Source organism: Rhipicephalus microplus, chromosome 5 (genome assembly GCF_043290135.1).
Source record: "Rhipicephalus microplus isolate Deutch F79 chromosome 5, USDA_Rmic, whole genome shotgun sequence".
In the NCBI taxonomy this organism is placed as follows: Eukaryota; Metazoa; Arthropoda; class Arachnida; order Ixodida; family Ixodidae; genus Rhipicephalus; species Rhipicephalus microplus.
This window is the reverse complement of record NC_134704.1, coordinates 25,790,423-25,862,511: the sequence shown is the minus strand read 5'-3', so window position 1 is coordinate 25,862,511 and position 72,089 is coordinate 25,790,423.

Genomic DNA, 72,089 nt, shown 5'->3' with positions numbered 1-72,089 from the left:
AAATTCTAAACAAGTTCCTGCACACTTATTGCACGCGAAGCTTTGAATGTCTCACTTGGAACACTTAGCACGTAACTTGCGAAATGCAAAATAAAATGCATATCGTCTCGGCAACTACTATTTACTTTTCTGGTACTATTTGTTTTTCGCATGTACTAATAACTGTACGAGAAGCCAGATAAATATTCCGTAAAGATACAGTCTGCGTCTCCCATAGACGTTTTCTGGAAGTGTAAAACGCACATGCCCAAGTTGTAGTGAACAGCACACCACTGGTATGTTAAAGAAGACAGACTATGTGACACATCGTTACATAGCATTGAATAATGCTTCTGTGACTTCTCACAATGCCTAATTAAGATTTTCATGATGACTTCATAGCAGCTTCACTGACGTCTGAGCTTTCGTTTACAGACATTATTTTATACCCGCGTTTTTCATTCTCAAACATACTGAAAACGGGAAAGGGCAGTGATACGAGCTAGAACGTCATCACATGACGTCAGAACTTTGCTGTAGGCAGGCCGATCGCAGAGAAAGCCCAAACACAGGTGAGGTGAAGGTAGCATGCAATGCTTTGGATCACGAAGGCTGTGAGCGACCAAAGTACAGAGAGCTGCGATTTATATCACATCGATCCATTTATTAAATTCAAAATTACGCTGGCATTAGATAGATAGAAATTACGCTGGCATTAGGCAGAGGCTTTTTCTGCAGCTCTCCAGACTATCCACAAGCTTGAGGAGAGAAACAAAACACTCACCGCAGAACTTAAATGCATCAAAGAGAGACAGGAAGTTTATGTTAATGAAATCTCTGCGCTGAAAGCTAAATTTGTAACACTAGAATCAAACTATGCCTCCCTCAGTACAGCTAATACTGATACAGCCGAAAAAGCAATTCTTGAACTTTCCAATCAAGTTACGACAATCGCGTCTCGTTGCAATGACGCAGAAAAGAGACAGCGAAGGTCAAACTTGCTGTTTTTTGGACTCGATGATGATCCCGAGGAAGATTGGGCCAAATCAGAAGAAAAAATAATTAATTTGTGCTCGAACAAATTAGAGTTAAGAAAAACCAGCACGCATTTTGAACGCGTACATAGATTAGGGAAATACACACAAGGTAAAAATAGACCCATAATAGCAAAATTTGCATTTTTCAAGGACAAACAGGAAGTACTGTCATCAGCGCGAAAACTTAAAGGAACGGGATTGTCTATCAGTGAAGATTTCTCTTTTACAACCAGGCAAATAAGGAAAAAATTGTACGACTTTGCCAAAGCTCAGAACACCAGATTCTACTTAGCCGTCGACACTTTACACATGGACAAAAAAACGTATGTGGTTGATAGTATTACGAACAAAGTGGTACTGTCGACAAGATAGCTCTTATATCCTCCGCCTCTTACAAAGCGCTATATCAAAAACCGCAGCTACACGTGCGCGGAAGAGTGTCTCCAAGATAACCCCCTTTCTAACAAAACTTCATTATCTTTTACGTTTACAAACATACGTAGCTTACTGCCTAAAAAAGAAGAAATAGGTTCGCTGCTAGACGACAACGAATCTGACGTCCTCGTGCTTACTGAGACGTGGTTGCAACCTGATATTAACGATGACGAGATTTTACCAAATTTTAACACCTTTAATATCTATCGTAAAGACCGCGCTGATTAAAGAGGTGGTGGTGTTCTTTTGGGCATCAGAAAAACAGTTTGTTCTTACGTTGTCGACACAAAATCGGCCCTTGAGATAATTTGGGTTGCTTGCAAAACAAGCCCTACTAACGTTGTTCTGATAGGAAACTGTTACCGCCCTCCTGATTCCAATAGTTGTTTCATAGCTGAATTGAGGGAAAGTATTACCGATGCCATTAACTTGTGCCATACTAAAACTGTCTTTCTTTTTGGAGACTTCAACCTTCCCCAGATTGATTGGAACCTTCTATTCTCCCCTTGTAACACATCATCCCAGTTTATCAGCCTAACGCTTGACTTTAATCTTGTACAGGTGGTCAATAAACCCACCCGTGGAAATAATATTTTAGATTTAATACTGACCTCAGCCCCTGATACAGTCATGGAAGTCCTTTACCGAGAAGGTTTTAGCGATCACAGACTTCTTGAAGTAACCCTTGATCTTCCTGTAACGTTTTCCGGCAAAACTACCAAAAAAATTCGCGACTATAATAACGCTAACTATGCCGAAATCAACAATGAACTTGAAATATTCTTTAACCAGGTATTCTTGACCTCGTTTAGCAATCGCTCGGTCCACGACAACTGGGTACTTTTCCGTGACAAAATGACCGTCTTGATTAATAAATACATTCCCTTGATTTTGATATCTAATGACAAGTGTAATGCCTGGTTCGCTAAGTCACTCAACCAACTAAGAAATAAAAAGAAACGTCTCTACCGAAATGCTAAACGCCTGCGCACAGCCAGTGTGTGGGATAAGTATAAGCAGTGTTTAAACACCTACTGCGCAGCTATACGTTCTGCTAAACTTAAATATTTTTCAACAGACCTGGGCTCCCTCCTAAAAACTAACCCAAAAAAATTCTGGCGGGAAATATCTCGCAATCGGGATGCTAACCACATTACCTTACATGATGAGAATCACGAACCTCTTTCTAACAGCCAGTGTTGTTCTGCTTTTAACACTTCTTTTGCCTCAATGTTTACTCGGGAAGACCAATCCACATTACCTAACGTGCCCGATTATGATTACCAGTACATGAAACCTATCGAAATTACAGCTAAAGGTATAGAATGTCTGATAACTAAGCTGAAGCTGTCTAGCTCCGCTGGGGCTGATATTATTAACTCAAAAGTACTAAAAAACACAATTTCCATTACCAGTAACATTCTGTGCTATATTTTTCAACAATCTTTAGAGTCTGGGCAGATACCTGACGACTGGAAAGTTGCAAAAGTTACCCCATTGTTCAAGTCTGGAGACCAACATCTACCCCAAAATTACCGTCCAATCTCACTTACATCCATTTGCTGCAAGCTATTAGAACACATTATCGCTTCGCACATTTACAACCATCTTGAGCCTAACCAGTTCTTTTTCCGCAACCAACATGGGTTTAGGAAAGGTTGGTCATGCGAGACACAACTGCTAGAATTCACGACTGACCTTCACTCGAACATGAATAATAACCTCCAAATAGACTGCATTTTTCTTGACTTTTTGAAAGCGTTTGACCGTGTGCCCCACTGCCGCCTAAGCTCAAAGCTATCTGCTCTTCAATTAGACTCACTAACCTTATCATGGCTTCGAAATTTTCTTTCTCTCCGGAAACAGTTCACTGTCATCAATAACGATTCGTCGTCAATATGCGATGTAACTTCCGGGGTGCCACAGGGCAGCGTGCTCGCCCCGCTGCTATTTCTTATATTTATAAACGACTTGCCTGATGGCGTCACATCATTTATACGAATATTTGCCGATGACTGCATAATCTACCACCCTATCAAAAATGTTAACGATCATTACGCACTACATAAAAACCTAGATGTAATTATGAAATGGTGTGAGACGTGGCAAATGGTTCTAAACGCATCAAAATGCAAAACCATCTCATTTAGCCGTAAGCATGACCCCTCCATTTTTTCATACCGTAAAAATAATGACCCGCTCTCGCATGTTTCAACATACAAATATTTGGGCCTACACTTCACACAAAATCTTTCATGGTCCTCTCACATCACTAAGATCTGCGCAAATGCCTCGAGATCACTGGGATACCTACGCCGTAACTTACATTCCTCCCCCGCTAACGTCCGAAAACTAGCTTACGAAACTTTTGTTCGACCTCAACTTGAATTTGCCTCACCAATCTGGTCCCCCCACCAAAATTAATTAACAAACATGATCGAGGCAGTTCAAAATAGGGCAGTCCGATTCATTTCTCGTAATTATAATTTCTGCTGCAGCGTAACACAACTTAAAATGGATTATTCACTTCAATTATTATCCACTCGCCGCAACATTTCTCTTTTATGCCTCTTACATAAATACGTCAATAGCACTAAAATGACCAGACTTCCAATTGAACGACCCTCCTATTTATCAACTAGACTACACAACCGGCTTAGTTTCTCGCGCATGTACGGCAAAACGAACTCTTTTAACGCATCCGCTTTGCCTCGTGCCATCACGTTGTGGAATGATCTTCCCGATAACTTGGTATCTGACACTAACCCTGTTTCCTTCCGCAACAAATTGGTCTTACATTTTGGTTGATAATTTCATGTTCACAGCTTCGTTCTTGTATGTATATGACATTCATAATGCTGTGCAAAAAGTTTTTTTCTAATGCGCTTATTGCCCCCTTATTTTTTTGTGCTTTATTTTTGTTTGCTTAGGACGAACTGTTCACACTTCCTGCAAGCGCTTTCATGATTTTCCCAGTGTATTATACCACAATCTGTGCCAATTTAACTTACACGTATTGTACACTTCCTAACTGCTGCGTGCCATGAACTGCATCTTTCTAGTTTTTTGGTAACGATGTATGATGTCAATTTATACTTACTTATTTCTTGTTTATTTGTTACTCATGTCTCGAGCTTACGTTTTGGCACCTTTCGCCCTTTTACTTGTTGTACATGTCTTTGTTAGCCCCCCTTACTCAATGCCCTAACCAAGGGCCTGTAAGGTACCTGTAAATAAAAATAAAAAGTATGGAAACTCTAATTCACTGATTGAGGCTAGGCACCGCATACACAAAACATTTTTTGCACGGAATTGGCAGAGCTGAAACTCCCAAATGCGAATGTGGATTTATAGATGAAGACGTATGTCACCTTCTCATAGACTGTCCACAACATGACACGCCGAGACGCCATCTTAAATCGGAACTGTTGACATTAGACCGCAGACCGTTTAGCATGAAGAAACTTCTGGGCCCGTGGCCAACTGGAGTTTTACAGTCGCACGCTTTAAAAGCATTAACACGTTTTTTTTTACAAGACAGCGGAATTGCTGACAAGTACTAAGCAATAACGAACTTTCATTTGCATAACACATGTACTTATTATGCACAGTATCACGTGACACCCACCATATGTGTGTACTGAAGTGACTGACGTGTCGACTATAATGTACACACGAGCGAACACATCTTCATAAGGATCAGACGCATGCTCTGCTGTTTTGTGCTGGTTGGACCGAATATTAACGATGGACATTATCGGAGACGTCATTCATTGACTTTCGAACATTTACTTATCATTTTGCTGTGATATGTGCGTATAATTGTGTTTTTGCATATCTCTGCCCAAGTGTTCTATTTTCCATGCGCTGCTTTGTATGTTTTTTTTTTAAGATACGTGTTCAAGTTTCACTCAAGAGCTAAGGAGTAGCCGGCACCATAATTGTGCGCCAACAACTCCTTATATATCATATCAATAAAAAAATGCTGTGAGAAATCTCAATGCATGCAGAAAGCTTTTGAAGGAAAAAGAAGGGGGAGGGAGGAGCAGAGAATCAATACATGGACTGAAATGACAAGAGTAAGGTAATATTTTCCTTCGAGGTGTTTGGAGCAAATGGATAGGATTTTTTTTTCATGAAGATCAAATAACCTGCCTCTTTTACCTTTGCATGTCTCCCACCCTCTCTTGTGAACTAGAGCTCCAATAACGGGAATAGTTTCACAGCAGAGCAACAACTTCACCCGATGCTTCGGAAAGAACACGTCCACGATCGCTGCCGAATATCATTCGAAAACGGTAACATAAAATAAATATTATTTTAAAACGGTAACACAAAATAAAACTATAGCATAGATAAAGGCGCGCTCTAAAGAAATGTGAAAGAATTATTCACATTCATGCGCACGGGCGTTGTCGTTTAGGAGCGCGAAACACGAAAAAAAACAGAGCCGTCGGTCCATGGTTAATAGAGTTACCCTAAATAGAAAATGGTGTGCAAGGCATGTGGAGGGACAGCGGTTCCGACCTGTGGAGTCGAAGCGAAATAAACCAAAGAGTGACCGCATGCAAAAGACGCAAAGAAGGGTGCCGTAATCACATTCCGTGCCACGCCACGCAGTGAACTGGAGCCGCAAATTAAAGCACCCCCATGAAAAGTAACAGAAATGGTTTCTCCATTCTCACATAAAATTATTTGGAAGCTTCAGAACACCAAGCGAAAAAAAAATAAACACACCAGCTTTGGCGAACAGGAAGAACGAAGAATAGCGACACACCACTCATATTACAAAGACAGGAATGCGAAAGAAGAAATATTGTTTTTTTATATTAACTACGTTGAAAGCAAGCTGTGAGGTTGTAATACGCCAAGCCATTGCGATGGAGCATGGTAGTGACGCGAGAACATGCGATGAGAACTTTGAGAGAAAAAAATATACGTTGAGAAATAAGAAAGGTAGTATACGGTAGAAGTAACAACAAAATAAGGCGCTGCCATTACTACCATAACACGAGTAGTATACTGAGTGCCTGGCAACAAAAAAAATACTAAGCAACGGAATCGAAAAACGTGATGAGTAGACAACTGGTCAAACATTTATGCAATTAGAAAGAACTGCGTTAGACGGTCACCTCTTCGCTTTTCTCCTGTGACACATATTTTGTTGGCATGAGAGATTAAAAACATATGGACGCTAGAAATGCAGTACATTCAACTTAAACAACGCTTTAGGCACTGAGTCAAACGTCATTTCAACGTGGCAGTTTTAATATACAACGAAAGATTAATTGTGCCCATATCAAAACAAAAAACCAAAAACAGGCCCGCGAGCCAAGTGCAGCACACTCACAGCGAAAAATGGAAGAGCGGCATTTCTAGAGCTCCTTCTAAACACTCTTGGGCTAACAATACAAGCACGCTTGCAAAGAACTCGCTACACCATTATTCATAATTATGCGGGGAGCAGAGGTAACCGCCACGAATTTCCACGGCATATGTGCACCTTGTTGACGCGGTGGCTGATAACGCTGAAGAATTACGGCTGAGCTCTTTGTAATACCTTCAAGGCGTTAAACGACCCACTGGCTATGCAATTTGCAGTTTGTGACACCTGGTTACACAGATGGATTACACGCCTGGATTTTACATTGCTCTTCTTCCGCGCTCTATTACGTACGTTGATGTAGTTCATTCTGCAACATGACGCCTGTACAGGGTCTTTTTGCGAAGGAGTTTAAAGCACCTGCATAGCTCTGTGGTATAATACTGGGCTGCCATAGATAGGACCCAGGTTTGAACCCCATTTCATGCAGGATATATATTTGGGGGGTTTCGCGGGATGATTGTTACAAACACCGGCGGTGGCGAACAACTATGACGCCAAAAAACGGCCCTTATATGATCTCATAGCAGGTTTTGCTGTAGAACATCACGGGCAAAAAGAAACAGCGTTTTAGTGATTGTTTTGATGCCTGTTAAGTCATCATTCATCTGATGACTCCCCAAACGTCAATGACATAGGCTACGTCTTAGGGGCCCTCTAAAAGCAAAGTGAGTCGACAGAATGTTATTGAGAAGATATGGAACTGAATACGATCGACTGGTTACATGGATTTGATAACTGTTGAAGCCAATAACTCGCAAAAGTATAGATTTAGTTCTGAGCTGCGATGCTTTACATGATCTCAAAGGAAACAGACAAAGCGACGCTTACGTAAGACATCACTTTGTACCTGTGACCAGACCGCTGTGAAATCTTCAATCTAACGAACAGAAACCACGCATATACAGTCGTCAGCAAGCTTAACACGAACGCTCTGACACGTGACCTGAACTACTCTGAATGATGCCAGTCGGAAAGTGGTGGGCGCTGTTGCCAAGATAATACCTCGGTACACCTGGACAGTATGACGGAACGCATGGGCAACATCTCGGCAACATAACCCACAGCTACAGGGCGCTAGCGTCAATCAAACTGTTTAGGACACGTTCGGAGCACTCATGTTTGGTTTGCTGACGACTGTACATATCTAGATCAGAAGGCAAACCAGCGCCACCCTATTTGAACGTTTTAGGGGCGAAACTTCTTACAGCGGCACCCGTTCGTCCCCCGTAGTATGTAACAAGTATAACATTTTGACCTCCAAGGTGGTGCCGGTGAGAGAATTCTTCTGTGCGTTGTTGAACAATAAAAAATAGTGCTCAATTTACATGTCAATGGCTGCTAATGGGGAATGAGAGACAGGAGCATTCGGCTTTTAGTTAACGCGCAGGCTGCGATCACCATTAGCAGCCATTGGCATGTACATTGAGCACTATCTGACAAGAAAGGGTTGCTACGTTATACTCGCTGGGTGTAACCTCCTTAGCTTTAGAAACGTTTAGCGAGCGTTGAGCCGCAGTGCCATGAATACAATGAACTTATATATATTATGAATTAACTCGAGGTGGTTAAAAATGGGAAGTAGATACGAAGCGCAAGCCGTAAGAAACTAAAAGCCGAATTCTCCGCCTCTCATTTCCCATTAGCAGCCATTGGCATGTACATTGAGCACTATCTGACTGAAAAAGTTTGCTACGTCATACTCGCTGGGCGTAACCTCCTTGGTTTTCGAAAGGTTTAGCGAGCGTTCGGCCGCAGTGCCATGAATACAGTGAACTAGTATATACCATGAACTCGAGGTGGTTAAAGGGTGGAAGTGGACCCGAAGCGCAAGCCGTCAGAAAGTGTGCGTGTGCCACCTCTCGTTTAGTCCTTGGAATGTCCACTGGATGGCGGTGCTTCCATATGGGGAATATATGATGAAAAGATGCGAGATGGTGGTACTTGGAGTGTTGAATAGAAGGACGAACGGAGACATAGACAGATGCATGTATGGACGCATGAACGGACGCAAGGGCGGCTGCATGGACGAACGCAGGGACGGACGCACGAACAGACGCACGCACGGATGGGCTGATGGACGCATGGACGGTCACACTGATGGACGCTTGGACGGACGGAAGCAAGAACGAATGGACGGACGAATTCTTCGCCCCACTCTCCATCATTCACTCCATGGATATGCTGCCATTTTTTTAGACTTTCAAACGTCTGTTGCAGTCTACCTACACTACCTGGATCTTCAACAATCTGCTGCACTCACTCAGATAGACTCACGTGCCACGTTTCTGTTCCTATTCTGAACTCATGTGCCAGACAAGGCTTTAAAATTACATAAAATAATGTTGGCCAGAGGGCAAAGAATATATTTGAGGAAGAAAAGGGCATTCAGCGTACTCAAAATTTAAAACAATGATATTGTATAAGAATCAAAAATTAACAAAGCCTACTTCCAACATTGGTTGTTGGGGGTCGCCCCAAGCAGAAAGCGGTTAAAATTCCGCTTGAGTGTGCCTGGAGGTCCGTACACAAGGCAGTGTTGACATGCATTTTCTCTACATATGCAATCGTAGTAATCAAAGAAAGTTTTCACTAGCTTAACAATGAAATTGAAAAGACAGAAATACTGGTAAACATGAAACGTATTTTTTAACACGTGAAAACAGAGAGGTAACTGTGCTAAAAAATAATGACGTTGGAGAGTACATTTAAACATACTTTCTTTTAACAATTTTATATTAGTACGTTAATTTTAGCACTAGTATTTAAAATACTTTATTACAGTATATAGGACATATATGACATATATAGCGTAATAAATGAAATGTGTAGTAGTAGGAACTGGTAGGTCTATTTATTGAAGTTCACATGCAAAAATCATGCAACTCTTTTTTGCCAATGTTGCTAAAATCAATAACCCGTTGCTGATACTTTTTTTGAAAATACGGTACATTGAAAGCCTCAGTACAGTCTCTATCATGTTAAACACCTTTGATTAGGTGATATTTGGTACAAACTATTTGATCTTCCGTAAATAATAATCTCATCGTCATGTTCAAACGAACAAGCCAATCTATTTTTGTAAAGTCGGCACTGCCACACAGTGTATCATAGTGCAGGTAAGCAGCCTTTTCGACAAATGCATTTCACCGAACAAATAAGTCTTTGTTGTTGTTATTGTTGTTGTTGTTGTTGTTGTTGTTGTTGTTGTTGTTGTTGTTGTTGTTGTTGTTGTTGTTGTTGTTGTTGTTGTTGTTGTTGTTGTTGTTGTTGTTGTTGTTGTTGTTGTTGTTGTTGTTGTTGTTGTTGTTGTTGACCAGCCGCTGTCTTTCATTCAAATTTTTGTTTTCTGTTTGTGTTTTTGGTCTAGTGAGCAATGGCCACTTGGATGCATGTAGGTATATGAAAGACCTGTTTTGGATATATAGCTTTCGCTCAATATCTATATTCCCAAAACTCAAAATCTAGCCGCACCTAATGGGCGTACATCGTGCTAAATGCAGCGTGTCTTACTCGCAAAAACGTCGTCACGTGGCTTTCGAAATTTGCAGTGAACAGATCGGCTGAAATAATAACAATACCTAATGGGGCTTTAACGTCCTTGTCATTTCGGCCACCTAGGGTCCCTTAACGTGTACCTACACCTGAGTACACTGGCCTCCAGCATTTCGCCTGCATCGAAAATGCGACCGCCGTGGCAAGAATCGAACCCAAGACCTTAAGATCACTAGCCAGTTATTTGTCGAAGAAGGTCTGAAACAGCGTGAAGTAATCTACAGTGGTCAACTCAACGTTCAGGCGATGCTTATGCTCGCCTTCTTTTCACCAGTACGAGCAACTACATCAGCCGCAAACGCATAAAGGAAATGTTCCCAGCTTTGCACCTGTCACCAACATTCCCCCTTTCAATGTACGCCTCTACATGTACCAGATACGGGAAAATAAATAGCCTTCGAAGGTACCAAGACCGCGCCATTTCTCGAGCCACAGACTTCAAACAAAGAAAAAAACCGTAGTAAGAAATGAGGCCAGGATGGCGACCGGCTGGGGCAGTTCGGTTAGAGTTGTGCTGATGTTTCATTTTCGGTAATGGCGTCTCCCACAAAAAGTGTACATCTTTTGTTTCTCTTAATTTATGTTTTTTTTTCGAACGACAGCGCGAGACACCAATAAGCACTGAAATATAGTGTTTGTTGCGATCTTTCATGCATCATTTTGAATGACTTTGTTACTTTTATCAGTTTCATTTTGTGCTTCCTTCATGAGAGAAAAGCTACGTCAGTATGGTTGCAGCTAGCTCTAACAAAAAAATTGTTGCAGCGACTACAGCTGCACTCATAGAAGCCACAAGGAGATGCGATCAGTGATTGGGTTAGTGTTTTACTCGTGATACAGCCTGAGCTGTAGTTTTTTTTTTTTTGTCGCCCTCTTTCTCCTCCATACGACATCTCATTAAATGTGTGCAGTGCGGTGTTACCTAAAAGCAGTGTGCGGTGAGCCCATACCAAGGCCTTTCATGAGAGCGAAATTCATTTTAACGTGAGACAACGCCGCTGTTAAGTATCCCTTTTTAGAAAACAGCATATTCAAGGAGCAGATTTCCTATTCACAGCAACCCAACCTGCTATACAAGTGTTCTAGCGTACTTCTCGACAATACTAACTCGACAATTCTTCCACGCTGTAACACATATTGCATTGTTGTTGGACTACTCACAATTTTTTTATTTGAGGCATACTGCGTACCAAAGACCACGCAGGCGATAATAACCAAGTAGCTGGCAATACAAATTAAAACAATAAAAAATGCAATCATGATTCAGTGAGCACATGACAATAATTTCACAAGCAATATAATATTAACAGCCATCATAGTTTGTATCATGCGGTCAGGAGCATAAAGATAGAGCTTTCAAAGTGAGGACTATCGTTTTCAAAATGTTTCTAGTTGCAACGCATTCATCTCAGCTGTCACAGCCAGCACAATTTAACATCTTTTGTACCGTTTATTAGACGAGGCTCGGTTCCCACTGGATTCACACTCCACCATACTGCCAAATATGAGCACAGACGCTGCCTGGCACATTGTATAACGTTTTTTTTTTTTTTTTGTCCTTACAACATTATGTTCCAGCCAAGTCTAGCCTGTTTCCGAAGTTGACGTCCGTACCAGGCGTCTAGTTTCTCACGACAGAAACATTCGCGGCCTCACCCTCATTTTTCACGTGAATTAGTTACGAGCCGTTGCACATAAGCAGTGACACTACGCCTCGTTTGGGGCTTACGGAAACAAAAGCGCTGCATACGATTACAAGCTAGCTTTCGCATCGCGCCCGCAACAAAGTGTTCTCAGCGAGCGAAGTCACGAGAGATATTGCGTGAAGTAATTAGTTTTGTGAGCACAGTATTCCTGCTCTTGTTCACACGTTGCTCATGGCGCATATCCACTGTGGGGGATTCGCCAAGAATTGAGCGGTTTTATAAAATAGTATGCAGTATTCACTGCGTTGCTTCTTTGTGCTCTTTAGTTGTACATAATCATCATCACTATACGCATCTTCGTCGTCCGAAGAATCGGTCTGGTGGCTTCGTTGAACAAGCGACGTCGATACCAAAATATCGCCACTGCCTTGCAGTTTGTTTACTGCTTCGCTTCCGAGTCCTAATGTAAGATAGAGGCTGGACGCATACAAGTGCAAAGTTACATGTTTTCCAGGAAATCAGCACACATTCGAACCCTTCTCGTTTCACACCCGCCTTCTTTCTCGTACTTCGGTTCTTCCTAATAATAATTTGTGGAGTTTGAAGTCCCGAAACCACAACATGACTATGAGAGACGCCGTTGTGGAAAGTTCTGAAAATTTCGACTATCTCGTGTTCTCTAACAGGCACTGTCACTGCACAGTGCACTGGCCTCTGCCATTCCACCTCCATGAAAACAAACACACAATGAAGCCAAGGAAAGTATAAGGAAAGTCATTTTAACTCTTTTTTAACTCTATCCTAGCAGACATTATATATTTGTAAAGGAAGCAAAGTGAACGAAAAAACATCTTGCCACCGTTGGTGGCCAAACCTTCGACCTTCTAACAACGCACCCGGTTGTCTACCAACTGAGCTACGATGTCGGTCGTCCTCCCGACTACTTTATCAAAATTTTCTGTGCATGCAAACTTGGGGCGTCAGTAAGCGCCACTCGCACTCGTAGCAATGACAGCGAGTGTGGATTTTTTTTTTCAAATGCGTTTTATTGCGTTTAATGCGTTTACTTATTATGTGTATCCTGACAATTCTTTTTTTAAATAATCAACTGCAAAGCCTTCTACTAGGCGGCTAACAAAGCTTTTGCTTCCGTTAACAAATACTGGTGACGATAGTGCAGGAAGTTTTTGCGATATGAAGACGTTCTTTTTACGTTTCGTTGGACGCGATAAAAGCTTCTTTTTTATTGCTCGTTTCATGGAGTCACTCAGCAATTAGGCCCGAGCCCCGAAGTGAGAGAAGTAACCCCACAGATAGTCATAAATAGAAGAATATCCGCAAGCTATTATTATCTAGGTTTCGTTGCAGCTCAGATTTTGCTTTTTTTTTCTCTCTTTCTCTATCTACGCACGACGAGAGATACAAAAAAAAAGCACTGCAAGGGAAGTGAGCAAAATAGAGGATTCACGAGGACGTATACATCCAAGGCAGACAGAAAATGAGTAAAGTCCGTCAATTTCGTGGAACGGGCATTCCTCTCAGCCGCGCGATGCAATCACCAAGTGTATTGTGTGCGAAAAATGAGGGACTGATTTCAAAAGGCTCTACGCGGAAGAAGGTAATAAAAATTACACCGTCTCTCACGAAAGGAAACCATGATGGAAGGCGAAGCAGCGCCGCTGTTCACTTGTGTTTCCATGTGTTGCTTTCATTTGTATTGTTTCCGCGTATGTTTCATTTGTGTGTGGAGTTGTGTATATGTTGTGTACCGCTTATGTCGCTCCCTCTCCCATTTGTGCGTATTACCGTGTGTGTGTGCTGCAAAGTGAAGAACCAGCACTGCTATAGGAAAGTGCGACGAGGCGAGAGCACGCTGCATTCTATGCGAGCGCAGAGCTGTGGCGGTGAAATAAACGGGTGAGGAGAAACGAAGCTGAGGCGGCGCTCTGCCACCTCCTTCAATCCCATCGCGTTGACGCGAGGAGAGGAGGTAGAGTTGGCGGATGTGACGTGGGGGAGTGGACGGTCTCTTCAGAACGGACACAACCCCCCAGAAAAATGCTGCTTGGCATATAAAAAGAATAATAAAGAAGAACAACGCAGTCGTGTTTTTATAATGTATTGAGTCTGATAAGGTGTTTCACTTTTTTTTGTTATGGTTTAAAATACCTTTTACAAGTCCATGTACCTACGCCAGAATCCGCTTCCATGTGTAAAAATTTCGTTTCATATGCCCCATATCTATCTATCTATCTATCTATCTATCTATCTATCTATCTATCTATCTATCTATCTATCTATCTATCTATCTATCTTAATTCTTTCTATGGTCTACCGTTCTTTCATTCGAGCTTTACACTTCGACGAATTTCGCGCCGCAGCTGAAACCCGGCTCAAACAAAAGAACGGCCGATCTCAAAAAAGTGCGCTTACAGAGGTCACTTACACCCGCCGCGCGTACTCGACGGAGAAATGGTTTCACACTCTGACATATTTTTTTCTTTTTTCTTATTTCACTTCTTCGTTTTAGTTGCGTTCACCGACTGAGATCAAAACTGGGGAATGTTAAAATGTGAGAGCGGTGCAGGTTGTCGTCCAAGCGTCGCCTTCTGCTGTACTGAATTACACGGCGTCATCGAATCTAGCGGGTCAAACGGTGCGCAAGGAACAAACCGATTGTCCGCGTTATTGCGTCCAGGCTAAATTGGAAAGAACACCCCATCCCTCCCCCCCTCCCCCCCCAACACACTCCTCCGCCACGTTCCCGACGCACAGCGATCAAGTGTGCTTCGTCCAGTCCTCAAGCGCGAACGTTTGACATTTAAAGAAAAGCGAGCCCGGCGTCAATGGTCATCCTCAGAGACGAAGCGAGAGCTCTGGCAATATTTCGTCCTGATAACATTTAGTTTGCTTTCATTTTTCTGGCGAGAGCAGCATCACATCCCCCCCACCCCCAGCAAATGTGAGCGGCTTACGCTCGGTGCGTTCCACTTTATTTTCTTTATTTCCCACTTTTGGCTCTAATGCTCGCACAGGCGAATTTCTGATCATACAGAATGCCATTGTGAAAACAGTAAAGTATAGGCGGATAAGTGCGTTTGCATATGCAAGAAAAAAAAAACACTTTTTTCTCTAACTTCTCTTTTCCTCTTTTTTTTTTCAAGTGCTGCAGGTGTCGGTTTCGACAGCACGCGGGTAGTGTAATTTATAGAGTCTGCTTTTATACTTTATAGGGTCTGCTTTATTTTCCTGTTCTTTTTAAAATCAAGTACATGCAACCCTTAGAAATGAAGATTCGTTCTGCACATGTACGTATGCTCACTCCGATTAACAAAAAAAAACAAGAGTGTGCTTAACCTTGTAGAGAAAAGCACGAAAGGTAACGTAGTTGTTTCTTCACATAACCCTGTGCAAAGATGCAAGCTCATGCTAAACTTACAGACCGAACGATAACAAAAACAGTGTAATCCGACATCAACGGCATAGATAGAAATGGCCGATCGCTATCCATTTTCCAGCCGATTGTTGTTAGATAAGCTCGACACTTCAAAAACAGCGTTGGGAAAACACTTCGAAGAACGCATCCCGAACCAACAAAGCTCCAAGGGCATCAAACTGAAACTCCAGCTCAAGCAAATTATACACTGCTTGCGGCGAGGCATCGACTTTTGTTTTGCAGACTTTGACTTACTCTGCGAGCCAATCAGGGCGCAAGTAGGACGGTCCTCGGGGCCATTAGCTCGTCGAAATACGGTTGCTGCACTGATGAGCCGTCACTCGAAAACTAAACATCAATACTAACAGAGTGCCTGCTATGTAGAGAGAAAGAGGAAGCAACAAAAGGGGGAAGGCAGGGAGGTTAACCAGAAAGACATCCGGTTGGCTACCCTACATTGGGGGATTAGGGAAGGGGACAAGAAAGATGAGAAAGAGGGAAGAGAAGGAAAAGAAAACAAAGGGGGGGGGAGAGAGAGACTGACAGTAATTTCACTGCTATGTATGGTTATTGCAAGAATGGCATCAGAATGAAAGGACAACTTACCAATGACGCACGAATAACAATATATGTACAAATAAAAAGGAAAAGGAAAAGACAAAAAAAATTGCCCGCAGCTTCCCTCGGGGGAACACTGAGGAGGATGCGGACCATATAATTGGTTAACGGGGTGTTAAAGTGCGACTTACTTGGGTCGATGGCTAAATTGGTTAACGTGGTTGTGAAATGGGGTGTTAAATTGCGACTTACTTGGGTCGATGGCTAAATTGGTTAACGTGGTTGTAGGAGGGGGTGTTAAATGAGTGAACACGTACACACGTATGCGAAAGGGCGGCGCTGGTCGAAGGGACGTCGATCATTGTGTTTGTGGATTCGTTGGAATTCATTTCACCGCGACCTTGGACGTCGACGCGCCGTACAAACCAACCGACGAGCGGCAACTGAGCGAGCGAGCGCCGACCTTGAGTATATATACAGCACGACGGCGCATGCACTGTCAGCTGTTGAATGTTCTCGAAGCGCGACGCCACATGCGCGTCCACTGGAGAATCAGGAGAATTGTAGATGTCGAACGTGGTGTGTAGAGGAGGAAGGGTGCACAGATGGTGGAGGAGTGAAGCGCGCGCGGTGTGTAGAGGAGGAAGGGATGCACAGATGGTGGAAGAATGGGCGACGGCGCGACGGCGCATGCGCGCGCGTCAGCTGTCGAATGTTCGAGAAGCGGTGCGGACGGCGCGGACGGCGCACTACAAGGCGCGAGTATAAGATGCTCCGCATCTAATAAGTCAATCTCAGGGGGGTTCTAAGCGAACCCCATGACGGCAATTTGTACAGAAGCGCCGCCAACAGCTCTGAGCTGTGCAAACAAATCTGGACACTGGCCCCAAATTATCGCGGCGAGGCCGCGGAACATGCGTCTCCCTCTAGGCCAATGTTAGCCTCTCCAATCAACGGCTTCCGCCATCTACCGGCCGCTTTCTGTTTTATGTACCAGGCAGTCTCACAGCGAAGTGACATTAGCATCAGGGTTAATCTCATGGCCCGAAAGCTTACATTGCTGACGGAGCAAAGCGCGACTACTTCGCTGGCGTCAAAGAAGATGAGCAGGAAATAGGCCGATAACCAACAACGTGACTCTTTAACTCAGTTCGGTCTTTCTCATGGAAAAAGATAAGATGTTGCCACCGCAGTTTCGTACGTCGCAGCTACAGCACACCGAAAGAAAGTTCGCGTGATTTGCAATGCGAGCAAGCTCAGGGGTTATCTGTAAGAACCAAAGCTCAAACAAGTCTCTGGCACGAAACAACATTGTTTCACGTGCTGCTGCACAGTTACAACGTGGCAAAGTTGCTGGTTACGCCTTTGAGGATTTTAGGTAGGAACAACAAGAGAATACAAATTCCCAACGAAGAGGCAGGAACAAAATAATTTACGCATTGCTCTGCACCTCGACCTTAAAAAGGCGTAGAACTGACGTCAGGGGTACGCTATGCTCGCTCACTACATTCCACGTGGATCGATATTTTTTTTTCTTTCTCTGCCCTGACGTTCAATGCAGCGCAAAGCAGCCACTCGAGCAGAAACCACCCGTTGCTGGCGAGCGAAGCAACGAAAGTAGTTTTTACTTTTCCTTTACAGTTGTCTACTGAGCGGACGCGTATTTCTTCACGCTCACGTATCGGGCTCGAGACAAAATTGTGCAAGACGTGCAGTATCTTAATGTCCGCGCGACTGCCCTGTTAGAAGAAAAGAAAAATGAAGCGGAATTTGACACAGACCGAAAAGTAGAAAATAGTCGCGAAAGAAACGCAGCCAGCCGTTCGGGAAATTTCGTATATATCGTGTCAAGCGGCTTGCGTATAATGAGAAAGCGACGGACGTGCCATAGAAAAAAATAACACTGTGCTCGGTTCAGCATAAAATAGGATAGACAGGGCGCAATATTATCTGTTCCTATTTAGTCACCTAAAGCTTTTTTTTCTTATTTCTAAGCCGTCACTCATGTGCTTATATCCCATCAACTAAGAACATGTGTGCGGCGTTTGAACTCTGAGAAGTGAAAATTTGTTAGCCCATATTCGTACTTTTTTTTTTGCTGAAGAAGTGGTTGTTTAACTTGACTAGCGATACCCGCTGGCAATTTAAGGTTCGCAAAAGAAAACAACTGCGCTTTTTATCATGAGATAAGCCACACCTGACTATTAGAGACTGGATCCTTGATTTATGCTCTTTAAGCAAATACGTACACATCAGTGGCAAGGCCGCAGCCCGTGAGGCGTCCAGTGATTAGCTGGTAAATAACTATTGGCGAATATATTTTCGATTGATATGTGGGGTTTAACGTCCCAAAACCACCATATGATTATGAGAGACGCCGTAGCGGAGGGCTCCGGAAATTTTGACCACCTGGGGTTCTTTAACGTGCACCCAAATCTGAGTACACGGGCCTACAACATTTCCGCCTCCATCTGAAATGCAGCCGCCGCAGCCGGGATTTGAACCCGCGACCTGCGGGTTCCTGCGAGTACCTTAGCCACTAGACCACCGCGGCGGGGCGGCGAATATATTTCCATTTGTATAATACTTCAGAGGAGCCATAACGTCGACTGTGATGGTTGGTCACTAGGTCGGTCAGTGCGCGCTCACTCAATCAGCCCATTAAATGCAGTCAAGCAGTTTTTTTTTTTTTAGGGAGCCCAGTCAGTTCAGACAGCCAGGTGGTCAGCTTCACGAGTTCAGCTTTTTCAGTCGTATCAGTACAGTAGTTCCAATTCAGTCTGTCAGCCCCAGTCAATTAGTCAAGTCAGTGCAGTCTTGAATGCTTGAATAGTTCACGAGGGGTAGGGTAATTAACAAGCATATGTATTACACGCAGTTGTTCCAAACTTTGAAAGCTAAAAAAAAACAGAAATGTCTGCAACGGATTCTTTTATACAGCCGCGACTATGAACGGATGCTTTCTCTAAATGCACGGCAAGCACTTTTGCAGTGCTGCTTTTAATGGACGAACAGTATCTTTCTTAATATAAGAGAGAGAGAGAGAAAGAGAGACATACATAACATCAAAGCGCTGCCATTCTGATGCGTTCGGCATATCTAGTGGAGCGAGGAGAGTGGAAGCAAGGAGATAAAGGACGCCGCTCTGAAAAAAAAAATAGGAAAGGACATGCAGTAACATTGGCACACAGAGGAGGAGACATGCACAAGCGAATAGGCACGAGAAAATTGAGGGCCACGCAGGCCAAAGCTGATGGAAGAGTCGTCGTCGAGAGGAGGAGACATGGAAGCAACGGCAAGATCAAACACGTGAAAGAGAACAAGGACACAGGCACGGGGAGGAAGAAGCACGCAGAGAGTGGAAAACACGCCGTAGTAATCAGAAGCCACGCCGGCCGCCATTAGGGCTGATGATGCTGCCACCAAACTCACTCATGCAACACGGCCTTCCAGTTGATGAGGTGGCGTCCGCTACCCGATTGAGCAGCCGAGCTTTTGGCAAATCACAGACGATGACATCACGAAAGAAGGTGTTCTGTCTCCTTTTTTCCCTTATTGATAAACATAGTCTTTGCGATCTAGTAATGCACTGCCTTTGTTCAACTTTCCTCGCTTTTATTGGCCTAATGACTCATTTTTTATTGGCCTAATGGCTGAGTGCCACATTGGAGAGAGAAAGGAAGGAATGGCACAGTGTGCTAACCAAAAACCATCCCACTTGGCTAACCCAGAGTTGAGGATGCAGGAAATTAGATACTACATTTCATCGGCACGAATACAAAGGAAGTGTAAAAGAAATAGCAGCGTTTTTATGTGAACACACTCTAATGTTCATGAACGTTCGTATAGTGTGAAATGGGCATTAAGAACTGCACATCTGTTTTTTGGTCCCGCATGAAACTTAGAAGAGTGGCAGCTTGGGCTAGTTGATATGGCATGACGATAGTTATAGCGCGAGAACAAAACGACGACACAGAGCGTTCGTGTCTTTCGTGTCCTTCTTCTCTCTGTGTCGTCGTTTTGTTCTCGCGCTATAACTATCGTCTCGCATGGAAGTATGTGTAGGCAACCCACAGTTGAATTACATAGGCTTTAGTGTACTCAGTAAAAGGATGGATAGAGCCCCGCCCTGGTGGTCTAGTGGCTAAGGTACTCGGCTGCTGACCCACGGGTCGCGGGATCGAATCCCGGCTGCGGCGGCTGCATTTCCGGTGGAGGCGGAAATGCTGTAGGCCCGTGTGCTCAGATTTGGGTGCACGTAAAAGAATCCCGTAAAATATTCGTAATCACGTAAAAGATTCGACCTTCTGGAGGTCGAATATTAGCACTAAGGGTGACACGAACGTAAGAGTGTCATCAAAGCAAGAAAACATCGAGCATAAAAATGATATAAAGCGGAAACCAAAAGAAAAACGTATTAAAACACACCCGGCCGAAGTGCAACAAAGCTGGACTCCAGGCAACGTTTAAATTACAGGGTTTCTAGGGTTTAACAACCGTTTTATGGCAGACTGCCTTGAGCCCGGAGACACAAAACTCCCACCGACGAGCTTTCCTCGTTTCTATCCAAGGTGCATTGTCCACTTGGACCTTATAAGCTTCTTTCTCGGATCCATTATAATTTGGCCTAGCTTTTTCGTTCAGGCGCTACCGAAACCTCGTTAAGGTCGCGCAAACGAACCAGAAAGCTCAGACGCTTTTGATAAGTTGATGTAGTCAAGTCATGCACATCAGCTTACATGCGACACTATCGCAGCTAATGCGCTCAGCAACTTTCTCGTTTTTTCTCTTCTTTTTTTACTTCTTTTTGTGCATGTATGCGTGTTCAGTCTAGTGAACGAAGATCCAACATTGCAAAAATAGACCACCTTGTACTCGTACTGCCACAAACCTTAACGAACATGCCAACTACATTGCTAAAACTGAAGATGCCTGATATTCCCAGAGTGCCTAACATAAAATTAACGCGAAGCGAAGTGCCGTGAAATTGGCTCGTGCAAGGGCCTTGACTTCTCGCAACATACATAGACACTGATCCATCCATCCATCCATCCATCCATCCATCCATCTATCTATCTATCTATCTATCTATCTATCTATCTATCTATCTATCTATCTATCTATCTATCTATCTATCTATCCCCGCCGCGGTGGTCTATTGGCTAAGGTACTCGGCTCCTGACCCGCAGGTCGCGGGATCAAATCCCGGCTGCGGCGGCAGCATTTCCGACGGAGGCGGAAATGTTGTATGCCCGTATGCGCAGATTTGGGTGTACGTTAAAGAACCCCAGGTGGTCGATTTTTCCGGAGCCCTCCACTACGGCGTCTCTCATAATCATATAGTTGTTTTGGCACGTTAAACTCCACATATCAATCCATTATCTATCTATCTATCTATCTATCTATCTATCTATCTATCTATATATATATATATATATCTATATATCTATCTATCTATCCATCTATATATATATATATATATATATATATATATATATATATATATATATATATATATATATATATATATATATATATATATATATATCAATCTATCTATCTATCTGTATGTCTGTCTGTCTGTCTGTCTGTCTCAGTGTATAGCGCACTCTCGAAATGATCATGTTTTCATGACACATGTACACATGTACATGCGCACACATGTGCGTCCACATATACATCACTTCGCATGCTCCCACTTACCCTGACAGTTAAGAGTAGTTCAACGAAGAAGAATGTGTGTCGTTTGCCGCAGTTGTCACCACAAAGAGAATCCATCCCCCATACCAGCCCCTGTTGCCTCCATCCCCCTTTCCCACGTGTAGCTGGACAAAATATGAGCAGCTTTGCCGCCAAATCCAGTGTTTCGTGGCGATTGTCATAAGGAGTTGCGGGAACGCAGTGTACCCAAAAACAGATGACGAACAGAAATCTGGGGCACAAGAGGCCAGAGGTGTTAGTGCTTTGACATGGTGTGTGAAGCCTCTTTTTTTTCTCTTTTTTGGCAAACTAGATTTTTTTAACGCTTGCAGCTGAGACAGTAGATGCAGAGGTGGAACAACGGCACCAGCGTTCGCCCATTGTCCGGCATTTCCCGGCACAGTAAGCGAGAAACAATGGGTTCCCGATCGACGTTGCGTGCACCGGACACGGCAACACTATCCGGAATCGAGATCAGAGCAACCTGCCCAAACCACGCGCGCTCTTTGATCGTTTACTCCAACATATCATCTGCTCTATTATATCCGCAGAAGTGTCTGGTAGCACACGAAGAGAGAGAAAGCTGGGACAAAGGGGAGAAAGGGGTAACTTGCGTGATCACCCTGTGTGTATTGAACTCCGCCCTTAGAGGTATTCTTTATACACCAGAGGTCATGCGACAACATAGTACGCACGATTTTTTCTTCATTTTCTCTTATGTTCATCATAACAAAAGCCTTAGATTCTGTTGACGATGATTGCGTACAGGCGGGGACAAGCAAGAGCCGAGAAGAGAAGGAAGAAGAGATTCGGCACGAGAAATATAGTAAAAGATTGAGTGCTTAGTTTACGGCTCGGGTATTTATTAGGCGACAGATGGCTAATCAAACACAAAAATTGATGGTTGGCGGCGTTAGTGACCCGCATGGGCGGCGGCCTCGAAACGAATGATGTGAAAACTCTTCACGTGGTGACGTTCACATGGCGCCACAGATCCCCAAAATTTGTGACGTCACGATCACGTCACTAAACAGCATGTAATGTGACGTCATTACGAGACTATCACTTGGTTAAAGGTGTGCTGACGACCAACGCACTGCAAAACCAGCTGAGGTGCCAAAGCTGTGAGAGGACGGCGGGGGACGATTAGTACATTGACTGACAACTAAAAAAAACACAAAGATGGTTTTAGCCTTCGTGCAATCTGAGGTAAATACATAAGGGACCTAGTGAGTTGTCTTGCTTTTCTTGATTTTGCGTTTTTTTAACATCATGTAATGATGGGATAGCCGGCTCTAACGTTAGCTACCTTCCAAAGTTGTGCTTATATAAATAGGAAACAAATAAAAAACTGTTGAAAAATACCTGACAGCGAAATCTTTTCTGTGATTCTGGTGCTTCCTTTCAAAAATAAAGTTTGCCAAGGTAGCTTGCGATAACTTTAAAAAAAATGTGCGCCTCTTACAACTCGTTCTTTTTTATTGTATTTCACTTCGTATATAAATATCGCTTTAGTTTTATGGCTATGACACTCTGCCGCTAAGGGTTGAACTTCCGACCATCGTAGCGTCATTCCAGCTGAAGGCCGAATGCGTGAACCCTAACGTGCAGCGTTCTTCACTTAAACTCAATCTCCGTAACTCATTACGCGCAGTTTAAGTGTCAGAGATGCGGCAACAATGTTTTTTTTTATTCGTTCGACTACATGTCTAGGCTTTCGGAACTATGAAAAAAATGGACACTTGCCGGCCGCATTTAGCATCATCAATACTTCAGAGGCTGTTGTCAAGTTTACATATCATGTATTTAATACTTGTATGTGCATACTTTACCATCTCCTTTCCTATTTTTCAGTCATAGTCCCCATCACAACACCACTCCACATCCTCAGTTCCCTATCCTTCCCTTTTGCTATTGATGGCATCGTTTACACGGTTTCGCCAACCTAACACCATATACGCCTACGCTATGCTTTTCCCTGTCTTTTCGTTTTTTCTATTCCCCTCACCCTCACGTCATTATATACGGGTTGTTATGGTATACCTGGTGCCATCGCTGCGTCGGCACAGCGCCATGCCAGGTTTTGAGAGACAACACCATACTACAGCCCGGCTGCCTAATGTGTCCCGCACTTATTACAATAGAGTTATTCTAGTGCAACACATGCGCAATGTGTCTGTTCAAGATGGCGTCCCAAGCTACAAAAGAAACAAACCCACTGCATGATGGCGTATTCGGGCGCCGATAGCAAACGATCAATGATCCGCTATATATAACCCTTAAATAAAACAGTGATCATATTACCCAAACTTGCAGCAGATGTACGTTCGGAAACTATTAAATATGTGCGTAACATATTTTAAACATCGCTACACGAATCAGCGCTCTCACTTTTTCAGCTATGTCTTCGCTTGCACCGTAGCACAACAAGCCACCTGAAGGGTATTTCCCACAAGAATGCAAGGACCATCGTTATATTTTGTAAGAAGGAAAGAAAGCAAAAAGTAAAGAAAGGCAAGTGACACACCGGTATTCTATGCACAGAAAAACATCCGACGCATTAAAATAGCCGACACATTAATGCGATGCCGCTATGACATTTCTTTCACAGTAGCCCCTGGACGACGTCAACGCAAATGAAAAGCAAACGAAAAAAAACTAACATAGTGGCTAAATCGATATATGCATAGAGGCTCCAATATGTCTTAAGTATTCGTAAAGTATTCTTCCCCACTTATAAATAGAAGACGTGCCCAAGAACCACGTCGAGAACGTCGCTAACTGCCTTCATATATCGTTCGTGCCAGTGGTGGGGAGCCTTCATTCGCAACGACGCTCATTTTAACGCGCTTCGCTGCCATTTTCTTGCGAGTTTGCACCGCACAGACGAGATCGCTGGAGCGTCTTTAATTACGACGTCCGATGCCAGTAATTAATTTCTCCACCACTGTAACGTCCATGGTCGAAAACAAGGGGGAAAATAATCACGAATTTCTTTTACTCGCAGCTAAGCCGACCTGCCTCATGCTTCTCGTGGTGATGTTTGTACTTTATTTTACTTCAAGCTTTGCGCTTATATATATATTTTTTATTTGTCCATGTGACCTTTCATGCATGACTGAAAGCGCCCTTGCTACAACATTTGCTTCATTGCTCAAAAAGATGTTTTTTTTTTTCGATAAGAAACAAATGTCCAATTTCAATTCTGTATAAATACCGAGCAGCTTTGTTCTATACGAGTATGCAAATCAGTGTACAACATCATATCTACCTTACGGGGAAAAAATGGGCATATGCCTTCTTGAGATATTTCGTATTTTATATAGCTTTTCTTGTTCTTTCTAGCAGAAGCCTCACCGAATTGTTTACGCATGGCGGAGCACCGAAGTTTTCGCACCATATTTTTTTAGAGAAAAATATGTTGTCACGGCTGCACCCCGGACTTGAATACTGCCAGTGAGGATTTTCTATTCCTTCTATATATTTTGAATTCGACATTCGCTTAGACGTCTCTACATTTGTTATTTCTTTAATGTGAAGCGTTTATTTGTGCCCCGCCACGGTGGTCTAGTGGCTAAGGTACTCGGCTGCTGACCCGCAGGTCGTGGGCTCGAATCCCGGCTGCAGCGGCTGCATTTCCGAAGGAGGCGGAAATGCTGTAGGCCCATGTGCTCAGATTTGGGTGCACGTTAAAGAACCTCAGGTGGTCGAAATTGCCTGAGCCCTCCACTACGGCGTCTCTCATAATCATATGGTGGTTTTTGGGACGTTAAACCCCACAAATCAATCAAATCAAAGCCTTTATTTGCGTACTGCAGGTACTTTGAGTATCTATCTATCTATCTATCTATCTATCTATCTATCTATCTATATCTATCTATCTATCTATCTATCTATCTATCTATCTATCTATCTATCTATCTATCTATCTGTCTGTCTGTCTAGCTAGCTAGCTTAGTTGCCTACGTCTGGGTGCCCTCGTGATCACCTCCTTGACTTCAAGGTGGACCAGTATTAGGAAAGAAGGGTAAAACGTTTTGACGATTGTCTGACCTTGACTGGTCATGACATGAATTATGTGAATAACCCATCGCGTACGACGTCAAACCCTTTCCCACAGACACGTGTGGCACATCCCCCTACATCACGGACAACATTACTCAGGTGCGTGCCCCAGGTGTTTGACAGATCACATCTACCAAGAAATGGCGATAACATGCGTTGGAAATTTAACTGCGACAACCTCAAAAAAAAATCGACATCGGCAGTGTTGACCGCACGAGTGCAAAGCATATATGTTGTGGCACTAACAGGAATCAAATACGAGAATCCTGCGTGGCAATCAAACATTCTACCACTGAGCCAAGCCAGGTCTCGGAACTGCTTTGAAAAAAGACGCTATGCAGACGTAACATTGGTGAAACGTCAAGTGTGGTTCCAGTACCGTTCATATAATTCTATAAGCTGCGCATACGTACTCCAGTAATGCAGGCGTCAAGCCAGGGTAACGTCAATTGTAGTCAAGAGCCATTCCCAGAAGTTGGTCTACGTAGAACTACCCAGGGCTACCATCCTCGCAAGCACAAGCGCTACATTTCAGCTTACAGGTTCTGTTGTTGGTAAAATCCATGTTGATCTTGGTGTCCTTACACAGCTATAACCAACTGGTTATATAAAACACATGCGACTATTCAGCATACATGCCTGCGTCTTTAAATGTGTACATGTACATATGTTTAGAGTGATCTCGTAGCGTTTCGCTCAAAAAAATAGATCACAATACAGTTGCCTTTCTTCCACATGTTCGACCCCCATGGCATGATGGATCTGCCGAATTGTGTTGTTGATCGCATCATACTTTATGGTATTGGTGAGAGAATAGAACCCGCTGCAAGACGCCAAAATTAGAAACATGTACATTTGAACCTTACTAACGTCAATCAATAATGAGGAAATTCACAGCGTAAAGAAGTAGCGGTGCCATATATCTTTATCTTTCTAGTCATATTGTGGTACGCTAGTTTATTTCATTTACTCTGTAAACATGAGAATGTAGGTCATGACAGAAAGCTCACTGCAGACCGTTGAACTAAGATGGCTGCATAACAAGTGCGATTCCTCCTGACAGTCGCTACGATCCAGCGCAAATGAATAGCCTAAGTGAGATGGTTCACTTGTTGCTTCATTTATGTGCACACCCTGACATATGCACACGTCCACACCCCGAGTGTCAGCTGGCAATGCTTCCAGCTGACACTGGTAAGTACACTGGCGCTGACATTGGCTTAGTACGCAATGTCGACTGAAATATTTGTGGCTCGAAATGGACAAAACTGATTTGCTTCTGATATGCCATATTAAGACAGTGATAGCCCTTCGATTGTTTTGCAGTGGCTGTAGATGCCTGTAGATATCAGGCTGGTTTATCCCCTAGCTTGCTACACCAGGTGTGGGTGATGATCATGACGTATGCAGTTGTCACGTGTAGCAAAAAATCAAGACGTACAGTCGGAGCCAAACGTTTAGAGACTACTAGGTCTCAGAATACCTACTTTCGCAGTTAGTTGGGACTGTATCTGTTATATCCTCACTTTGCATGTTGTTAGGCTACTTTTCAAACAGGCCGGAAATACTAATTCAAAGCTGTCTGTCAAAGCAACGGGAATACTCAGCTTTTGATTGCGTCGCGACGTCTCTAAACTTCTGATGCTCTCTACAGAATCACAAACATACATATCTGCACAAAAGAACAATTTATAGTGTATCGTTCAGGCGTTTACTCCTTAACTGTACCAACAGCCCTTACGTATTTCGCAACGCACAGGTACCACTCTACTACGAACCGACGAGGTGCCGCAGCTCCAAGCTCGGCACATCCTCAAACTGACGTCGCAAATGTAGTGCCACCTTGAAAATCTGTCTCTCCGCTTCGGGCCGCACTGCACGGAATAAGTGAGGAGGGTAGTATTAGCCGGTCGTGACAAGAAGTACCGGTCCATCACTTCCGTTTTCCCGTTAACTTGTCAGGCATATCTGCGACTGCCTGTAGTGCTTCCGCCACCTTGCACCGGAAAAACGACGCCGCGTTGTGGAGACAAGCCGCACCAGATGTCAAGTCTCCTCGGAATACGCGCGCCCAACCTCGACAATCCGGAAGTAGTGTTCCCGGCTTGGAGTACTTATACACTTCCTTTTTCTTCTTTTTTTTTTTCTCCGCAGCTGGCGCAACAACTCAGGACAGGACGTTGCAAGAAAACACTACGTGCCATTCAGAGGATGCTCGAGAGCAACCTCATGGCATTTCCTAACTGCGCCGCTTGCATTACACAGTCTATTATTTTATTAAAACTCAGGGTCACGTCGGAGCTAACGCATGTTTCAGAGGCGTACCTGCTTGTAGACGATTATGATATTTTGATAGTGTGTATGTCTTTTTGGCGTCCCGTCTCTAGCATTGTTTGATTTCTCGCCTACCATGCAGCCCCAACAGGGCCAATCAAGCACGCTGTTTATAGATCGGTGTACATGTCAAAATTTTCAGTCTCACAAGTGAACACAAACTGTAGTTTATCGGTCCAACTGCCTAATGAGAAGCCACGTGTTGACGCGTGGGCTATTCAGTAGCGGCGCGTTAGAACAAAAAGCAACTGCCCAACGTACAAGGCTACGCAAAAAACACTCGTGAAAGCAATCAGGCAGTGATTCTTCTCGATCGATTCACCTGCTGATGCTTCTCGCTCCACCACTGCGAAAAGAAATGGATGGCCGTGCTGACGCTGCGGCGACAGTCCCGAAATCTCCGTACCTTCTAATCAAAACTGAAAACCATTCGTCTTTGTCACTCCCTGCCTTTAGCAGCAATGCGGCTGATTTACTGTCAGCTGAGTTTTTCAGGGTAGAAATGACGCCTGCCGAGAAGTGAGAAATGCTTTATAGCCATTGATTATCTATTTTGTTCTTCCTCGCCACTCTCATCACTTCTTCGAGATGTACATGCCTGCGAAAAAAAGTTACTCGCAAGGATGCTTCTGTGCACTATCTTTCTTTTCAACGGGTAAAGAAAAAGCGATAAGAAGGTACAAGAAGTTGAAACCCAATCCGCTACATCACCTTGGCCTTCGCGCATTTTTTTTTTTTTTGGCGAGTCGTTTTTGAGGAAGCGTTTTAAAGGCTCCATCATCAAAGCACCCAATGAAGGATTGATTGATTGATTGGTTGATTGATTGATATATTTATTATTTGGTTGATTATATATTATTTGATTCAGTAGACTGAACAGATGCAAATATCCACCACCCCACGCCAAACTAAACAAGAAACAGCAGGTTGCCTGGAGACAACTACAGACACACACGTACCCGAATCCGGTGATCCTTCGCCTCTGCTACCCAGGCATTTATACGTCCGACGCGTGTAAGGCGTGCGGAGCCAGAGCGACGCTGCAGCACATGCTGTGGAAGTGTACCGGTAACGCGCAGCAGTCCCCTACGAACCCGGTAGACATGGCGGTCTCGAACCGCGAGGCGCGATGGGAGGCGGCTCTGCTCAGCCACGACCTTGCCGATCAACTGTGGGCCGTCCGGCATGCCCAGAATGCCGCCGGGTCCAAGGACTCGAGGCCATCACCTAGGCCGGGGTGCTTGTAGCCCCACCCCGCTCAATGACGCCGGACATGTTCAATAAAGTTTTAGATGCGGAGCATCTTATACTCGCGCCTTGTAGTGCGCCGTCCGCACCGCTTCTCGAACATTCGACAGCTGACGCGCGCGCATGCGCCGTCGCGCCGTCGCCCACTCTTCCACCATCTGTGCATCCCTTCCTCCTCTACACACCGCGCGCGCTTCACTCCTCCACCATCTGTGCACCCTTCCTCCTCTACACACCGCGTTCGACATCTACAATTCTCCTGATTCTCCAGTGGACGCGCATGTGGCGTCGCGCTTCGAGAACATTCAACAGCTGACAGTGCATGCGCCGTCGTGCTGTATATATACTCAAGGTCGGCGCTCGCTCGCTCAGTTGCCGCTCGTCGGTTGGTTTGTACGGCGCGTCGACGTCCAAGGTCGCGGTGAAATGAATTCCAACGAATCCACAAACACAATGATCGACGTCCCTTCGACCAGCGCCGCCCTTTCGCATACGTGTGTACGTGTTCACTCATTTAACACCCCCTCCTACAACCACGTTAACCAATTTAGCCATCGACCCAAGTAAGTCGCAATTTAACACCCCATTTCACAACCACGTTAACCAATTTAGCCATCGACCCAAGTAAGTCGCACTTTAACACCCCGTTAACCAATTATATGGTCCGCATCCTCCTCAGTGTTCCCCCGAGGGAAGCTGCGGGCAATTTTTTTACTCACTCACTCAGTAGGTTAGTCCTTTCTATCAATTGGACAAAACTTTGTTAGACTCTGTAGGGTTAATGGTATAGAGATAGAGAGAGGCAAGGAGAGAGCGGGGCGAAGGTACAGCGAAACCCAGAAGTAAGGATAAGATAGGAAAGATGGACACGGTCGCAGCAGTCCGAGGAAGGGTAACCACTCAGCAACGCTCTTGTCGGCGGCGGCAGGAGATGGCGTAGGGCAAGTCAGTCGGGCCAGAGCTGCGCTGTCGTCGGAGATCGCGGGGGCACAACCGGTCGGCACAAAATACAGAGAGTGAGTTGAATAAGTTTAAGTCACTCGTTTTCTGGCATACGAAGCATGGTGAACCCGGCAAACAAATGCTCGGGCAGTCCAGCGTCTACAGCTCGTGCACCCGCTCGCGCTTCGCACTTAGCACTGGTCCCACTAGTCATTGCCTTGCGAATTCCCTACTACAGACTCCATATTTCAAGACTCTCGGCTAAAATGTGGTTGGCCCTTCAGTACAGAGATGCCACGGCAGAGGCCGCTGCTGCTCTGGACTGAAGAAGGGTCTGTTTGAGTGCCTCCTTCTATTTCGCTGATAACTGCAAGCGGATCACAGGTATGTAGTGAAAATATGACCCCCATAGTTGCCCTTTTGGGTGTTTCGCGAATTCTCGCACGCAACTTGAGCTTCAATTTCTTCTGAAAAGTTTCCTGGTGCTGAAGCAAAACAAAATGGCCGCAAGCTTCCGCACCCATCACTCTTTCAGAGGAACATAAAATTGCTAAGCAAGCTAACAAATAAGGTTTTCTTTTTTTTTCAACTTTTACTGCCACAGGCTAGCTCTATACGACTGACCATGGAGGGTCGTAATGCTTCTAAAGTTTATCGGCGATCTCATTTTGCAGCTGCGTTTGCCGCATCGCACCCGAGAATACGAAGACGTCCCCGGCACACTCTCAATCATCTCGCCTGTTCAACTTTCTCAAAGCATGGCTTCTATTATGCCAATCTAAAGTCAAAATCTTCGGGACAGTTCCGTTTCGCGAACGCATTGTGTACACAAATCACCCGCAGAAACCCTCCAATACGTGCTGCAAAACACACAGCAGTCCCTTTTACCGCCACCTGAAAGATGATTTATCGTTCAAGACTCGAAAAGGAGGTCTGCACTATTCGGGCAAACTCTTCTTGTTTACTTTACAAAAAGTGAACAGACGGCCGCTGCATTCGCTTTACCATGCCATTTTTTTAGCGTCTTCCTATCTATCTTGCCTTTTTTTATTTCTATTCCTAAGGTGAACTTTGGTCGGAACGGAATAACGCAGATGGACCACATTTGGTGGCCGCTATTGCCTATGAATGGAGGAGGTGTATCAATAAGAGAACGCCTTATTCTACGCAGCGCTTCTTCGCGATCACCGGTTCTGCGACTTCTCAAAAAAAAAAACGGTGCGCTATGTTTCGAGAGCAGGCACTTTGCCGTCGTATAAAATTGTAATTTTAAGACAGAACACGCCATCGCGGTGACATCTCTTGGAGCGGTCATAGCTTCATTGTCTTCGGCAGTGATGCTCCAGCCGGAACATTCGATGAATATAGGCGAAGGATAACACTGCCCCTCCTTTCCAAGGAATATCAGGCTTACCTCCGAATTCTGATCTTAGTGTCCACTTCGTGGGCACGAGAAACAGCTTGGACTTTGGCTTGCTCAGAATATCGTGCGACACGTCTGCAATTATAGAAACAGCAACGACTCTGAAGAAGACTAAGATAGGCTCGGTAACGACGTCATCCTATTTATTTCCGCATTTATTGGCTGATGAAAACTTACTTGCTGAGAAAATAAGTGATCACAACAACAAAACACGAAGTGCAAAACCTATGAGGCATTTTATCGTGTGTAAGTTATCAAACCAAGATGTTCAGCGCACGTAAACCACTTTAAACATGAAGAATTTTCTGAACCGCGGTTGTTGGTTAGGTAATTTCTTTAGGGATTATGTCATTGTTTTGTGTTCGCTTATAAATATTGTTCGGTAAATCTCGCTTTCTTTTATTGTAATGGCACAACGCCAACGTAAAGGTTAATAAACTAATATTATTATGTGCTCTAACGACGTCAAGGTACACACCGTTCTCGTTTTTTATTAGCAACATGAGTGTTATAGACGTATTAATTTCTACTGGTTAACAAAACTGGCACCAATGGCAGACATGAACCGCTAGGGAAACAATACACTGTTACATCGGCATAGCTGTGTCCCACATATACAGCAGTACGGGGGAGGCGTGTATTACAAACATGACTTTTTTTTTTCTCACAACACAATAGGAAGTCTTAACTAAGCAACGCGCTAATAAAAGCAACAAAACGCTTCTCGTAGCGTATTCTGCCACTCACATTTACTTTAACAGCAGTTCATTGTTTGGCTCACCTAAACATTCTTTCTTGTCGATTGTCAAGTGCTTTGATGCACTTTCTCTTTGTTTCGAACACACCATGCCTCAGTCGCTTCCACGAGTATTGATTTGTTCAATCAAGCCAGTCAGATAAGTAGATAAGAATAGGCAAAAAATAGGCACAGCGAGTCCTTTAGGGAAACAACTGCCTGTCCAATCACCAAAAGCGGCTGTCGGTGCAGCCGCAATCAACTATCGTCGGCAGCTCTTTTCCGGTACAGCAAATTATTTTTCTTCTCTCAAATGGCCTTCCAGCGTACCGGTAGAGACGCAGCGCACTGCCCGAGCAGCACTACACAGCTTTGTCAGCAACACTGCAACCGTTTTCTGTGCAGCGACTTGACCACTTGCAGTTGCCTCCGGCTTTGCGCTGCAGAAATGAAACCCTTGTCGGCTTGCAGGAGTGATTCCCAAATTGAATGCAGTTCCGACGCACTTAAGAAGGAGCTTCGCCTCAAGATAGCATATATAGAGCAGTGATGTTGACTTAGCGAGAAAGTGACTAAGTTTAGCGTCTCTTCAGCCGTGCTAGCGCCAATTCTATCTTTTTGAGTCTTAGTGATATTTTGGGGGACTTTCAAAGTTTGAGGTAGAGTGTTCTAAAACAGACAGAGATCATTAGGAAACAGTGAGCACAGAGAAGTGGAATGCTTGAAGCAAGCTTTAATAAATGAGGCCAAAGCATACAGGATCAAGCTCTTGTGGCACTGCGATCTTTAGCGCGCAATGTGGCGGTTCCGAGCACTCCTTCTATTTCAGAAAGAGGTGAGCAAAGCGGCACAGACAGGTGGACTATAGCTGTTCACCGGTTCACACTGGCGTAGCCAGGAGGTAGCAGCGCAACCCAACTTCATTTGTCACAGCAAATAGTGGTTTAGAACTTTGTTTTAATAAAAAATAATCTCTTCACGTGCTTTGTTAAGTCGAAAACTAAAGACTAACCCCCGTATTCTAGCACGCCTTTTCACTCAACGCTCCACCTTAAATTGAAAAAAATTGATAGGAGCGCCATCTATAGGCTGGGCAAGTCACTGCATATTAGTGATAACTTGCTCCTATTTTTGAGTCGCGCAGCGTCATTTTCAGCCGAGCAGCGGCGCAGTGCGCAACTCCGTCAAGTGAATGGTTAAAGTCGAGTCGAGGAGCGTTTGTGAATATGGGGGTAAGGAAAAACTTATCACCACCATCGTTTACCGACTTTTGGCTCCAATTGGCGGCTTTTCGGAAGCTTCCTGTCGACATTGCCAAAAAAAAAAGTTTACACTGAGTACATAATCAGTGAAGCTAACAGCATGCTTGGTTACTTACGTCACAACTTTTCGAACGTCCCATCATCCTTAAAATTACTACTTCATCGGTCATTAGTGTGCCCCAAACTAGAGTATGCTGCAGCAGCGTGGGACCCACACAACGAGAATCTCATAGTTTCTCAAGAACTTGTTCAAAATAATTCAGTTCTGATCATTAATTTTAACTATCACCATACTACCAGCACTTCTTCAATGAAAGCTAACCTGTGTCTTCCATCACTAGTGTCTCGGAGAAAAATAGTCTGCTTAACTTTATTTCATAAGGTGTACCATCATCCATCTCTTCAAGATGACTTCGTTTCTTAACGGCTTACTTATCTCGCTATATCGGACTTCGCTTCAAAGTCAAAATTCAAACGGGAAATGCTGACACTTTCAGTCATTTTTTTTCGCCACAACATCTCGACAATAAAACCACCTTCCCAATGACATAGTCATCATAATTGATAACAAACTTTTTCTCAAAGCTGTCACTGACACTGTTTAACTCGGAATAAATAAAATGTTTTTATTGTTGTTTTTGTTGTTTAGTAACTAATAACAAATTATCTAACCTTGTATACGCAATAATAATGTCATCTTATCTTGTTTGTTCATGTTAGTACTAGCTAAGCATTTCCTTATTACACTGTTTGTACTGTTTTTACTCGTCTGTTGTTTTATGGCACTACTGTATCATCTTCTTGTTGCATTACAGCACTACCCGATTTTGTACGATTTCTCGTTTACACTTCCCACTGTAATGCCCTCGGGCCTTGAGGCTACAATAAATAAGTAAATTTTAATTAATTAATAATTATTTAATTAATTAATATGATTGATAAACAGACGAAAAATAGTCTACGTTCGCTTCCTGTTTCTCTCCTCTAGGCATCCCTCCCCGCGTCATTTGCGCCCCCACTGCGAATTCGCGCCCCCTCCTCCTCTTCTCCTACACTCCCCACTTTCCTCTCTCACCTCGCAATGCCGACGCAGGCATCGTCTGATAGCGATATTCTCGATTCTTGATCAGCAAGTCAGCCACACTGCAGCTGATATTATCCCGACGAGCCAATACGTTTTGTCGCAGTTTACGAACTGTGCGTTCTTCATGCAGCCTAAATCGCAGAAGTCGCTGTCGGGACGATGATTTACTCATCGTTGTTAACCTGCACCACGAGCATAAGACAGATGTGCCGCTAGTACGTCATTAGCTCCTCTTTCGCCGTGACATCACATCGCAGTGACACGTCATTGAGAAGCCGCCTTCATAGAGTTTCCTAAAATTAACTAGAGAGGACTCTGGTGCTGTGATCGTTCAGCGACCATGTGAATGATGGGTAGTACTCAAGTTTGCCTAGTCTTCGTGCTTGACGGCTTCGAACTCGCCTGTGGCCTTGTTTATTCCCGCGTTTTGGTTTCCTTTTGAATGGAAGAACGGATTGTTGTAAACTTCGTGGCTCTATTTGACTTCGTGAGCCTAGAAGGTGAAGTGCTACAGCTCAATGTATCCTGATAGCTGTTTCGTGAAAAAGCATACTCAAGCCACGCGAGGTCAAACAGAGTCGGAAGCCCCAAGATTAGACAAATTTGTGTAACACCCATTATTTTGCCCATAATTCCCATGCTAGCTGAACCACCGTGCGTTGCGGCATAGACAAAAACACCAGAGTTATCTCTGGTAAGTATTGTAGGAAACTGTACATGGCTGCCCCCTCAATATCGAAATCGAAAGTGTTTAGCTAAGGAAGCTGTGTTAAAAATTTTTGTGTGCATTTTCAGACACCACAATACTGCTTTTAGGGGTCTTGATACCAATATTCTAATAAATGGCGACAATCTAAAGATACCTGAAATTGGTGTCAGTACGACTTTAGTGTGAGCAGTGACATAATCATCCTCCTGTCATCCTGCCATAATCTTCCTCCTGCTCCCACTAAGGAAACGTCTAGGGACTTTCGCTCCGACCGCAAACCCAAATGCACGGAAGCTACACACAGCACTTCGTGGGCTTCGCGGGCCGTGATCGCCACACGCTATTTCGAATTTCCTGCAAGCGGGCCGCAAACGCGAACAGCGACTAGCGTTACGACGCATGCTCAGTAGCAGCTACCGCACCCCAAGGGCTCGCGGTGCGCTATTCTAAAACTCCCTATTATCGAGATGTAAGGGTTATGGCACAACGCGTCACCGCGATACATGGTACGTGCGGCTCTTGACGAGCACTTGGAATTTTTTTAATTGCTGCGGCGTTTACCGCCTAGTATTCGTAATACGCAGTGTCTATTTTCCCGGCAACCGCGATGATTGTTCAAAAAAATTTCTCCCAGCTGTCGCCTCCCATTGGCTCTCATATGTCACGGGAGTAAGTGCCGTGGGGAGAAGAGAAAAAACTGGCTGCTGCGGGACAGACTGGGCATACGTAGCCTAGCGTGCGTTAGATTAGGTTAGGTTAGGCTGCGAGACAGACTGGACAGACGTAGACCAGCGTGCACTGGGTTAGGTTGGGTTATGTGTAATAGGTTAGGTTAAGTTCTACCGGTTGCCGGGAGAATAATACAAAAAGTTTATCCGGGCAGTTACTCACGTGACTTATGAGAGCCAATGGGAGGCGACTGCCGGGAGAAGTTTTTTTTTGATCAGTTATCCCGGTATAGACGTAATAGCCTCTCTAACTGCGATGTAAGCAATAGTGAACTAGCATTTCCCTGCTTTCTATAATGTACATACAGCCACCAATTTTTTTTCCTAGCCTGAACGTACAAACGTCGTAAGCACCAGTTCTGGCGTCCCGTTCCTGGAACCATGTGACAGAAGAGTGTTCATCGCGCGCATGCGCGTATTCTTGTTCATCTCGCCACTTTTACTCGTTATGCGGCGCTTAACGACTGGGTTGCGGTGCTCAAGCGTTCAGGATTTAAAAATGAGCAATATGCGAGACCACCCGCTTCCATCTGAATTGGTACTGGCTCCGTGCCCGGATAGCAAGGCTTCGCTAGGTCTCGTCGAACGCCGGGGGCAAACATCGGGTGCCTTCTGGCCCTTTTATTTGGACCACTTGTTCGTTTTGACGCTCCTTAGACGTAAAAGAGGTTTGATGTCAACTTTGGCTCAACAGATGGCCGGCGCCACAGCGTTATCTCCGTTAGCGCGTGCATGGAGGCACCCCTTCAATGTCCTTAAATAAGTCTTCAGCATTATAGCCGTTAATATGCCTATATTTCTCTATAAATATAGACGGATAGTTAGCGCTGTTGATTCTTTGATTATGCGAAACAACTTCTATGTAAATATTCTTTCGTGTGCCAATAATTCGCTTTTACGCTTAAGAACGGGCTGTTGTGGCCACTGAGAATGCATCGACTCCATCTGCGCAGTGCGATGGGTCAAACATGCAGAGTTTTCTTGAAAGAAGAAAGTTTCGTAGCGTTAAATTCGTGTGGTTCTGTCAGAAATGAACTCTGTGAAAGAGCCTGTATGAACGCTGTTACCATAAAGTTTCATACAATAATACCTAGAGAGGAATATGGCGCTAGTGTCTACGTGGGCTCCTTCAGCGGCGCTTGTACCCCCATGGAAATTATGAAAAGTACAGGCTTCGGATCCACTTCGGATGGATTGCGTTCTTTAGATTCACGACGCTTCTTTTCTGAGTGTAAAAGAAAGTGATGTGAACTTAAATTTATTTGAAACTAGCTTTAATTATAAAATATATGTAAATACTTTTATTGAGATCAGTAGTTTTAGCATTAGAGGTGCCATTTTAGAAGCCATAGTTGAATAAACCGAGTTACAACTTAAAAATAAGCGCATCGAAATGACTTAGAATGAGCACAAAAAGCAAAGAAATAACAACGGATGTTAGCCCATTTGAACAAAAGTTGTGTTATGTTGAATATTTGTGACTGAAATCCCAGCTTGACATTAACTCATTCGCATAACATAACTTTTGTTATGTTATGCGATTTAGTTATTCGAACCCGCAACCTGCGGGATCGAATGCCGGCTGCGGCGGCTGCATTTCCGATGGAGGCGGAAATGCTGTAGGCCCAAGTGCTCAGATTCGGGTGCACGTTAAAGAACCCCAGGTGGTCTAAATTTCCGGAGCCCTCCACTACGGCGTCTCTCATAATCATATGGTGGTTTTGGGACGCTAAACCCCACATATCCATCAAAATAAAAAATGAGCAAGCTTCTACTTGAAGTATGCTTAGGCAGTTCACTTGGAAAAGTTGTGAGTGACAGATTATACAGTGATTTATTTATTAAAAAAATAACGAAAGAGTTTCTAGTGGATGAAAGCGATGCTTTTCTTGATTTTTGAAATTTGTAGTTAATGATGTTTTTGTATTCGTTGCACCTTGTTCATTATTGTCCTTTTGCCTGTTGTTTATTATACTCTAATTTGTCTTGTAGAGCAACTCAATTTCCTAGTCAAGATTTCTCTTGTTAATTTATTTGATAGAAAACATGCATTTGTTTATATTTTCCACCACTGGAATAAGGACTGTTTATATTTCTATTATTTTATTCACACTTCTGGCAGTTCCTTTTCGACTATGGTACCCATGTAAGATAGCACGTGATGTTGTAATTTTCTGAGTACTGTACTTGCGGTATGTTTCTGCTTTGCTGCCAGGGTGGCATGACCAAGTCAGGCTTTTACTTGGCCTTTAGTCGTATTTCCCAAGGCAATCTTGTTCAATTTTGCCTTGAATAAAGCAAACCAAACCAAACCAAACCAAGCTTGGCATTTATTGGAAAGATAAAAAATAAACCACAATTTACCTGACTTCATAATGTTTATTCAATGCGTGACCCTGGTTTGTTCGGCTGAGTGATGTAAGAATGTGTTACATAGTGAAATATGAAACTCAAAGAAGACGTTGTCATACCAAAGTTGAAAAAAAAAGTTTTACTTAGTACAGTCGTGCCGAATGAAAAGTGCCCCTGTAAAGAAAGTTATAGCCTTGTCATGTGAACCCACTTCAGGAAGAAGCTCCGAGAGATTAGAATACTTCAGCATAGAAATTAGTACTTATGCTAATTGTTGACGATCGTTTTTTTAGCAAGTCAGTCCGTCCCTTCGAGTTAGGATCTTGTGTGGTGCGACAGGCACATTTTAGGTTGCTGACTTAGTGTGTCTGTTTTTACATGCGAAGCGGCTCGTTGACTAGCCTGTGCAACGCTGTCCGTCCGTGTCTCTGGGCCAACGCGTAGCACCGCGCTCCCCTTGCCGAAGGTGTCAGGGCGGTGCCAAGTAGGTCACGTCTTCTCTCACAGTGCACCCTGACGCCACTCTCCCTCACCTGCCACGAGGGAAAGAGTCTATTGTGCTTTCTCGCTTATCGAGCGTTTACTCGTGGCAAGTGTGTGGGATCTTACTTACAGGGTCTGCTGACAAGACTGTCAGGCGGTGGAAACATGGTAGATGTGAACTAATCTTCAGAGGTGAGTAGTTTTGTTTTATTACTAATAAAACAAGCCTGTCTATGACATTGATAGGCTATAGGATATCGGTAAATGATGGCGAACAATGGATAATGTGATAAAGCCGAAACATCACTTGCTGCTCCTCTCTGTGCCTCATCTCTCTTACTCCCATATCACTACTGGCTGCCTCACAACAGACCATTTTCAAGCAATCCCGGGATCCACCGTGGGCGCGCGATGCACTATGAGAAATGTGTGTACGTTGAATGCTCCTCGATGACACCGTAGGAGCATCCAACAACAAAAAAAGAAAAACGTCTCCGCTTATGGCTATAAATAAATACTAAACACTACATATGTCTGAACGCACTGTCATGTATCCCTAAGCATGAAATGCGAAAAGAATTGGGGTACATTAACGTATAATATTGAGTTAGTGCATGCATATTACCGATCGGGCATATATGACATGCTGAAGTTAAGCAGGATGCGAGTGATCGCGTGTCGATACATGCAGTGAATCCGTGCTATCATGAGTAATGCGAGTTGGAACACCAAATTCGCGAGTATTCATGGAATGCTTGTTCACAAGCTGTGCAATTAGTCGTCCGTGATCAGGTTTAACCAAACTGCTTGGAGGTGTTAGTGTTCAGGTATATAGTTATTTTATTTTAATTGACAATTCACGTCCTGTACAAAGTGAGCACAACCTAAACTTATTTAAAGAAAAAGGAGATGTAACTAGAATTCATGTGCGAGGTGTCATGCTTTGATAATTTGCCGTTTCTTGGTACATTTCACTGCGATCATGTCTGCAGGTTCAGCGAAAGCGGTGTTTGATTTCGCGTGTCGGTGCATTGGAATATTCTTAAACGAGGGATTATGAGGTCATGCTTACGCACGACATCGGGGAAAAAAAATTCCCACAGTTTGCTGAAATCGGTTCACGTGACAAAGGTAATTACTGACGTCATCCAACCGTGAATATTGTAGAGACTAGAAACATTGCCATTATTGGACATATGTATAAGTTGCACGGTCTGAAGAATGTAAGAAAAAGACTTGGGGTGAAGGGAACAGACAGCAGTGGACACGGGCCGCTGAAAGAACGATAAACGATGGCGGTAAACTAGTAACAACTGGTTTATTGCTGAGATGTGCATTATATATATGTATAGAAGCTTTGCGCATGCGGTCGTTTGCTGCCTCAAGTAAACTTATTCACACTTGTTGCGTAGTGCACAAAACGTCGCAAGTGTCTGCAGTGGGCAAAGTAAAATGTGGTCAGGAGCACACATGCCACTCATTTTGTCAGTTATTGTACATCGGCCGGACTGGTCGGCCTGGCTGGTCAATGTACTGACACGCGCCTTCGCGAGCATCTAAATTCAATGAATCGGGCCGTCTCATTTATCCTTGTTATGTCATTCATGCAAATATAATCCCATCTTCAAGGCACGGCAATTTCGCTACAGCAACATAGTCAGACAACGCGATAAATTTCGGAGGCATATCATGTCGCAAATAACGTCAAATTAGGTCCACCTTCTCGACCGTTACAGGACAAAGAATTTACTAATCGACTGTAAGCACGCGCCTTGGTTGTTTGACTTTTCGTACCTCTTTATGACACACGCACTTCACACCCATTTTTGTATGTCTTTTTTTTCTCACAAGTGCGATAAACTGGCGTGCGCGTATTCCGTTCCTCTTTCTTTTTTTTTGTTCTAAGCATTATTCTAAGCTGTAGTTATAGCACCGAGGTAAGTTAGTAGACACTAAATGTTCGTTATATACATATTGCGAGTGGCGTGCACGCTGTTTAGCGAATGTATCTTAATTTACCATATGCCGGCTATGCGTTCTAGCGTACTTTTTTGAATGTCAGAAACTCACATTGTGCTGGTCGACACTGTCAACGGACGTTGATTCCAAAGGTATGCGCGAATCATCCACCAGTCGTGCCCTTAATAGGCAACCGAGCTGTACCTTTATTTTCATTTTGTTCACATGTATGACACAAAGCATCTGCATGAAAAAATAAACAAATGAATAATTCACTAAATGAGTCAATTATTGTCATTATTTTTATTTGACTAATTAATTAATTAACGCTTCTGAGTCACTCAGCTGGTCTATCAGTGGTATCAATAGGAATCGTCAAGAGACTGTCTCGGCTAAACGCTGAAATTCGCAGTGTCTAAGACGTCCTGACACGGCGCTGGGGCCCCCATTTGCTTGAAAAAGATCTATTAGACTATCATGCCGCATCTGTGCTGTGTCGTAAAGAACAGATTTTATCTTTTCTATTAACTCAATTCAAATCAAAGATTTGTCATTGCTCTTTGAGAACTTCATAGATTTCCGTAGGTTATGATTTTTTTATTGTTCAATCTTCTGTAAATCTTTTCCTCGATCTGCATTCTTCAGAACTTATTGGACAAGAAATTCTGCTGGAGTCAGCATTTGGGTGAGAAGGCTCGTCTTCCTATGGGTGGCAACTTTTTTTTGCAGAATCATGCAGTCCTAGCTCACTATCTTTCATCACATTCAGCGCAGAGGAGGAGAAGAGAGAGTGAACCAACCTTATCAAAATTTGCTATTGAGTGCAGAGCGTGCGGGAAACCTCTAGCCCGGTATCTCATGATGATGAACTTATTCTTCACTGAGCGTAAGGTTGGGCTTGTCTGTAACTCGTTTTACTATTTTAGCGCAACGCTAACCAAAACAAAGGACAGAACAATACACTGTCCTAACTTCCAACATTTCATTTTGTATTTCTGAAGGCATTACACAGATAAATAGGCTGAAAAGCTGTGTATGCAGACACATTATAAAGTTACAAAAATATGAGAACTACAAGGAATGTTGTATGTTAGCCCTCCGTCTGTGTCATTTGTCTGTACTCTGTTTCACTTAACAGCACACTGAAATAGCAAAACAAAACTTCTTGTTCGACTTCACATTTCTTCCGCCGTCTAACTTAACCTGAACAGCCTTCTTGTTCTTCTTTCTGCGTTGTCACCGGGCATGAAGACTGTTACGAGTACATGTTCTTCATAAAATATATACAATTTCAAAAGCCTTTTGGGGCAACAGGTTTTTATATACTGAGAGTTGCACAGTAAATCATTATGCCGTAATAATATGCTATCAGAACTGTATGCACTGTAACAAAAGTAAATGTTCTAGACCCATTGGGACAAATTTTATTGCATGTCCAACATTCGTCAGCAAAATCAAAGCTAGGCATTAACCAACTCACGAATGTTGAAAATGTCATAACCATTGTTCAAACTGGTTTAGAACGTTTTTTTTTGTTAGATCATATAAGGTTCTGATTTCCAATTATCGGTATAAGCTGATTTATTTAGTAACTTTCTAAGTTCAAGTAAAGAACCTGATTCAAACAGACACACAAAATAGTTCACATTTTAGAAGGTGCACATCGTACTAAAAAGTAATTCCATAGTTGAAATCACTACAAAGGTATACATGAACTCTGCCAGCTTCATCAAAAATCACCAAGAATTTAAAACAATTTCTGAGCTATGATTTCTTTTAAAATTGCGAGCAGCAGCTCATTAGCGTTGCACTGTGGCAGCGGCAAAAAACAGGCAGTGGCAAATGCAGTCACACTCTTAGGTTCAGCAGGGAAATATTATCAATAACCCCGACGAAATAATTCAGGTGGCAGAAGAGTTTTACGATAAACTATACATAGTCGCACCCCTCAACGATGACAAAATTGCCTAGGAAGCAATTTTTATCAATTCTCGCCAGAACTTCATTGCCACGAAAATAGAACAAAGCGCTCGCAGTATACTTTGCACAACTAAACTTTATTCGAAGGGACACTAATGTCGAATAACAGTTTATGTCAGAGTGAAAGCAATGTATGACAACGTCTGAAATTACATTCACAGCTGTGCCCTACTTAACGAAATGTTAAAGTAAATGCACGAGAACACATGAACCACGGGTAAGACATTCGTAAAATTATCGCAATGACGTCAGAGTTACTGCCTACGATTAACTAGTAATCGAACTAGTGGCACTAAATAACCTTCCACGCTTAAGAGACGTATTAAAAGCTGCTTGTTTGTTTCTGTTTGATTCGTAGAAAAAGGAACTGCCCGACATTACTATGGGAAATGAGACAAGTGATTCAAAAGCTCAATTTTCACCTGATGAAACTGGACAAGGCCTGCCATCTAGCGGGTCACAGTTGAACCAACCACGCCTGTCATCTCGGAGGCCACTGCAGGAAATCGTTCAATGACTGCTTTTGCAGCTGTAAATCCCGCTACTTTCACTCTGCTGCTACTTGCGTTGGCGGCCGCGAAGTAAGGCCGGGCAAAGTTGTGCACGGCAACAGTGACTTCGAGGCGGGAAAATGAAGTCTGCTAACGCAATGCGAACCCCTAAAACGTATATTTTTTTTCAAAATAAACACTTTCTTGGCCCAAAAGTAGCACTACGAGGTTTCTGGACCACTAATTCAGATATCAACATCGACTTTATATTTGCCTTTAGTGCCTCTTTAAAGAGGTCGCTGACTGCTTAGTAATGTGCAGGAGTGATATTTGAAGTGCTAACTTTGTTATATTCAATTTGATTATTTGTGCGTAAAGCAAGTATATCTACCGTTTTTCTTCCTTTCAAGGCTATGGCAATGTCCCAAGACCTTTCTGAAATTGAAAAACTTTTTTAATGATGGGTGGCATTTCTCTTAAAGGCCAGACAACACTGCACGTGAGCAAAGCACGGGAGAATTCGACATGAGCAGGGATAGATAAGACAGCCCACGGAATTCATGCCGGCACGACATCACTGTCGTAGGGGTCCGATGCAGACGCTAACAAAGGTGTTATCAAAAAGCTGTTCTCACACAAAAAAAAAGTCTAGCTGCTGTCATTGCCCGACCGAATGTAAACAGCAATGTTCGCACGTATGCTTGTTGGTGGAAACGTTTGTGCCCGACCATTCGAATGAGAAGTGCCGCAATTTTCCAACTTCTGATTTTCATTCTAGCTAATGGGTTGAAAAAAAGAATGTTGCGGATCACTCACTTAAACTTACGATATAATGAGAAGGCTTTTAAAACCTCTTCGTTGCCAAGATGCGGCAAACGCGTCTAACTCTGTTGACACTAGCTGGAGACAGCAGAGCTAATGACAGCAGCTGGGTACATCAGCGTATACCATTGTATGTGCACTCTCTTTAGTTCCTTTTTATCCTCTCCTGACAGCCTCTTAGTCTCTACAAGTTTTACACCAATTGCACCCGTCAGACACAGTCAATTTCCCTCCGCATGCTTCGCATAACATCGATTCCCAAAGTACGTGGAATATTCTTATTTTTTCTTACTTTGCGATAATGTACTGCCTCTGTTATCTCAATCTGCGCTATGACCACGACTACACGTCAACAATTCATGTAGTCAGCCTGTAAAGGTAGCACCTCGTTTATATGGTGTGCTAAGCCCTATCTATGCAGCAGAGCCAAAAATATAACAAAGCAACTTTACAATGAATCAAATTCAAATTGCATCTGCATTCCTGTTTTAGTGCACTCTTTGCTCTTTTCACATCAACGCAGCCACCTTGTCCACGCGACAACCATCCCTGCAACACTCGGCAACTGTTCTCCTGTAAAGCGTGCCCCACCCTGATAATAGTCCATGAACGGCAGAGCCAGCTTTATTATTGAGATCTACCAGACAATTGTGAGAAGGAAAGTATAGGGAATGTTGTTAGCAGTAAATGTAATGTATATGTGAAGAAAGGAAAGAAGACGAAAAGATAACTTGCCGTGGGCAGAAACCGAACCTGCGACCTTCTAATAACGCGTTCGATGTTCTACCAACGACCGATATCCCCCATCTAGTTTATTGGGTATATATGTGAATTAAACGCGGGGTATTATTCAGCGCCGCCTTTAGCCAAGATGCCTAGCGTGGAACAATCTTTTTCTGTTTGTTTGGCCTCACGTAGCACGTTCTCCTATTAAGAGCTGGCTGCTGACCAATAATCCACTTCGATTGGTGTCCCTTAGAGAGAAACCTGAGAGAGCTCCTGGAAGCTCATAAAGGGTGTCGCCTGTGACGGAGGTGGGAGACAGAAGCTCCAGAACAGTTCACAGGCCTCCTGGACGACCCTGAGCTGTTCTACCAAGGAAATGCTAGACATTCATTTGTAAAAATCTGTTTCGGTAATTTGGTGCCTTCTTCTTTGCTTGCGTAAGCGGAGGCACAACCAAATAAGGTGCTGAAATGTCGCCAATTAGCCGCAGTCAGGGCAGTTGAGGGAAAGATCTGTTTACAAGGTGACGTAGGCTGTTGACGGAAAATTTTCGTTTGGACTAAGCGAAGGACGATCTCTTCACATCTGGTTAGATTCCTGTGCGGAACTGTTACTGATCTCCTACCCAAGTGGTAGCGGAAGTTAACTCATGGAATGTGGGCAACGGGTTGCCGTCGGTGACACTGTCTTAAAGATATATATACTGTATTTAAATTGCAATGTCATTCAATGACGAAGTGTCAGCTTTCAAAACTTTTTTGAATCGCAGAATTGGTGATCACGTAGCAGCACTGCATTGAATAACGCGTTGTCTTTCATTCTGACGCACCTCCTCCATTCATAAGCACCGGCGACAAACAAATTCCAGCGGAAGTTCACTTCAGGAAGCGTGAAAAAGACGAGAAAAGATGGGGAGACGTTAAAAAATGGTATTGTAAAGCGAATGCAGTGGCCGACTGTTTGCTCATCGCAAGGTAAAGAGGAAAAGTTGCCCCGAATAGTACGGGCCTCCATTCTGAGTACTGAACGATAAATCACGTTTCGGATGGCGGAACAAGAAGCTGCTTTATATTTTTCAGCACGTATTTTATGTGTTTTGGGTCTGGTTCGTGATACAATAGGTTCACAAAACGGAACTGTGCCGAAGGTTTTGACTTCGAAATGGCATAGAGCCGTGTTTCGAGAAAGAGAACGTTGAACAGACGGGGTGAAAGAGAGTATGCCTGCGATGCTCCCCTATATTTTAATGCGGCAAATGTAACTGCAAAATGAGATCACCCATAAAACAAGGAGGCATTATGACACTCTATAATCAGTCGCACAGAGCTATAACCGGCGGCAGTGACAGACACACGAAAAAAACCATGTTTGTTTACTACCCTAGAACTTTTACGTTATTCTGAAAGGGTGATGTGTGTGGAATTTTGCGCTCACTCAGTTTAGCGTCACTACCAGGTAAATTTGTGAGGAAGAACCGAAGATGAAGCTTCTGCGAATTCACGAAACACCCAAAATGGCAACTAAACGGGGCATATTAAATGTGAAGCATTTGTTTGCGTACTGCAAGCACTTTCGGCATCTGTTTCTATCTACCTATCTAGTCCCTGACGTCTGGGTGCTCTCGAGATCACCCCCTTAATTTGGGGGGAACCCAAATTAGTATAGGAGTGTATGATGGCTTGACAAATACGGCGCGCTAGTCAAGACATGAATAATGTCACAATCCCGTCGCGTACGTTGTCAAACATTTCCCGCCAGGCAGTGGCACATACCCGCGGCAGGGTGTGCAGCACTGGAATGCGGGTATGAACCAAAGGTGGTTGACACTTATTACACTCGGCAACGACGAGAACACACATGGGCAATTTTAACGCGTGAGCGTTAAGAAACACCTGGCATCAGCAGCGTTGACCCGACGAATGTAAAGAATAAACGTCAGGGTCCCAGCAGTAATCAAACCCAAGAATTCTGCGTGGCTTTCAAGTATTCAACCAAAGAGCCACGCCAGGTCTCGCAACAACTTTTCGAAAAAGACGCCTTTGTTCGTGAAACGTCAATTGTGGTTGCAGTGCTAGTGTGGGGAGGGAGGCCATTCAGTTTTATAAACATAACATACGTACTCCTATGATACAGCCATCTCGCCGAATTACTGCCAATTGTAGTTGGGTGCCAGGCGCAGAGGTTGATTTGTGTAGCAGTGCCCAGGGCTACCATCCTCGCGATCACCAGCTCTTCATATCAGGCTATTGCTTCTGGTGTTGCTGATTCTAATGATGAGTTTGGTAGCGTTGCACAAGGGCAAATAACCTGTTATATAAACATCTGCGGCTATTGAACATATGCGTGTACGTGAAACATTTATACGCAAATTTAGCATCATTTTCACGGCGTGACGCTCAATAAAAAAATTACAACACGGTCACCTTCTTTCCGCATGATTCGCATAACGTCAATTTTCATGGTACGTGGGATCTGCCGTTTTTTTTTTTTCGCTACGTGTCTGCAATTCATTACAGGGTATCAGCGAGCCAGGACGAGACACGTAGACAGTACTCCCAATCTCCATCTTCAGTTCACAGCACCTGTGACCTTTGCCGTGAGTGCCCTCGACTGTAGCCGCTTGCGACGCGCTGCACGTTTCTCAGCGCTCGCTTTCTTCGTACTTCGTGCGTCATTTGCGAACGCGTGAGACATGATGCAAGATTAGAGCACATGAAGGCTTCGTATTCAAGGTGAAGCTTCAGCGCTGTTGCTTCTGACGTCGGCCGCCGCGTCCACTTCGGAGAGCAAGCGTCTATGAGAAGCTGTGAACCTCACCTGGTTCTACAAACGTTGGAGGGGGGAGCGGTGATGCGGCGGGGAGCTTCGACAGCGAACGTGGGGTGTGGGCCTAAGGAGATTCGTCTTGGTAAGAAGCGTCGGCGTCCTTCGTCCATGAAGATAAATCGGCCACACGGGTTCTCTTGGGCGCTGACAAAAGAACCTATGAAAGAGATTGGGATGAAAAATACACACCTTGCGTCGTGTATACTGCATTATAAGTCGTTTTGTCACAGCAGATCACAGCGATTTCGCACGCAGCCGGAAAGTGGCGAGTCATCTTTCGCGAGGTTATTCGCGAGGCATCTGAAATTCAGTCCAACAAATCTAAGAGCTTTCAACTAGTAGCCCACTTTACCAATAATTTCTATACAAATCTTTGAGCACAATCCCGAGGAAGGTACCAATGTAAGTTCCTGCTGCTAACTGAAGGTACGCTGTGATAGCCTTGGTAATAGATATAGCCATATACAGTCTAGGCTTGTTTTTGTTCTTTCTCTTATGCATGGTAAAAAAGTTTCGTTCTTTCTTTCCTCATTGCGGAGAAATGTTCCAACGTTTTTTATTTGTTTTTTAATTGCTTGTGTCCCGCAGAAGAGCTGTCCACTGCTGTCTACTGCTGAGTTTGTGGATAGTCGGCAGCGAAGCGCGAACATTGCCGTCACAATCGGCTCGATGATACATTCACGGCTACGCAAGTAGCACGGTGGCTTGTACTTAAGTTGCCGCACTTCCTGTTGGAGGAGCATCCGCATATAGGTCGTACAACTTCTTTCGCTGAAAGTGGGAAGCGAGAGAAAGAGCTATTTCCGATGACTGCACTTCTCGGAGGCCAAGGCCGCACTGGGGACGAAAGGAACGTTCTAAGAGCGCGTCTCCAGTTTCTTGTCCGGTTGCGCCTGGAGAAGAGGAGCCATTCTCTCTCTCTCTTTCTCTCATGCTCCTTTTGCCGCATTCGCCCTTTCTCGGTGATTCTAGGTCCGATGCTTATGCCGACGCCATTGGTGCCGGCGAGTGTTGTGTCACGTGTTGCGGTCATAGCGTTTCGACTCGACTTGGATGCCCTAGGGCGCACGATTGATGCGCTCTCTCTTATACAGCTATGCTTGTAGCATCATTTCTTGTTTGCTTTGTCTCTCTGTGTTGTATTTCTGCGTGCTCCTATTTCCTGCAGTGGCGCGGCTCACTCCTGGCCCAAGAGAGAGAGAAATAACATTTATTTATACATACGGTGTGTAGGAAGTCCCCAGCCTCGCAGGGCACGGATGTTCCTTATCTTAAGATTACGGCTATTAGAGTCCGATAATCTCAGAGTCTAGACCTCGAGGATGTTGTGCTCCGACTAGGCGACAGTTACTCGGGTGCCTCCGCGCCCGTTAGACGGGTCGTCGGCTCCTTCTCTCCGTTGCGTCGACAAAGCCTCCTCAAGCCGCTGGATGGCCCTTACTCTTGGCCCAACTGCTGCGATCTGTTGTCTTGTTCATCCCACTCTTCCTTTATATTTACCCCTCTATCCCATCGCCCATGAAAGCGACTGAGGTACCACACGTTGAGAAAGAGAGAGATTGATAAATGTCAAATGAAAGACAGGAAGGGTGAACAGAGCGTAAATATTCGACTTGCTACCTTGCACTGAGAAAGGAGTAGGGGGCAAATGTCAAAGAAAGGAGTGAGGGCAAAGGATAGAAATGTTACACACACGCGCGCTCGCGCATGCACAGACACGCACACACAAACACACTCACGCACATTTCGTGTACTAGTTTACAGCGTCTGCGCTGGTTATTTTGAACGGTACCCGTGTGTTTGCTCGTTATTGCGTTCGGCGAAATAGTGTAATCTGGAGATATCGCGCACATAAATTGATCAAAGAAATAATGGCTGATTTTATAGGCGGCTACGAACTGATGGCGTACGTATTTTGCCTGATCATGCACTACGTCCATTTTCGTTCTTTTTCTTTAATACCTTGCATGTATTTTTGTGTATGTATAGGCACTGCGTAGCATGACGTAAGAGACCCAGGCCCATTCACGGCACTTTTTCACTCTCGAGCTTCGGCTGCGCTTATTGATCGATTGTCTCCCAGTCGACTTTTGCAGTAGGTTGCGTAAGCACGAAAGATGGTATCCAACCACGCCAACATAATCCGGACGCTTATTCTCGCTTCGAAGGCGAGACGGCTGTTAGAGGAGAGCATGTTTTTCCCAACGAGGCCCACTCTATACACAAAGGAAGAGTACAAAAGTTCGTAAGACGCGCCCACGCCTCTCAAGCATGTATGGGAACGCAGTATAGGACCCGTAATGGAGGCCTGATGGACAATCAGTCGATGTGCGCCATACTTCTTTCCCGTCACTCCCTTCTTTTTGCAGACGACTTCCAGCCCCGAGAATCTCCTTCCTTTCGCGATTGACTTCCGTTCAGTCCCATCTCTGGTTGCCGCTGTGTTGTGGAAGCGCAGCATGGGAACACTGCCGAACAACTTGGCCAAGGGTTCATTTGTTTCAGGCTCGGGCCAAGGTTGTAACTTGGCCTCCCTACTTTCCCTCACACTGTTCGGTTACCGCGAAGCCGCAGCGTGATTGGAGCAGTGAAACTAAATATGGCAGGAGTGAGGAGCGTCTCTGAACGGCTTTGGCGATGCCTTCGAATCACAGTGTGGAGCCTAACAATCCGTGTCATTCCTCGTCTTTCTGTCTTTGCGATCCACTTTAGTGACGTTGGCCATTCGGAAAAAAAAGGCGCCTCTCAGATTTGTTTACATATTTTAAATGCAAAGCATTTCTTAGCGAACTTCGGCGTATCTATCTATCTATCTATCTATCTATCTATCTATCTATCTATCTATCTATCTATCTATCTATCTATCTATCTATCTATCTAGCCGCCTACGAAATTTAGCTCTCCTGCCTCTTTTAATAATGGTATCGATACCAAACTTGGTAGGGCGTATCATGACTGTATGAAAAACATATTGGACTAGTCATTACATGAAAATCATGACATGGATGTCCTGAATGTCATGATTTACATTTCGTGGTGCATGTTGGAAAGGCTTGCAGTTCCGAAAAGCAGAAATATACGTTAGATGGAAGTCAGGTGTTGCCCACAGGTTGCCCTTGTCATGCGGGCGTGCATATATTGGTCGAACCTGGAAATATGTACGTAATTGCGAGTTGGTAAGTAATTGAATAGGCTTCAGCGTGATTCAGACGAAGACCATAGGAGACATACAGAACACAGACGAGCACTGTTCTCTCCTATTTGACGTTTGTGTGTATCTCCTATGGTATTAGTCTGAATCGCGCTGAAGCCTATCCAATGTATAAATATTACATTAAGAGAGCATCTGTGATTGTTCAGGGTTACAGCGCTTTGCACATGCCATAAAATGGAGAAAATTGCGGTTGTGAACAAATCGCGACTGAAACGGATTGTTTTTTTCTGCATAAGTATCAGGACGCTAAGGAGTCTATGTTCATTAACCAAGAAAGAGAAAGTTGTGCGAGTCATTCGCGTTTTGGTCATAGCGAAAAGGAAGTTTAATTTCTTTTTTTTTTTTTGCAGCTTGCCTTCTTGATTCCATCCAGCAACTAGCAATGTTTTTTGAATGGAGGCTTCGAACTACTGGCGGGTGCAAGGGATCCCCAAGTGCTATAAAAGAACCAAACTGCACGAAGAGAAGGAGAGACCGAAGAAATCCCAGGTCATCGTCGCACCTCGGTGCGAGCCCAATAAGCTGTCGACCCCAGTGCCGAATAAGTAGCGCCTCTGTTTATTCTGTACATAAATATTGCCTTAACTCACCATCGCCTTGTCCGCTCCGTCTGTCAGCTCTGCGCAGATGCAGCCGCGAGCTCAGACACCCAATACCCAACAACATATTTCGTTAAAAATTATATATATCCGTGCAGGCATGAACACTCGTCACAGGAACAAAGGGTTGACACACATAAAATTTGCTGGGAACAGTTCTCAAGACTATGAAAAGAATACATGCCTCATTTCAAAGCATTGGAACATTGCAGGACACCCAAGCCAAACGATTGAGTGATTTCATCAATTGATGCTACACTTCGAATCCCAGCCGCGCACTTAGCTATAAGAAAAAGAAGCTTCGCGGAGCATCGGCTGTGGGACAGACGATGGCGACGACTTAAGTGATAAGCCGACCACTTTCTGAACGAATAGCGATAGATTTGGCGAAGGCCGTTGTGAAACCACTGAGGCTGAAGGGTAAATTGGTAAAAAAAGGAGCAAATTACTTAATTAATCCACAATACGTACGACGTGCTTGAGGAACGACAGTAAACGTGGCATGAAAGAATAGGAATATATTCGACACTTTTGGCTATGAACGGTGAGTGTCTGTTTACCTTGATTTAAGCAGCTAACTAAGGAGACATATTTTTAAAACATAGGATGTGGCGTGCGCTGCAACAGATATCGATTGAATAGTGCGTCTCGAATGTCTACCACGTGTGCGCAATGTCGAAACGCCTATTTTCGATACCGATTTTAATGTATATCGAAAGCCCGTTAACAGATATAAGAAACCTCCATTCGCTCGATTGTGGTAAAAATTTACGGCTCGATATGGTTCACGTCAGACTCCGCGGTGGCCTATCAAACGTCAATTTATTTGTTGTTGTTTTAACTCCCCCGTCTTTCTGAGACACCGTATGGGAGCACAAGCATGAATTATAAAAAAAAAAAAACCCTAAGCTCAGAAAAGCAGACTTGCGACAGTTTTAAATAGTCGTTATCGGAGGCGATGCCGGAGCCTCGCAGTTTATTGCGTCCGTGTTTCGGCTCATGAATAAAAAGCGTCTTTCTGCCGAAAAACCGCGCGAGTGTCGCAAAGCTCCGACAGTTTCCAGGCACTACTACGGCTTTGTTTTTGTTTTGTGCCTTGAAAGAAGCGGCATCCGTAAGCGCTATGAATGTGATACGTCACCGTCGCTCGTCTGATTGAAAATAAACGCGACGCTTACGCAACGTCAATGAATACCTCGAGCGCTGACTTCCCGGCACCAATGACGAAGTGGCGAGTGGTTTAAGGTTTTCTTTAAGAGCCAGAGCTCGATGCCCATTGAGAATTGATGTGAAGGCGAACGCACACTGAGTAAGTCGGCGCCAGATCGAGGTACTCCGCAGATGCTGCCTCCGTTGCTTGGCAGCCTCATTTAGTGCCCGATGAGATTGCGATTACTGAGCGTGCTTCAAGTATCCCTTGCATCTTCGACTTTTCCCGTAGCTGCTCCTGTTCTTTTTCTATTTAGTTCGCCCAGGCATACACGCACGCTTGTGTGGCTTAGTCAAGAAAGGGGTAGAGAAGGAAAGGTGGCGACATCTCGATGTTATTCAGTCAGCCATACGGAACGCTTGTATTGGCTTTTGGCTGTCTACTACTCGAACATGGTCTTGAACTACTGAAACCCTTCTTGCATACGCTTCAGTGTTCGTAAGTAAATTGTGTCAGTTGAAAACTGAAGCAATGATGACAGACGTTCTTACGGGATCGATACTGAAGAATTATGGGTAAACATGATTTTAAAAAATACGGTCATTCACTTTTTAAGATTTTCTGAATGTCTCACTGTTCTCCTTATGGATTTCCTTCACACTTTCGTACGAAGCGCCAGCACCGCTTGCTAAGCGTGGAACTCGAGAATAAATTCGTATTCACAAAAGCTTTTACGCAAACACATCCACGTCTATAGTAGCAGCAGTCGGCGTGCCTCTTGCGTCGCTCTTACCGCAGCAACAGTCGCCACAGTGATGTATAGCTTAAAGGCTGGTGTGCAATCGCGGTTTTTGTTCACTCGTGATAAATATACGACAAGGCAAGGTAGTACATGTTACCGATGTAACAAATGACGAAACCGAGACAGTACATCACCGCTGTATCTTGTTTTACATATGCCCGGCTGAGGAAAAACAAAAAACAAAAACAGTGACACATCGACGTAGGCCGTCTCGGGAACAATGTACGTTGCGTCAGAAAATTCGCCCGAGGCGGCCTTCCACGTTTCCGCGTGGAATGCGGCGCTTCATTAGAAAAACAAAGTCGCCTCCTTTTGCAATCGCGCAGCTTTTTTTCTCGCACTGAAGAAATTGCGCTTGAAACAGTCGGCTGTTCAGGCGAGACTCTAGATACCGGCAAGCCCGAAGTAAAGTCCGAGCGAGAAATAAAAATAACAGACTTAGCGATAAGAAGGGTATTTAAATTGAGACGACGCTTGAGACAAATCGCCTCCGACTGTAGACGTTCACGAGGTTCCACGACATGCTCGTGGCTCTGTCTGAAGTGATCGTTTGTCTCTCAAGCTGAAAGCCTACTGCTGGCTATCAGCGTAGAGATAAGAAAAAGATAAGCGAGAAAACAAAAACGAAGACAGATTAGTAACTTGTTTGTCTTGTGGAATGGGTTCATGTCGTGGAGCTCGGAACTAGTTGAGACTCACATCGGCGTTAACTCTCTTTTACATCGAGTCTCGATCTCTCGTATCTGGTAACGATGACACAATCACTTAATGTCGATGAAAGAACCAACACGGACTGCGCCGTGACTAACGACTCCAAAGCGGAGCGAAGGCAATGTCAGCCGCTTTTTTTTTTCTTATAATTTTCAACTTTTTTAATAGTATACATAAAAATGCTCATGTAAAGATGTCTCTCTACAATGTGAATGCAGATACACTCATACTTTCTGACGCTTGATATGCAAAAAAAAAAAGAAACGCGAGTAGTGAAGACACCTGAGTGAACAGTTTGCAATAATCTGCAAGTTGGCTTTTCTGTAAGGCTTGTTTTCCAACCAAGAACTCTCGTTCACAGACTGCTTTTTTTCGCTCATTGTGGAGCGAAGGCGCGCGAGTACAACACAGTGAGCGAGAAAAGCAGTCTGTGAACGAGTTTTTGGTTAGAAAGCAAACCTTACAGAGAAGCCGCCTTGCAGATTATTGCAAACTGTCCATTTTGCCGCAATAAATCTTCTCTAGAACGCACCGGTAACAGTCTTCTATGGTGTATTTGTTTGTAAACGACTGACGATCGTATTTGACAAGAAATTGCACTGTTCCAGAAGATATGGGCATAGTGAAACTGAAACAACGGCGTGATAGAGAGGCATACTGGAGGCAATGATCCAAATTAACTAACAAACAAAAAAGAAACGTTAGCGTACAAAACAAAGTAGCTCTTTTATCCAAGTTGAGAAAAAAGGGACAGCTCCAACTTCTCTGGCCAAGAGGTAAAAAATCGCATTATATCTACGGAGTCAATCATGATGACTGGAGCATGCGTCCGTCGGCCCGTCCATGCTTCCGTCCGTCCACGCGATCATCCATGCGCCCATCCATGCGTCCATTCATCTGTCCGTCCGTCTTCTGGTCTGTCTGTCCGTCCGTGTGTGTGTTCATCTAGTGAACACTCCTAGTACAGCCATCTCGCATCTCGCATTCCGTGTGGCACATATCCACTCCGCGCGTCCATCCCTCCATCCGTCCGTCTGCTACTCTGTCTGTCCGCCCATCCATACGTCCGTTTGGACGCCCATCTAGTGAATACTCCAAGTAGCGCCATCTCCCATCTCGCATCCCGATGGCTATGTACGGCAACGACGGAGGATGGACAGACCCACGCCTTAAGGAGTTTCGCCCCTAAAATATCTTATGTGTGTCGTCGTTGTTTGAATTCAATCAAGAAGCATCGCAAATACTCTTGTGCAGTACAGAAAAGCTTGCCGCGAGATCGCAGTCGGCTCCTTATTCCAATCTCCTTGACCCTTCAAGAACCTTATAGCGGATACAGGAAGGAGACTTAGAATGACGGCTAGCTGAAGGAACCAAGACACAGAAAGCACGGGACATCGTTCTGGTTGACCAGCAAAGCATGGCGTCTGGTTTATGAAGAACAAACGAGTCGTCCGAAGCGTCCTGCGTTCTGGCGTAGGCATTGCATCACCGTGAACCGATTTTCTCTCGTACGCCATCGTGCTTGCGAAGACCGCCTTGCTGCAAGCGGCGCATTTCTCCCATTTCAGGAACCTTGTGTGTGACTAGCTGTCTCGGCAAGCTGGCCGATGGTGGAATGTCGATCGCGCAAGTGGCGCTCGGTAAGGCTTTCGCCGTGCAGCAGCTGTGGCTCTGGCTAATGCGCCAAGCGCAGCGAACAAGAAAAAAAAAAGGCCAGCTGTGACTTTGCTTGCAATGCATTTACTCTTTTTCGGCTTTTTGTCTAGAACTCATGGCAATGGAGAACACGCTCTATGGAACTGCTCGCAATGTTCGCTGGACTTTAGTAAATGCTGGTCTAGTTTTCATAAAACGCCAGTCGGTGACTCTCGTTCTGCTTCTATCTATCCATCTATCTATATATCTATCCATCTATCTATCCATCCGATTCTAGGTGCTCTTGTGACCATCCTTTTAACTTGGAGTAAACGAAAATTTGTATTGGAGGGTGGATAAGATGGTTTGACGAATATGACTCACTTGTCATGACATGAATAATGTCAACATTTCGTCGCATACATCGTCAAACACTTTCCGCCAGACGTGTGGCAGAAAACCACGGGCGGGTATGTGCCACAAGTACGCGAGTATGTGCCACAGGTGATTAACCGTCTGTATCTACGCAGAAATGGCGAGAACACACATGTGAGCGTTAAAAAAATGCATGACATCTGGAGCATTAACCCGACGAATGCAAAGAATAAATTCAGGGTCCCAGCAAGAATCGAACCCCCGCATTCTAAGTGGCAGTCAAGTATTCTACCACAGAGTCACTCCACGTCTCGGAACGTCTCTTCAAGCAGACCCTAACGTTCGTAAAACGTAAATTGTGGTTGCAGTGCTGGCTATCCATTCTTCTAAACATTACATATGTACTCAATTGATACAGCCGTCACGTCGCGTTAATCTCGATTGTAATTTAGCGCCATCCGCTGATGTTGAAAACTCTACTTGCTGCGCAAGCTGAAGAAAAACGAGAAGGGAGGCAGGAAAAAGTGAACGTGCTGCGCTCTTTCCTGTCTCCCTTCTCGCGTCAGTCGGGAAGTCAAGTTCAGTCGAGTTTTGAAGTATGAACCCACTAATTAGCCAAAGAGTATCACTTAACTTGATTCATGTAATATCGCAGTGTTCGGGGCTACATCCTCGTGAGCACCTGTGCTAATTATCAGCTCACGGCTTCTAGTGCTGTTAATATTCATGTTTTTCATGTTGCCGTTGGCATCGTTACGCACAAACATATGCGGTTGTTTAACATATGTCGGTGCGTGTATTTTTACACATCTTTAGGGTCAGTTCACATCGTTCAATTTCCCCGTCATCATTTTCAATGTTATCAGCGTCATCGTCATCGCCATAGCAGTATTGTGGGTACCTTACATGAGCTGAGCCGTAATGGCAGAAAGAGAATGTGTGGTCTGGAACGCACTTGTTCTTCATCGTGATCAGCGTCGTCGTCATTGTCATGGCAGTATTGTGGATACCTTACATGGGCTGAGCCGTAATGGCAGGAAGAGAATATGTGGTCTGGAACGCACTTGTTACTTATCGTGATCAGCGTCATCGTCATCGTCGTGGCAGTATTGTGGGTACCTTACATGGACTGAGCCGTAATGGCAGGAAGAGAATGTGTTGTCTGGAACGCACTTGTTACTTATCGTGATCAGCGTAATCGTCATCGTCATGGCAGTATTGTGAGTACCTTACATGGCCTGAACCGTAATGGCAGGAAGAGAATGTGTTGTCTGGAACGCACTTGTTACTTATCGTGATCAGCGTCATCGTCATCGTCGTGGCAGTATTGTGGGTACCTTACATGGACTGAGCCGTAATGGCAGGAAGAGAATGTGTTGTCTGGAACGCACTTGTTCTTCATCGTGATCAGCGTCGTCGTCATTGTCATGGCAGTATTGTGGGTACCTTACATGGGCTGAGCCGTAATGGCAGGAAGAGAATGTGTTGTCTGGAACGCACTTGTTCTTCATCGTGATCAGCGTCGTCGTCATTGTCACGGCAGTATTGTGGGTACCTTACATGGGCTGAGCCGTAATGGCAGGAAGAGAATGTGTTGTCTGGAACGCACTTGTTACTTATCGTGATCAGCGTCATCGTCATCGTCGTGGCAGTATTGTGGGTACCTTACATGGACTGAGCCGTAATGGCAGGAAGAGAATGTGTTGTCTGGAACGCACTTGTTACTTATCGTGATCAGCGTAATCGTCATCGTCATGGCAGTATTGTGAGTACCTTACATGGCCTGAACCGTAATGACAGAAAGAGGATGTGTGGTCTGGGACGCACTTATTCTTCATCGTGATCAGCGTCGTCGTCATTGTCATGGCAGTATTGTGGGTACCTTACATGGGCTGAGCCGTAAAGGCAGGAAGAGAATGTTTGGTCTGGAACGCACTTGTTCCTTATCTTGATCAACGTCATCGTAATTGAGGGACGACAGCAGATATTGCTCGACCCTAAGGAGCTTCGTCCTTAATAAAAATTATTACCTTTTTTATAGGATGATCAGCGTGTCTGAAAAGGTGGTATGAAAAAAAATCCGCAGATCTCATGTGTCTTGGGAGTCGATGTTATGCGAAGCAGGTGGATGGAGGGGTGGCTCTGTTGTATTCTTCATTTATCAGAAGGAATATCAGACGGATCGCATGTTTGCTACCGAACAATAACAAAGTGCCATTAAAACGACTACAGCTGAAAACATGCGTAAGAAACAAAGCGCGCCATCTCTAAGTGGCACTTGTCCACCTGGTCCGTCCTCCTCTGATTCCTCAGTGTGTTCGTGTTTTTTTTTCTAAATGTAGATGTAATAATAATAATAATAATAATTATAACATTTCCTGTCATGCCTTCTTTTTTTTTTGTCTCATTTTCCTGACTGCTTCTCTCTCTTTCACTCTCTTTTCATGTTTTTTCTGTGTTTCTCTTCCTTTATCTCATTTTTCAAACTTTCCTTCTCCCTCTCTTTTTCACGTGCTCGTGTTGGTTTGACTATTTATTCTCCTATACAGGCTAGTCTGGCTTGTCTAATCACTGTGGTGCACATACCATCTACAGGAGTACTCTGGCGACAGCGCACAAACCAGGCTTACTTAACACAGTTCCATTGTTGAAATTTTAAAAAATAAAAGGAGTGAATTTATGCTTCACCCTTTGAAATCCACGTAGTTAACATTTACACTGTTATTAAAAGGGCGAACCCAAAGACATTATAATATCAGTGGTATATTACCAGCCTAAACAGAGCATTCTATGAGATGCCGAAGAGTTTTTCGAAAAGGGTGTCCTGTGTTGCCCTCTACGCACCCTTTGGAGAGAGTATCCATTTCAGTTCCATCATTATGCATCCATTGTTCACCGGCGTCACAGTACGCGGATGTATTATACCCCGTAATGTGGAAGAATGTTTTTTTTTTTTCCAAGTTACTGCCGTTTCAGAGGCGACGCTTGCGACCAGCCTATAAAAAAATGACATGAAAAGCCCAGATTCGGATACACTACTCTTAAAATATGGCAATGAACGGGTTCTGCTACTTGTGACAGATAAATCAGCTGTATTTAATTATGCTAATCAGCACGCGCTCTTCATTAGGGGAGGCTAGGTAGGCGTTTCTCATAAAGGAACCCAGCACTGCTGCACGCATTAGCCAACAAAGAGCGAAGGTTGATACACGAAACACGCAAGGCTTTCGCAATACCTGCGAGTCATGGCAAAGTTTTGAAGCGAATAAGAAGCTGCATTACACCACGTAATACTATTCTGTTTGCTTCGTGGCAAAGTTCTGAAGCGAACACAAGAAGCTGTATTACACCGCGGAATACTATTCTGTTTGCTCCGCGTCGTCGCAATCCGGGCGTTGCAGGGGGGAGGGGGGCTGACGTATTTCGAAACTGTCAACGAAACTCGTAGTGACTTGATTAGTTGGCTGACAGGGAGCATCGACCAGTGACTGAGGGCCACCACGTAATATTATTTCGATACGATATAGATGGGCGATTTGATTGATTGATTGGTTGATTGATTGATTGATTGATTGATTGATTGATTGATTGATTGATTGATTGATTGATTGATTGATTGATTGATTGATTGATTGATTGATTGATTGGTGTGTGGGGTTTAACGTCACAAAACCACCATATGATTATGAGAGACGCCGTAGTGGAGGGCTCCGGAAATTTCGACCACCTGGGGTTCTTTAACGTGCGCCCAAATCTGAGCACACGGGCCTACAACATTTCCGCCTCCATCGGAAATGCAGCCACGCAGCCGGGATCCGAACCCGCGACCTGCGCGCCAGCAGCCGAGTACCTTAGCCACTAGACCACTGCGGCGGGGAAGATGGGCGAATCGGCCTCCTTGTTCTCATTGCTTTGTTCCCCCTTCGACACTAGTTGCGCTTTCGTAGTTGCATTGGAGTACAAGCTCGCTCCGCTCGGTCTATCTATAAACATGCGCGGTGCACTTCGCCAACAAGACATGTCAATTTCTTTCATTTCCTCTATCAGGAACAAAAACCAGCGCATCTCCGATTACGATTCGCTTTATATTCATTCGCGCGTCTTCTCTGCACAAGAAAGCTGCTGGATGCCAACGCGGCCATTGCCGTTCCCCAACTTTAAGCTAGAAAGCGCTTTATGCAAGGCTTCATCTTAGAATTGACGCACGTCATTTCCTGAACGGAAGTAAAGTCACAAAAATGGACAGTGTGCATATTGTATTAACAACCAATAAAGCTTCAACTGCATATATGGGGTCACGTTTTGCTATTCCTGCTCGTTTAACTCTAAGCCCTTTCTAAATGTTTGATTTTGTAAGTACGGGTACACGTAGAAAAAAAAAGTCCCCATTTGTTTAACACTGCATTGGTGGAGTGAAAAAAAGAAGCTAACGAACTTAGCTTAGTGACGAAGATAGATGGCAAAGATGAGAAAAGAGAAAGAAGCTTAACTAAAAAATAAAGGAGGAGGAAGATATGTAGAAAAATGTGAGAGCGGTGATGGATAGATGAACCAGATCAGCAAAAAGGAAGAAGAGGAGGAATATAAAGGCAGAAGGACAAACAGGTTAGCCAGTTCTACGGCCGGCTGGGTATACTCTACGGTGGTAAAAGGGGTACGAGGAGTAAAATACGATAAAAACAAGATTTTACAAAAGAAAGAAAAAAGAAACAATATTACGATAAACGCCACTGCGCAAAGTCGGTCTCTAAGACCGTTTGTGCGCAAGAAATGCAAACACGCTCTCAAAACCTTTCGTGTCTTATGATTCTTTCCTCCGACGTTGGGCGATTGCCATGGCTATCTAACACTTATCAAAGTTATTCAGCTGATTTCATTATGCCGAGAAAAGAAGCTACAAGTTACAGCAGTTAGAGCTAAAATTTTCCAGCGATGCAAGCCCGTTTTGTTTACGCGAGGAACTTTAATGTGCCGAGTCAGTGTACATTGTAAGTACCATAATATGGAGATAATTCGCCCCTGATCTGATGGTTCTGCATAGTTTTAAATTTGCAAATAAACAATGTTTTGTTCTTACGCGTACTTGATTTCCCCGATGCTTGTTCATGTTGTTGTTTTTTGCTCGTGCCACATTGAATAATTCCATCAGGTTACTTGGAGAAAACGCCGAGTACGATAAACTGTACGGCCAACGAATAAGAATAAAAGACTGGCAAGTGAAACCTGAAAACTTAAGTGCTCAGACGAAGCAGCAAAAAGTACGAGAAAAAATGTTACTCATGTCCCAGCAATATGTTCAAAAATACTCGCAATGAAAATAAGAAAAAGAAAGCCCACGAGTAAAGCGCTCACTTGTCTACTACGCAGATCCAAAAAAGACAGAGCATTTCGCAGTGCTCAACCCTTCTTTCGACACCTATTATTCAGCTCGGCTCGCTTCGAGTTTACGCTTTCATTACTTTTTATGTACTCATGCATACAAGCCTCTTCACTGTTTTATCTCACTCACCAAGAGTGTTGAAGTCATGGCTCTATCTTCAGGCTGGAGAAATGAAAAGAATGTAATGGAAAATCTCCCGTAACTGCCTATCCGTGACTATGAATAATGCCTGAGAACGCGCAAATTTTTTTTCGCCTACTTTGTCGTCACACCATGCCTAATGTCACGAATAGATGCGTCAAATTATTAACTTAATTTACTTGTCGTGGCCAGGATTCTTTCACTTTATTTTTCCGCTAGCGTAACGAGGAAGTGAAGAAGAAACTGGTAGAATGATTTTTCTGAATACAGTGGCTTTTTTAGTCATTGTAGACGGTCAGTTGAAGTGAATTTCGTTTTTGAAGTACCGATATTGGTAGAGTTTAGTTTCCACATTTTGTTTTCCGGTTATTAGTACTCAAGAGCTGCTGCGTTAGTTTCAGGTGGTGTCGGTGGCTATTTTGAGATAAACGTGAGAATTAATTGAATGGAACCCACACCAATGAGCAACATATATGTACCAATACGCTCACACATGCCCAGAAACTTACGCATAGGCAAATATGGCATATCAAATTTCTCCTGAAATGGAGCCATTATTTCGCGTTCACTTGTTTTTATTTTCCTGTTATTGAAAGTTTCGCAACGCTGTTTGGCAACCCTGAAATTGCGGGCTCCTTAAGGAGATTGTTTAATAATTCGTACACCTTATTTGTTTCTTTAGCCGGTCGATTTATTTATCTAAAATTGCTTCTCTTTTCTCACAGAACAAAATGCCGGATAAGAAATGTAGGTGTGTTGTTGAAAGGCTTTGCGCAGCAACGCAGATTATTTCTCACAATAGTGCCCTGTGTGCTTATGCGCGATAAATTTTGCTTATGGTGTCTTTTACCTATTGAATATTACATTATATGTGTCATGTTCAATCCTGAATTTATGATATTGCCTATGAAATTTGTTTAGGCGCACTGCTCTTTGCATAGTGTGTGTGTTTTTTTAATGAATATGCGTTCAGTATGCTGCCGTCAAAATATACGTACAAAGTGAACTGGAAGTCTGTCATTTTACTTATATCTAGCTTTTGCCTGTAGTCGTACAATTATTAATTCATGTATATGGTCGAAAATAAATGATTTCAGTTCAACTGGCACGTTGACAGACAGACAGACAGACAGACAGACAGACAGACAGACAGACAGACAGACAGACAGACAGACAGACAGACAGACAGACAGACAGACAGACAGACAGACAGACAGACAGACAGACAGACAGACAGACAGACAGACAGACAGACAGACAGACAGACAGACAGACAGACAGACAGACAGACAGACAGGCAGGCAGGCAGGCAGGCAGGCAGGCAGGCAGGCAGGCAGGCAGGCAGGCAGGCAGGCAGGCAGGCAGGCAGATAGATAGATAGATAGATAGATAGATAGATAGATAGATAGATAGATAGATAGATAGATAGATAGATAGATAGATAGATAGATAGATAGATAGATAGATAGATAGATAGATAGATAGATAGATAGATAGATAGATAGATAGATAGATAGATAGATAGATAGATAGATAGATAGATAGATAGATAGATAGATAGATAGATAGATAGATAGATAGATAGATAGATAGATAGATAGATAGATAGATAGATAGATAGATAGATAGATAGATAGATAGATAGATAGATAGATAGATAGATAGATAGATAGATAGATAGATAGATAGATAGATAGATAGATAGATAGATAGATAGATAGATAGATAGATAGATAGATAGATAGATAGATAGATAGATAGATAGATAGATAGATAGATAGATAGATAGATAGATAGATAGATAGATAGATAGATAGATAGATAGATAGATAGATAGATAGATAGATAGATAGATAGATAGATAGATAGATAGATAGATAGATAGATAGATAGATAGATAGATAGATAGATAGATAGATAGATAGATAGATAGATAGATAGATAGATAGATAGATAGATAGATAGATAGATAGATAGATAGATAGATAGATAGATAGATAGATAGATAGATAGATAGATAGATAGATAGATAGATAGATAGATAGATAGATAGATAGATAGATAGATAGATAGATAGATAGATAGATAGATAGATAGATAGATAGATAGATAGATAGATAGATAGATAGATAGATAGATAGATAGATAGATAGATAGATAGATAGATAGATAGATAGATAGATAGATAGATAGATAGATAGATAGATAGATAGATAGATAGATAGATAGATAGATAGATAGATAGATAGATAGATAGATAGATAGATAGATAGATAGATAGATAGATAGATAGATAGATAGATAGATAGATAGATAGAAAAAACTATTGTTCGCGCACGCAAACACTCTAGACGGCATACTTTAATACACAATACATAACCGATGTGCCATGAATAAACTAACTTTCCGTGCAACGGCATGCAGCAATACGATGTCATAGCTGCTCTACACCCTGTGTACAGAGAGCGATTGAAAACGGTGACTAATAAGGAAGGATCAATGACCAAACCAAGAAAGCGCCTCGTCATGATCATGCCATTATTGCGCCACTTCTCTTGGCTATACGCGTTGGCGTTGTGTCGAGAGAGATAAAGAAAGGTTAAGTGAAAGGCGGGCAGGTTAGGCAGAAGAAAATTTACGGTCTGCTACTCAGAACTGGGGGATGACAAAGCACGTAGTCTCGGCCGTGAGCTCTTTTTGTGTCCGAATACTCGGAAGCGCGGCTATTTCTCAGCAACAATTTGGTGGTCAAGGACTCTTTTTTTCCGTTTCTTTTGAAGGAAATAGTGGACTCGAAATGATCCTACGATAAAATGAACAACTCACCGTCAACCACACGTGGCTTGATGAGTTGAACGTGGTACAATTCTGAGGGGGACGTCGAAAAACGTAAAAAAAAAGCATAGCTTTTTTTTTTTTTTGCTTAGAGGCGAAGCAGACAACTTCAACGCACTAACAAAAACGCTATAAGACGCGCCGTCTTTCAAGGCGCGCTTTGAAAATGTTGGTATTGCGTCATTTTTCTAAGAACGATCATCCCGTTATCTATAGCTTTCTCCGAGAACGTTGATTCCAAAAACGAAATTTTTTTTTTCTTTCTCACGACAGAGTCAGAAATTACGGCGTATTACGTAGAGCACTCAGCACTCATTTCAGAAAACAGCTTTGAAGAGTATATATGCTTGCCTTACGTGCTCCGGAAATGAACTTTATTTCACAGAAGCGATTGTCATGGTCTTTAAGGGCCGGAATGAAGGAACCTTTCACGTACGATGTCTGTGCAGCAACGTCGCGGTCGCGAAACGAAGCTCACTTAATTGGGCTTTGATGTGTACTACGCGTAGAAGTTGTGTAACGGAAGATGCTTGAACACACGCGCACATGCACGCACACATATTATTTGCATACACGTATGCAGTAGGACACAGAAGAAATAAGGAGAGAGCAAGCTGGCAAATTCCACCCAGCAGGGCACAACGCCTGCTTACTCTTTCGGGAGGAGGGAAGAAACAGAGAAAAGGAAGAGAAGAAGAGGAAAGACGAGAGAGAAGTAAAGAAAAAATGACGAAGACTTGGACAATCATAAGTGAACACAAAAACGTCTATGAACGGCCGATCAGGTCCACTTGGTTCATAAACGTCAGTAGAGCTCGATGGGTCTGGTCGCATGGAGAAACAATCTTTCGAAAAGAGGTAATTGCCTATGGTAGCGCACTTCACACACACACACACACACACACACACACACACACACACACACACACACACACACACACACACACACACACACACACACACACACACACACACACACACACACACACACACACACACACACACGCACACACACGCGCGCACACACACATGCACGCACACACACATGCACGCACACACACGCGCGCGCACGCTTTTTTCGTGAGGGGAAATATATAAATCTGAGTAATGCACGTTCTTTCACTTCCACGATGTTATGTCACCGTAATTTTGACTCGAACGCTTCCATCGCAGCCACGATTGCCACTAGCAACACAAGGTGTGAGACCTGGGCTGCAGTTATTACTCCATAGTCAACTGAGCCGCGCGGGGGTGACACAGAGACAAAGAACCAGAGAGGACTTCCTGTAGTCCTCGTAGTTTCCTTGTCTCTGTCTAACCCATGCTGTTAACGTATAGTTATAGCTTTCGCGGCCAGATTTGTAGCCACGTGGCGTAGTTATTTCGAGGAAATGCTCATATATATGGTTACGCTAAGCGGTTTTACGTCGCGTTTCTATCCGTGACCACTGGCTGACGCTCTGCAGCACGAGTACTCGATCATTTTGAAAAGCCATTCTCTCCTTTCCTCCACTGCGTCGCTCTTCCACATGGTTCGTAGCATTTACTCTCTTTCCCAAGCTCCGATCACCGTGTGCACTGTAATGTAAACCCTGAGCAGGACTTCGCACCTAGTTGGGCTTGTCACCACGTCATCTCGAAGAACACTCACGAGCCTGAGCAAAAGGTTTCACGGTTCAGGCGCTGACTTGGCGTATATAAAGGTGCATATCGTAAACTCTTCAGCAGCCATTCATTCGTTCAAAACTTTTCAAAGCTGAAGTCACGATGAATCAAGCTCAATATGATGTACTAAAAATAATAATAATAATGTCAGCGATACTGAATGCACCAACTCAAACTGCAAATAACGAAAACCCATGGAAAATAACACGCTTAGAGTCTCCATTTAGCCCGTGACATCCACGCGATAAACTTCCTTCTTCCCAATTGCAGCGACGCTTCTTCTTTTTCTTAACTTCGGCTTTTCTTTTTTTTCTGATTACAATCGTTACGCTTTACGTTCCTCCTCCCTGATGTTATCACGGTTGGATTTTCTCTTAAGAAATATTACAGGGCGTGTAGCGTATGACCCGGTCGTCGCGGTGTCATTCACGTAAGCGACTTCGCAGATGATAACGACTCTGGAAGGGTCTTTCAAACGAGCGGCCATTTGTAATGCCTTCTCTCTCTCTCTCTCTCTCTCTTACTCGACAGCCATCCTACGAGCCTTTCGTGAACTCATGCGCAAAAACTCCGGTCCTGGAAGGGCTTAAAGCCTTTCGCGACTTTAGTTGTGAACCACGATCTGGTGATCTGGACTCCTTTTTTTTATATTTTTTTCGCACCCATACCATGATGTGAGACGTGCCCGAAGAGCCAAAGTCTGCGTCTTTATGGAAAAGAATACGAGGCCATTGTTGCCTCTTCTTCGCGTGACAGCCGAGCGAGGCATTTTGGGTAAGTGCGATGGGAGGTTGGAGCATTATCACTCGCGAGAATGTGTTTGCATGCTCTACGCAATTTCGCTTCTTCTCGGTAGGAGCTCACTTAACGGAGCAGGGGCATTAGTGTAAAACACGCCGTAATATAGCCAATGTATGGGTATTTATTTAGCCGGGAGGGGCATGGCGATTTATCAATTTATGCATCAAGGGAAAAAAATATGTGGTTGTAGCAGGGACACCTATCTGCAGTGCTTGCACGCGGACAAAACTTCTCTCAAAATAACTAAGCACCTACGTACATAAGCACTTGTTAACACTGAAATGTGATAGTATAACCAATACTTTGTTTATAGACACTAAGTACAAATAAATTGACACCCCTATTACACGGCAAATCTAACGTCATTTACAACGAATGACATTAGGCGGACCTAATGCCATTTCTACGTGGGCGCTATCAAACGACACACCGCGAAAACAAATATCATCTTGAAATGATGACCATGAACCTAGCCCTCCTGAGCCGTGGCTTTGGGAGAAATAAAAATATACTAATACGTGCCCTTAACATGCATGTACCCACTTATCAAATAATTTTTATGGGTAAAAAGGTGCTCCTAGAATATAAACCCGGCTGTTCTGCACAACTTTCCACAGCTGCACGACACACAGAGCGACTCGAAAACCAACAAGGCCGACGATATGACCAGGCGTGAGTAAACTATGGATTATGGTGTACTGTGAACTGAAACTGGGCGCATGACTGACTTCCCGGCAGCAGAAACGAGACGGCGGCAACGATTTCGTGTAGTCACCACAACACGGGCAATCGGACGATCAACATCCAACATACGGGCAACAACGACAACGGAGCCGCTGTGGTAGACAGCAGCTTTCTTTTTAGAAGCTTTTACGCATATTGTTATGTGATCGAACCAGTAATAAGTTAATCTAATAAGGAATAAGATATTTACAAATTATATCAGTGATGTAAACATAGGTTAATAGCCATCTCCCTAAAAGTTCTTGGCCTCGAGACTACTCATTCGGCACGGCATCAAATGCGAATTTGTTTCGGGAACCCATCCGATCAAAAATGTACTTTTCATGAAATGACAATAGTTTCTCCGTGTGACAGCAAAAAATTGCATTACAAACGAATGACAATCGTTGTAAATGACATTAGATTCGCCGTGTGACAGGAGTATAAGCTTCAAGTGGAGAACGACTTCTAGCCACATGGATTTTAAAAATTATCACAATTTTTTAAAGCGACTTTGGCAGAGTGAACTAAAGAGTTAGTTTCACTAGATATCGTGGAATAAATTATCCTTCATAATATTTGGGACGTAAAACCCCGATAATTGTACTACGGGACAAATAATTGTACTCAATATTACACGTATATATGTACTTATTCATACAATCTAACAGAGTATGCCCACGTACAGCGCTGGTCCAAAGTTTGCAGGCCACGTTCCCTTAGTTGTAATAGTTGCCTGGGAACTTTTTTTTTTCATTTTCTTCGCAATGCAGGCTTCATTTTCTCGCACTGCAGTGCCAAAAAAATATCAATAACTGCAGTGACGTCACGAAATAACGAATGCTGTTCAGTTTGATGATAAAATTCGTGTTTATCTGTTAACATTTCTGTCTCCTCAAAGGGGCTTCAATGTGATTTCGCTCCGGCAAGCTTTTCAGCGCGCACAGCGCTTATTACAGTCCTTACGCAACTCAATATGGAAAATGCATGGCTGGAAAGTTTACCAGCACCAACAATATCGCGGTAGTGAGTTTATTCTGAGCGGCGACTCATTATCTTAATTTTACGCTGCGTTTCTCTCGCGTTTCATCAGTTACGCTGGCGAGGCACGGCGTGTTGAACGGTGTAATGTCTCGTAATGCAGCGTGGCTATTACATCTAGATAAGGAGTTCTTGTGCGACGTGTAACCGCAACCAATCCTGACGCGTAACATTTACGTTCTCTTCGGTAATCTTAATTCTATTGCGTGGGCGGGCCTTATGAGCATACGCCAGCGCTTATCAGCAAAGTTTCGTACTCTTTCGCAACATCTGCCCGTTACTTGTTACTGCACGTGCCGCTTTATTTTCCTCCTCCAGTATTATTATTTTGTGCGGTGATTATTTCCCTATGTAAACAGCAACAGCATGACAGCGCTCGTTTCGGGGTATTTTTTTTTAAGTGCAGAAACGTGCGAACTTTTTCTTATAGTTTTTACCCACAGTAACATTTAGGATTCCCTTCCCGCTATTTCTATAGAGTCTTTTTTTTATGACAGTGCACTCCAGATAGGTGGCGTTCATCTTGACATCACGTGAACAAATTGCTGGCGTCAATAATGGTACCGCGAGAACGAAAACGGCTGGACAGACTAAAGCGCTCGATTTTCGTATTTTTACAGGCTGTTTAGGGGCCCTTTGTCGTCCACCTTATCAGAAAGTACCAGGCGCATGCGCATTACTCTCGATAAGGGGTGTCTAGACAATAATAAGATGGGGGTTTTGCGCAATACAACGGAGCGTCAGGTGATGGTGATAATGATTATGATGCTCCTTGGGTTATCAGCACATCTCCACACAAGGGGATCAGCCAGGAGTCCAGCGGATAACGCAAAATGAATTTACTATTACTGTTTGCAGTCAAGCACTTGCTTTCGTTTTCTTTATGTCTCCATGAATGTTTTTTGTGCGTTGTTTCGTTAGAACAACTCCCAATTACATCGGAAAATGATGACGTAATGTATGTTTTCCTATTTATTCATCGCTTTTTTTCAGGTTGGTGAGCTAAGATACTACATTGAGTTTCAGTCTTGCCAATCACAGACCATACTGAGATTTCAAACACAGGAGAGGATAGGGTTTGACCAGATTGATGTAATTTTTAGCTAGGGTATACTTTTCGGAAAAGAAGTCCTCGTGAAAGCGAAGTGCGAGAAAGGCAACGAGGTCAGCGAAGTCATTTTTATTGACACATGTGGGTTCGGCAATTTATTTTTCTTCGTTTCAATGAAAGCCAACATTTTCGCCCAGTGCGAACGCGTACCAAGACACACATTCCCGACTTTTTTTTTAAATAAAAACGGGGATTTCGGTGCGTCAGAGTTGAGTGAGACAAATCTGGGAGTGGTGGTGCAGCCGGATCGTTTTTGATGGATGAGGAAAAACGTCGGCCGGGAAGTTCCCTCCGGAGAAAGGGTCACTCATCTCTTGCGCAGTGCGAGAGCTATCACGTTTTCCCACCTGACAGGGCCGCTCGACTCGTGGTCAATTTTGTGCAGGCTTCGAGTCATTTTTCGCTTATCCAGCGCTTCCTCTGGGCGGAAACTTCATCTTTTATATCTTGAACAACAGCCCTCAAAACTGCCTGAGAACAGTAAACTTGTACCTTCAATTTTGAAAAACTTTTAGATTGAGGTTTACGCTTTCTTTTCGTTCCACGTACAGCTTCACCGGTCAGCGCTTTTCCATTTTAGTTGTAACGAAATCTAATGAAACCAAAATAAACTTTCCTCTCTCCCGCTTCAACACGCAGTAAATTACCGGTTCGTACCACTCGAGGAAACAGTACATTTGAGCTGCCTGTCAGTTGACAACGAACAACTTTTACTTATCTAATTTACTATTTTTTCATTGCAGTTAGCTGAAGAGGGGGGGGGGGACATTTGAAGAAAGGAGTGAAATTATCACGTCGCACAGGTCACTACATTACATAATCCTTAATTCTTAGAAATGTTGCGATATAGTATCGTTAAGTAGGTCTGCAACATTACGCTCGGTCATGGTTTGATGTAAAGTGTCCGAAGAAAGTATCAAAGCAGTGAGCCAGAGCTGGGGCATATGCACCAGAGGATTACGCTCGCGCGATAGTGGTAAGTCGTTATTCGCCTCCAAAATACAGTTTCGTACTGAGGAGTAATTCTAGACGCCTAAAGCACCACAGGAAGAAATAATCACAGAGCGTGCGCAATTTCTTCCTGTGGTGCTTTAGGCGTCTAGAATTACCCCTCAGTATGAAGAAACAACTAGCTTAACAACAAGTACTTCTAAGTTACAGTTTCGTACCTGCCGCACCAAGCTAAAATTTTACTGATTGTATTTCTCAGACGGAGAGCATCGGTTAATGCGCCATGCTCGATCGTATTCGTCTTCGTTAGCGTGTAGCTAGGTTTCTCTTGTTTACTTATCCACTTTGTGCTTCGTCAGCTTTACAGGGGCACCCAATTTCTCTCAACTGATTTTTGGTTGACGAAACTCGACACTCAGCTATCGCCCCACCGCGGTGGTCTAGTGGCTAATGTACTCGGCTGCTGACCCGCAGGTCGCGGGTTCGAATCCCGGCTGCGGCGGCTGCATTTCCGGAGGAGGCGGAAATGTTATAGGCCCGTGCGCTCAGATTTCGGTGCACGTTAAAGAAGCCCAGGTGGTCGAAATTTTCGGAGCCCTCCACTACGGCGCTTTTCATAATCATATGGTGGTTTTGGGACGTTAAACCCCACATATCAATCAGTGAGACTCAGGTATCGTTTAAGCCCTACGGAGTGGCGCCACGGCATTTGCAGTGCAAGCTGATTGCAAATAAACGAGGGCATCATCGCGCCACCCTTAACGACCGCACTGTGGCGTGCAGCGTGGGAGCGCAGTGCAGTCTCTGGTCGCGGCTCCTTTTTGTCTTCGTCGATGGAGACTTGACGATCGTCCAGCGTGGTGGTGACGGGCTGACTATACCTCGGAGGGCTGCTGTGTTCGCAGCGGCTCAACCGCAGTGCACTTTTGCCCTCGCCAACGATCCCGGAAGGCGGCTGCCTTGATACTAGCTTTGCGAGGAAGAAGTCCCGATCATCGTGCCGGAGATTTGCCATTCGCGAATGTGAATGAGTGAAATAAAACGGACGTATGGACG